Source organism: Cetorhinus maximus, chromosome 19, assembly GCF_964194155.1.
Source record: "Cetorhinus maximus chromosome 19, sCetMax3.hap1.1, whole genome shotgun sequence".
In the NCBI taxonomy this organism is placed as follows: Eukaryota; Metazoa; Chordata; class Chondrichthyes; order Lamniformes; family Cetorhinidae; genus Cetorhinus; species Cetorhinus maximus.
Window position 1 is genome coordinate 94,244,124 of NC_135897.1, and position 72,089 is coordinate 94,316,212.

General features: G+C 43.5%; 1 protein-coding gene across 1 annotated transcript; it reads right to left on the reverse strand.

Annotated features, from left to right (window-relative positions):
* Positions 1 to 23,536: 23,536 nt before the first annotated feature.
* Positions 23,537 to 43,504, reverse strand: LOC144694117 (scavenger receptor cysteine-rich domain-containing protein DMBT1-like). The gene is made up of 11 exons (XM_078564475.1): positions 43,201 to 43,504; positions 41,220 to 41,534; positions 39,937 to 40,251; positions 36,792 to 37,103; positions 34,183 to 34,497; positions 33,523 to 33,837; positions 32,593 to 32,637; positions 31,446 to 31,751; positions 28,317 to 28,448; positions 26,723 to 26,809; positions 23,537 to 23,866 (listed from the first exon to the last, which is right to left on the reverse strand). Exons 1-11 carry the CDS (start codon positions 43,502 to 43,504, stop codon positions 23,793 to 23,795), a joined length of 2,520 nt encoding a protein of 839 aa, XP_078420601.1. The 3' UTR covers positions 23,537 to 23,792.
* Positions 43,505 to 72,089: the final 28,585 nt, after the last annotated feature.

Genomic DNA, 72,089 nt, shown 5'->3' on the forward strand with positions numbered 1-72,089 from the left:
CAAGGGCCCCAGCACTGATTCCTGAGGCACAGCACTCATCAAAGGCTTCTAATCGCAAAATACATCCTTCGACCATCTGCTTCTGCCTCCTGCCACAAAGCGAACTTTGGATCCAATTTGGCAAATTGCCCTGAATCCCATGGGCTCTTACCTTTTTGACCATTCGCCCATGCAAGAACTGGTCAAAGGCCTTACTGAAGTTCATGTAGACTACGTCAACTGAACTACCCTCATCTACACATCTATGCACCTCCTCTAAAAATTCAATCAATTTTGTTAGATATGATTTACCCTGAAAAAGCCATGCTGGCTATCCCTGATTAACCCCTATCTCGACAAGTGGAGAGTAATGCTAGCCCTCAGAATGTTTTCCAATCGTTTCCCTACCACATATGCTAGACTCACTGACCTGTAATTACCAGGCTGATCCCTACTAACATTCTTGAATAATGGCACCTCATCGCTGTCCTCCAGGCCTCCAGCATCTGTCCTTGATCCAACAGAGGGCGAAGGTGAGAAGTGACTGACGCATTCTTGGAGAAGTCACTGCAGCCATCGCGACTCAGGAGGGAATCGAGGAGGACCCACTGTCAAAGAAAGTAATAGCCCCAAACATTACAATGCTCTCGTGTTTCCAACTCTCCCTACTCCTCATACCTAAAGCAAAAGAGTCAGAGGAAGAGGAATGCCTTCAGGAGTGCACCAGACCTGTGAGGAACACTCTTCTGAAAGTGGATTTTCAAGAAAAAACAGCTGATTGGTGAGTAAAAGCTGGGAGCAGACTCGGAGGGAGAAACCTGGATGCTTTGTTTCAGGAGGTATCACACCCGGCAGATTAAGTACCTCAAGTTCGGTCAGTGGTCAGGGTCAGCAGGCTGTGACTGCAAGTGAGCAGGTAGAGGGATTCTGTGTTCAGGAACAGAGGGGCCTAAGCTCTTGACCTTGTCCAACAGGTACGAGGTACTTGCTCACTGTGTGGATGAGGTCCAGGGCTGTAGGGAGGATGAGCCAGCTGACCACGGCACCATGGTACAGGAGGCCATTCAAGAGAGGAGAGAAAAAAGACAAGTGGTAGTTGTAGGGGATTCTATAATTAGGGAAAGTGATAGCATACTTTGTAAGCTGGATCCAGAGTCCCGCATGGTATGTTGCCTGCCCGGTGCCAGGGTGCAGGACATCTCTGACCAGCTTGAAAGGATATTGGAGAAGGAGGGGGTGGATCCAGTTGTTGTGGTCCACGTCGGGACAAATAACATAGTTAAGACTAGGAAAGAGGACCTGTTTGGAGATTCTCAAGAAGTAGGAAGTATATTAAAGAACCGGGCCTCAAGGGTTATAATCTCCAGATTACTACCTGAGCACGTGCAAATTGGCATAGGGACGCGAGAATAATGGAAGTAAACACGTGGCTAAAGGAGTGGTGCTGGAAAGAGGGATTGTATCTCGTGGGGCACTGGCATCAGTATTTGAACAGGGAGGATCTGTACCGTTGGAACGGTCTCCACCTGAACCGATCTGGGACCAATGTTCTAGCGGAAATGGTAAATAGGGTGGACAACAGGACTTCAAACTAGAAAGTGGGGGTGGGAGGGAAGGGTAAAACTGCAAGAAGTATGACTAATGGGAAAGAAAGCAGCAGAGTAGCGTGTTGGGGGTGGTGGATTCAACTTCATGTAAAATTATGAAAAAACTTAAAAGAAAGGAGAGCCCTGGAGAGGCTATTAAAGTCTCCAGAACACAAAATAGGACAGAGTGTTTGGAAAGGGCTAGGAATCTAACTTCAAGCACATCAGATAAGGGGCCAACAAAGAGAAAGGGGACGGGAAATACAGGACTGAAGTGTTGTGTCTGAATGCACGCTGTATACAAAATAAGGTAAATGAGCTTGTGGCGCAGATTGAAATTGGCAGGTATGATATGGTGGGCATCACGGAGACATGGCTGCTAGGGGTTAAGGACTGGGAGCTAAATATACAAGGATAGACATCCTATTGAAAAAATAGGCGGGTTGGCAGAGGGGGTGGGGTTGCTTTGTTACTAAGAAATTATATTAAATCGATGGCAAAAAAGGACGTAGGGTCAAATGATGTAGAATTTGTGTGGGTAGAGTTGAGGAACCGCAAAGGTGTAAAAAAACATACTGGGAGTTATGTACAGGCCTTCGAACAGTAGTCATGATGTGGGGCACAAGATACAACAGGAGATAGAAAAGGCGTGTAAGAAAGGCAAGGTTACAGTGATCATGGGGGATTTCAATATGCATGTAGACTGGGAAAATCAGGTTGGTAGTGGATCCCAAGAAAAGGAATTTGTGGAATATCTCCGAATTGGCTTTTTGGAGCAGCTTGTGGTGGAGCCCACTAGGGAACAGGCAATTCTAGATTTAGTGATGTGTAATGAGGCAGATTTGATAAGGGAGCTTAAATTTAAGGAACCCTTAGGAGGACGTGACCATAATATGATAGAATGTACCCTGCAATTTGAGAGGAAAAAGCTGGAATCAGAAGTAGCGATATGACAGTTGAACAAAGGCAACTACAGAGGTATGAGGGAGGAGCTGGCCAGAATTGACTGGGAGATGAGCCTAGCAGGAAGGACAGTGGGACAGCAATGGCAGGAGTTTCTGGAAGTAATTTGGGAGACACAGCAAATATGTATCCCTAGGAAGAAGAAACAAACTAAAGGGAGGACGAGGCAACCATGGCTGACAAGTGAAGACAGGGAGAGCATAAAAGCTAAAGAGAAAGCATACAATGCGGGGAAGAGCAGTGGGAAACCAGGGGATTGGGAAGCCTACAAAGACCAACAGAGGACAACTAAAAAAGAAATAAGGAGGGAGATGAATAAATATGAGGGTAAACTAGCCAGTAATATAAAAGATGATTGCAAGAGTATTTTTTAGATATATAAAGGGTAAGAGAGAGGCAAAAGTGGGCATTGGGCCGGTGGAAAATGACGCTGGATTAGTAGTAGTGGGGATCAAAGAAATGGCAGAGGAACTGAGTAGATAATTTGCGTCATTCTTCATGGTGGAAGACACGAATAACACCCCCAAATTTCAAGAAAGTCGGGGGGCAGAGGTGAGTATGGGGCCCATTACCAAGGAGAAGGTGCTAGGAAAACTGAAAGGTCTGATGGTGGATAAATCAAATGGACCAGGTGGATTACAGGCCAGTGTTCTGAAGGAGATACCTGAAGAGACAGTGGAGGCGTTAGTGGTGGTCTTTCAGGAATCACTGGAGTCAGGGAGGGTCCCAGAGGACCGGAAAATCGGGAACGTAACCCCCTTGTTTAAGAAGGGAGCTAGGCAAAAGATAGGAAATTACAGGCTGATTAGCCTGTCCTCGGTCGTTGGTGAGATTTTAGAATCCATTATTAAGGATGAGATTTCAGAGTACTTGGATGTCCGTGGTAAAATAGGGCAAAGTCAGCACGGTTTCATCAAGGGGACGTCATTGCTGACAAATCTGTTAGAATACTTTCAGGAGGGAACGAGCAGGTTAGACAAAGGAGAGCCAATGGATCTTATCTACTTGGACTTCCAGAAGACCTTTGACAAGGTGCTGCACAGGAGGCTGCTCAGTAAGATAAGAACCCATGGTGTTTGAGGCAAGGTATTAGCATGAATAGAAGATTGGCTGTCTGGCAGGAGGCAGAGAGTGGGGATGAGGGGGTCCTTCTCAATTTGGCGGTCGGTGACTAGTGGAGTTCTGCAGGGGTCAGTGTTGGGACCACAACATTTCACTTTATACATTAATGATCTAGACGAAGGAACTGAGGGCATCCTGGCTAAGTTTGCAGATGATACAAAGATAGGTGGAGGGACAGGTAGTATTGAGGAGGCTGGGAGGATGCAGCAGGATTTGGACAGGTTAGGAGAATGGGCAAAGAAGTTGCAGATGGAATACAACGTGGGGAAATGTGAGGTCATGCACTTTGCTGGGAAAAATAGAGGCATAGACTATTTTCTAAATGGGGAGAGAATTCAGAAATCTGGAGTTCAAAGGGACTTGGGAGTCCTGGTCCAGGATACTCTTAAGGTTAACTTGTAGGTTGAGTCGGTAGTTAGGAAGGCAAATGCAATGTTGGCATTTATTTCGAGAGGACTAGAATATAAAAGCAGGGATGTGCTGCTGAGGCTTTATAAGGCTCTGGTCAGACCACATTTAGAATATTGTGAGCAATTCTGTATCTCAGGTGGGATGTTCTGGCCCTGGAGAGAGTCCAGACGAGGTTCACAAGAACGATCCCAGGAATGAAAGGCTTAACATATGAGGAATGGTTGAGGACTCTGGGTCTATTCTCGGTGGAGATAAGAAAGATGAGGGGGGATCTGATTGAAACTTACAGAAGACTGAAAGGCCTGGATATAGTGGACGTGGGGAAGATGTTTCCATTCGTAGGAGAGGTTAGGACACGAGGGTAGAGCCTTAGAGTAAAGGGAAGACCTTTTAGAACAGAGATGAGGAGAAAATTCTTTATCCCGAGAGTGGTGAATCTATGGAATCCATTGCCACAGAAGGCTGTGGAGGCCATGTCATTGAGTGTATTTAAGACCGGGATAGATAGGTTCTTGATTGGTAAGTGGATCAAAGGTTACGGGGAGAAGGTGGGGGAATGGGGTTGAGAAACTTATCAGCCATGATTGAATGGCGGAGCAGACTCCATAGGCCGAATGGCCTAATTTCTGTTCCTATGTCTTATGGTCTTATGGTCCTGTGGCGAGAGAAGATTTGAAAATTAGTGTCAGAGCTCCTTCAACCCTTGCCTCACATAGCATCCTGGGCCTGGGTATTTATCAAATTTTAAGACCACTAAAACTGTTCATATCCCCTGTCTTTTAAGGGTAATTGTTTCAAGTGTAACACAGTCCTCCTCCCAGATTTCCACACCTATATCACCCTTCTCCAAAGTGAATACAGACGTAAAGCAATCATTTATAACCTCATCTCCGCCCTCTGGCTCCACGCACAGGTTGCCAATTTGGTCCCTACTGGGCCCTATTCTTTCCTTGGTTATCCTCTTGGCCGTAATATATTTATAAAATGGCTTGGGGTTTTCCTTTATCTTGACCACCAGTGTATTTCCATGCCTCCTCTTTGCTCCCCTAATTACCTTTTTAAGTGACCCCTGTAATGAAGCTACTATTGTGTATAATAATGCTTGATTTTTTCTTTAAATAATGTCTTAGCCTGTACGTCTGTCTTAATTGGATTAAAACCAGGTAGTCTGAGTGCATTAATGTATGCTTGTTTTGAGATGTAAGAGATAAAGTGCATTTTCAATTTGTTGAGGACATCATTCAAGAAGGGAAGTGAAATTTGGCACCTTGCTAGTCGAGACCTAGTAATATTTATATTACTCATAAAATGGGTAAAATCAAAGTAGTTTTATTGTTAGAAGAAGTGGAGTTCAAAGGAGCTGGTGATACAATGAGAAATTACATTCAAAGAGGTGTGCTGGATATAACAGGGAGCAGTTTTGTGTATTCAGAGCACAGGCATGTAACAACAAAGCAGCTGTAAGCCTAAAACTGCCTGCGCAGGAACCAAATTGAAAGGAACCACATTTTACATTTTAAAGGTGAAAATGTTTTGCCTGGTGTCTGCTAAAAGTCTATGGGTTGCTCGGGCCTTAGTGGAGATTTGTTTGGGAGTTTGTTAAAAGTTATGATCGTCACAATTTTTAGCCATGCGTCTATGTTTAACTTGTGTCAAGTAATAAATATCTCATGTAATTTGATATAAAAAAACTTATCGAGAACTGCTGGTGTTATGCCTGATATCATAGTTGCAAGTCAAATATAGGTTATGACGGATTTTAAAGTTCCCCTATGGGATTTTTAAATAAAAGCTTTACCAACTGCTATGTCATAACATCCCTCTACATTTTTTAGAATCCTCTAGGGCTTCCTCTGTTTTCAGATCCCTCTAATTGCCATAAGCCTCTTTTTTTGTCTTATCCAATCCTCTATGTCCCTTGATATCCAGGGTTCCCTGCACTTGTTCTCCCTACCCTTCACCTTTGCGGGAGCATGTTGGCCCTGAACTCTCATTATTTCCTGTGTGAATGATCCCCACTGGTCTGATGCAGACTTTCCTACAACTAGCTGCTCCCACTTTGGCCAGTTCCTGTCTTGTCATATTGAAGTCGGCCTCCCTCCAATTCAGGACCATTTTTTCCGCCTTCTCTTTGCCCTTCTCCATAACTGCCTTAAGTTTTACAGACTTATGCTCTCTATCCCCGAAATGCTCCTCCTCTGACACTTCTAACACTTGTCTGGCTTCATTCCCCAACATTAAGTCTAGTATTACCACTTATCTTGTAGAGATTTCTACGTGCTGTCTCAAAAAGCTCTCCTAAATGAACTTTAAGAAGTTTGTTCGCTCTAAACATTTCACACTAAGACTATACCAGTTAATCCTGGGAAAGTTGATCTTCCCTTACCGTTATTACCCTATTATCTTTACAACTTCTCTGAGATTTGCTTACATATCTGTGCCTCTATTACCCCCTGACCAGCGTGCACTCCCAGAAAAGTGATTGTTCTTTTTTTGTTTTTTACGTTCTACCCACATGGCCTCATTTGAGGAATCTTCTAATATACCATCTTTCCTTATACAGCAGTAGTTTACTTTTTGATCAATAGTGCAATGCCACCTCCTCTTCAATTTCACCCTACCCCCTACCCCCCAACCCACGGCATGCCTGAAGATTATATTCCCTGGAACATTGAGCTGCCAGTCCTGCACTTCCCTCAGAAATTCCATATTCCCCTATGTTAATTAACACCCTCAATTCATCTGCCTTACTTTTAAGGCCCTTTGTGTTAACATAGATGCAATCTAGCATTGCCTTATTCCCTTGTGCATTAACAACTCTACATTCGCTCTGCCTTCCTGGCTGACTTTGTTTATGTTCTATATTTGGCTGTGCATCACCCCCTACTGTACCTCCACTGTATCCCACCCCCCGGCCAAATTAGCTTCAACTCTCCCTGCCCACCAACGGCCGCAACGCACCCTTCCCCCGCCACAGCACCAGCAATCCTCCTTTCCTTGATGTTGGCCCTGTTCCAGCTCTTAGGTCCAACCTGTCTGATCGTCCGATTGGTACAGTCCCCACCGTCAACAGAAGCAGACCCAGTGACCAAAGGAGATAAAGCCCTCCCTCCTGCACCATCTGTTCAGCCACGCATTCAACCTCTCTATCTTCATTTTCCTATACTCACTAGCAAGTGGCACGGGGAGTAATCCAGAGATTACAAACTTTGAGGTCCTGTTTTTTAATCTGCTACCCAGCTCCCTAAATTGCTATTGCAGGACCTCATACCTCTTTCTATCGATGTGGTTGGTACCAACGGGAACCACGGCCTCTGAATTCTCGCACTCCCGCTTCAGAATGCCCTGTTGTTCTGTGACATCCTTAACCCTGGCACCGGGTAGTCACGTCTGCGGTTGTAAAAGAGCCTATCTGCACCCCTCACTATTGAGCATCCGACCACATTTGCTCTTACAATCTTACTTCTCCCCCCTTGTGGAGTTGAACCATCCATATCGCCGTTAAATTGGCTCTGGCTGCACTCTCCAGAGGAAACTTCACACTCACCGTTTTCCAACACAGAAAAACGGTTCGTGAGTGAGATGCACTCTGGGGCTTTCCTGACAACTTGCCTGCCTCCCTCCCTCTGACCGATGGTCACCTGTTCCCTCTCTGACTGAACTTCCTTAAGGTGCGCATTGACCACATCTGAAAACGTGCTATCCATTTAACAGTCAGCCTCGCCGATGCATCACTGTGTCTTTAGCTGTCGCTCAAGCTCTGAAACCCATTGCTCAAGCTGGTCAACCGGTGGCACTTCCTGCACATGTGGTCATCCAGGCGGCAAGGAGTGTCTAAGAATTCCCACATGCTGCTGGCCATACAACACACGGGACTGAGCTCCTTTGACATACGTTTTGCTTGTTTCTAAATATAAGACTATTTCCTTCAATTTGAGCCCCGCCCTGCTCACTGAAATCTCGCTCTTTATCGCACCACTCTGCTCGAAGTCACTTTCTTTAGAGCCCATTGAAGAGCTTAGGCCTGATCAGTTGGAATTGATGTGTATTGTAGGCCATGTAATATTTATTTAAATACTAGACATTGCCTGTCTACTGTTAACCTTTTCAATACATTTTAAGAACCCATCATAGCCAACCTCCGCCCTCATACATTCATAATTTCCATTGTTCTGATGTAAGACCCGATTTTCAGAATAAACTACATCACTTTCAAACTTAACGTAAAATTTAATCATATTTATGTCATTATTTTAAAAAGGCCCCTCTACAGCATGGTTATCAGTTAGCCCTTTCTGATTACATTATACTAAATCCAAATTAGCCTGATCCCTAGTTGATTCTTCAACTACTGCTCCAGATTCCAATCTCATGCACATTCCACGAATTCATTCTCCACAACTTAGCGGCAATTAGATTTATCCAGCCTACATGAAAACTGATATGGCTCATTATTACTGCATAACCGATATTGTATACAGCTCTATTTTCCCGATTTGCAAGCAACGGATAGGTCTAAACTCTTCAGTCGTGCTACATCCTGTCAAGGATGGTAGTGGACAATTAACCAACGGATTGAAGGACGAATTTCCACAAATATCCTATCCTCAATAATGGGCAATCCCAGTATATCAGTGCAAAAGGCAAGGCTGGAGGATTTGTAACGATCTTGAACCATCTTCAACCAGAAGTACCGAGTGGATTATCCATCATAGCTTTCTCCTGATGTCCCCAGAATCATAGATGACTGTCGTTGGACATTTCGATTCTAATCATGTTTTCTAAAAACGGCTGAAGGCACTGGATACTGCAAAAGCTATAGTCCCTGGCAACATTCTGGTAAAAGTACTGAATACTTGTACCGCAGAGCTATCCACACCCCAAGCCAAACTGCTTTAGAAGAGCTACCGCACTAACATTTACCTGGAAGTTTGAAAAAATTAAAGATCCATCGTGTCCAAAAAAAGCAATGATATCATGCGGCAATTACTCAGCAATAGCCTGCTCACTGATGTTCAGTTTGTTTTCTGCCAGGCCCACTGAGCTCCAGACCTCATTACAGCCTTGGCCGAAGCATGAACAAAATGGCTGAGCTCAGGAGGCGAGGTTAGAGTGACCTTCCTCAACGCTAATGGAGCATTTCACCGAGCATGGTATCAAGGAGCCCTAACAAAACTGGAATCGATGAAAAACAAATGGAAAACTCTCCACTGGTTGCAGCACCAAGGAACATGGTTGTGGTTGTTGAATGTCAATCATTTAAGTCCCAGAAGAAAGGAGCTCCATGATTTTGTCTAAATATCAGTGAAGGAGCGGCGGTACAGTTCCAAGTCAAGGTGGTGCGTCACTTGGAGGGGAACTTGCACCTGATGGTGTTCCCATGCATCTGCTACCCTCTTCCATTGAGAGAGTGAATATCGCGGGATTGGGAGGCACTGTCAAATGAGCCTTGTTGACTTGCAGCAGTTCATCTCGTACATAGCACACATAGCTACCACGGTGCACCAGTGGTGGAGGGAGTTAATGGTAAACGTGATGGATGGGGTGAAAATCAAGCAGACTGCTTTGCACTGATGATTCTTGAGTGTTGTTGGAGCTGCCCTCATCCAGGCAAGTGGCGAGCATTCCAGCACACCCCTGACATGAGCTTTGAAGATAATGGACGGGAGGTGCTGAGTTACTTGCAGAAGAATTCCAGCCTGTGACCTGCACTTGTATCTACAGTATTAATGCTATATTCAGTTTTTGGCAAATGGTCGCACCCAACATGTTGATAGAGGGGGATTCAGTGATGGTAATGCCATCGAATGTGAAGGGGAGATGGTTAGTTTCATTCTTATTGGAGTTGTCCATTGCCTTGCACTTATGTGGCACAAATGTATTTTAGCACTTATCAGATTGAGCCTGAATGATATCCATGACTTGATGCATATGGGCACGGACTGCTTCAGTATCTGAAAAGTCAGGAATGATGCTGAACATTGTGCAATCATTCGCACAAATCCCCACTTCTGACAATGTCATGAAGGAAAGACCATTGATGAAGCATCTGAAGATGGTTGCACCTAGGGCACTACCTGAAGAACTCCTGCAATGATGTTCCGGGACAGAAATGATTGACCTTTATGCTAGGTATGCAACCAGTGGAGAGTTTTCCCCCTGGTTCCCATTGACACTCGGTAAAATGCTGGATAAATGTCAAGGGTGGTCACTTTCACATCATCCCTTGAGCTCATCACTTTTCCACATGCTTGGCCAACTGCCTAATGAGTTCGGTAGCTGAGTTGCCCTGTCAGAATCCAAACTGACCGTCACTGACCACATTATTGCTGAGTAGGTGCTGCTTGAGATAGCACTGTTAAGAACATTTTCCACCAAATTGCTGATGATTGAAAGCAGACTGATGGAATGGTAAATGACCAGGTTGGATTAATCTTGCTTGTTGTGGAGAGGACGCACGTGAGCAGTTTTCTATATCGCCGGGTAACTGCAAGTGCTGTAGCTGTACTGGAACATCTTGGCTGGGGCGCAGCTATTTCGGGAGCAAGAGTCTTCAGTACTGTTGCTGGAATGTGGCGAGGGCTTATAGCCTTTACAGTAGCCAGTGCCTTTAGCGCTTTTTCGTGTCACGTGGAGTGACCTGATGGGTGCAAGGCCAAAAGCATGAGTAACATTTTCCTTTATTAAGCAGTATTCAAGTTTTGGACTACCAATCTACTGTTTATTTACATAACTCTAGTTCCTCGTGCCTGGAATCATCCTCGTAACTCTTTTCTGTCCACTCTCTATTCTCTTCACATCCCCCCTAATGTGTGATGCTCAGAATTGGACGCAATATTCCAGTTGAGGTCGATTGAAGCTCCAACGACACTTAGAATGTTCAACACCAGCCAGTACAAAGCAGTTCACTTGACCTTCACCCCTTCCACCAACTTAAACATTCAATCCCCCGACCACCAGCGCACAGTGACTTCAGAGTTATTTATCTGCATCATGCAACTCAAAAACTAGCCCAGGTCTGTCCAGAACACCTTCCCAACCTGTAGAGAAAAACAAGGGCAGCAGGAGCATGGAAACACAACCACTTGCAAGTTCTCACCAAGGCACGCACCATCCTGAGTTGGAAATACATCACTCATGCTCCATTATCTCTGGTTCAATATTCTGAAACTCCAACCTTAACAACTCTGTTGATGTTTCTGCATCACATGGAGCGCAAATGTTCAAGGAAACAAAAAGTCTTACCTTTTCAAGTGCAATAGGTTTGGTCAATAAATGTTTTAATGCCAGCCAGGGCCCAAACCCTTGAACTAAGGAAAGGAAAAGTAGCATCTCAGGAACGCAATCTCATCTTATTCTCAGAATCTCGTGACCACGTCACCTTATTCCTGCGAGATTAAAAATAAGGGCGGGTGAGGTAACGTTTCAGATGGAAGATGATCCATGAGAAATGAGTGCAGAGTCGTCCCTCTGCCACCGCAAGATTTTTTTTCGTGCCTTACTAACTCAAGTATACTCACGGCTCTGCAGTTAAACAGGAGCAAAGACATTTCCGATGCAGGGACCGCACTCTAAATTAAATGTATGCGTGTACGTTGGGGGATGGGGTGGGGGAATGGCAAGAGTAGGAAGAGATATGTCAAAATTCATGATGTGCATAATTCAGTCTTTTTCATCTTTTTAACGATTAACAATATCACAAGGATCATTATTTCGCTGAATTTCAGCACGCCATAGTTACTTATTAGCTCCGGTTATCTCAGCTGCTTCTGAAACTTATGCCTTGCTGCATCACACGTCTACTTTCACTTCTATGTTCTCGAACGTAGCCACTGCACTAATAAAACTCAACGCAACAATGTGGCACAACACCATCACCTTCCCATTAGGCACTTCACAGCATTTTAACCTAAACATTGGGGAGAATCACCCCAGATTTATAAAAAGCGCGGCAGAGGGCGGGGGCAAATGTTGTTTCACCCGCCAGCCGCAATGGTTGGTTTACAGGCAGTGGTGTCCCATTCCTGGCCTGCTCTGCATCATTCATAATGCACTCAGGGGAAACACGGCAGCTCTCTGGCGCGTGCACTCGGATTTCCCAGTCCTGCCCTGACCACAGCACTTCTTTACTTAGGAGATCATGTTTAAGGCGCACCAGAGCGCACACCTACATCAAGTCTACAGCCAGCACTGCTCCAAGTGACAGATGACCCCGAAAGCAAAGATGGCAGCAGCGCCTAAATTCAGTGATGACACTCTGTGTTCCCTGCGCAATGTAGTGCGATGTGCTCTAACCCTGCCCTGGCCATCCGAGGTCGACCAGAGTCATCAGCCCGGCGTGGGAGGCAGTGGCAGCGGCAGTAAGCGCCACCGGAGCACAAGAGGAGGTCAGCCATCCAATGCAGGCAGCGCATGAATGCTCTCATCCATTCCACCAGGTTAAGTAAACCACATCATCTCTCTCAACTCGCACTCAGAAACCAATCACACATCAAAAGGGATGTCACAGCTCACGAGACAAATCCATTAGCTCTCACACACCCTCATGTTGCGACGAGAATATAATAATTTTCAAACTATTTCCCTGATTTATTGTAATGTTGCTTTATGGGGCTAAGTATCGTTGGGTCTGTTATTGTTATTTAATTGCATTTGCAGTCTAGCAGACTGCAAACTTTAAATCATCAAAAGAAGCTAGGTGCTTGACATGCTAATGAGTAAACATGAGTGATGGCTTAGCATGTAAGGTGTGAAGGGAGTTAGCATTTTTCAATAAATGAAGTGATTTGGATTTCAAACGGATCTTAATCTGTTTACAACTAGCCAGAGAAGCAAGATTAAGGAGTTTGTTTATTTTTTCACAACGTTTACTGACAATATTTGCAACATGATTTTTTTTTTTAATATTATGAGGAATATACAGTTTCAAAGATCTAGGGAACAATCGAATTTACATCTCAAAAAAAGAGCGAATCATATTTAAAGGAGTTGATAGGCTATGCAGAATAAGGTATTGTAAGATCTAACAGGAGAGTGCGAAATAGTCTTAAGGAAGCACCTAACCATTTGTGCAAAATCTGCTATATAACGAAACTAAAATTGGGGAAAAGCCATTAGTAATTCCACTGTCAAGTACACATTATGTAAACGTACTGGTTTTGTTTCAAATCTAAAATCTATTTTGGACTGTTGCCTTAAAGGGGGGCTAACTGGGGGTCAGGTTAATTAGGAATGTTAGGACTTATTATACCATAAGTGATTGAAGTCTTATGTTTGTGTTCAAACTATTCTGTTAATAAATATTTTGGTTTAATTTTTAATATCTCTAATGCTATTGGTGGACTTATTACATCTGAATTCAGTGCGCACATCTCGTCATAAATAAAAATTGCAAACTTTTGTGATAGTACGACCAAGTTTCACTTGTGGATTTGGTCCACACACATCATCTGCCACGTCATAACATCATCTCCATCAGGCTCACAACCTCTGGAGGTTGCATCCTCATCCCATCTGCTCAACACATAAACATTCCACGCAGTGCCATGCTTCTAGTTCTTGCTATTTCCATCTGTTTTCATGCAGAAGCTGGGGGAATCGTCTCAGACCAGGGGTGGAGTGGCCCATATTAAGCCCATTACTCACCAGAGGAGCAGGTCGTCACGTTAACTGTTGAGGATGTGGACCATGCCTGCAGCAGCAGTGAGGCCGGTGGTGAACACCCACATGACGATCCTGCATCACATCATCCCTCTCTCAACGCAATTGTGAGTGTTCTCTCTCCTGATTTTAACGCTGCTGTATGCACTGATTATCTCAACTTTGGTTCACAAGGAGCTGTTACAAACGACCTCAGCCAACCAGCCTCTCAGCGCCATCCACTTCCTCACCTCCAACCAAGAATGCCGCTTCTCATTTGATTAGTTGGAAATAAGCAGCCTGGAAGGCCCGTCGCAGCGCTTACCCACACCCTCAACCAGCGCAGAGACACACACCAAGGTGGGGCCTAGATCTAGTTGAAATTCAGATTCACAATCTACTTGTCATCACATGGATGAGTGTCTGCAGCAGGAGGAGGCAGGTTCAGCCGAAACCCCCACCACTCGGAGAATTGCTGAGTAAGAGGCATCTGTGAGGCCCAAGTCAAATGTCAACCCTCTGGATTCAGACTTCCAACTCACTTGGAGAGCTGGCAAAACGGAAGCGTCACGCAGAGCTGGTAGAAGACCTCAACAGAGTGGCATATGTGTCAGAGGAGTGCATTAACCTTATGTTCTGGAAGGTTGAGCACGTTATGAACCTGGGGGAAGGGGATGATTTGTGTTTCTGTGTGCACTCTAACTGATCCACTGTCCTGGTTGTTAATTTCAGCAAAATCAGATCACGGCCGCCAGGAAGAATTGCAGACGCACCCTCTCACACCTGAGGGAACTGAACTGTCACATGTGTCACACCATTTCAGCGAGGCAGGCGCCAGTGCAGAGACTAGCACATCAGTGGGAATTGTTACATCAGCTAGTGTCCGAGGTCACGGTGGAGAGGGCACATCAAAATCGCTGGAGAAGATGGCAGAGACAGAGAGAGCCGCTGGCGCCAGCGGCCGGAGGACTGCAGGGGACCAGGCACATGCGGAGTCGGGCCATGATGATGCGCTGCTGGAGCCATCCACCATGCAGCAGCTGCAGGAAATGCAGCCGGGTTTGAGGGGCCACTTGGGAGTGTTGCATAAGAGTGTGCTTCACTTGGCCTCCAAGGTGGAGGAATCCACACAGAGTGTGAGTGACTCCATGAGCCTCATTACAGAGCGTCAGGCTTCCTTCACAGAGAGATTGGCAACTCTGTTAGAGAGGAGCTTCGAGCAGAACAAGCAGCTTCTCCTGGGGATACGTTCGGACCTTCAAGCCCTCACAGCGCCAGTGGCCACAGCTGCTCATTGTCAATGTGGGAGATGTTCTGGGCACCAAGTGTCCCAGCTAGTGCCCACTCATCTACGGTGAGCAGGGAGGTCCAAAGCAACCTCACATCGGTGCAGCAGCTGCCTTTCGTCTCTGCAGGCTCCTCTCAGGGCAGTGCGGGTGAGGGCAGCAGCTCCTCCGGTTCTCTGCCAGTGACCGTTCCATCCATTCAGTCTGTGACAACTGGGGAGATGCCAGCTGTGGAACTGGCCACTCCCTCCTAGGCGGGGCCAGCAAAGACTCCATGGGCCAGAGGACATCTGCCAAGGTCATCGACGCCAAAAGTTTATCAGAATCAGCAGCTGTCTCAGAAGCTACTTCCTGTGATGGGGGCGGTGGGGAGGTGGGGAGAGGCGGTGGGGGGAGCGGGGGCACCCAGATGTAGCACCCGGAAAAATAAGCACATGGCACCTTAGGAATACCATGGGTTTCTCACTGGTTTTTTTTGTGTTGCCCCTAGATTAGGGATTTTAAAAAAATTTTGACGTTCTAACAACGTTTGCAATTAATTTTGTTGGACCATATGATGGATCAAAATAACATCCACATGTGTTACCATGGCTGAGGGTGGCTCCTTTGTGCTGAATTTGTATGTTTCACAGACATATCATGAGTGTTTGAGTGGACATTGAGATTTATGTGCAAAGGCCTCGGTTGCAGCTGATGAAGTGACAGATGTAGCCCTTAAGTGCCCTGTATGGGTGCACCAAGTAATGCTGGTCCTCCAGATCCATTTGTATGGAGCTAGCTGAAGGTTTGTTGGATTAAAATCTCCCAGGTGTCCCTGCCTCCTTGGTGTAGTGCCGGGTCACCGTTCAGCCCTTCATCATTGCCCAGTGCTTCCACATCCTCCAAACCATTGCTGCAGTCATCATGTGTAGCCGCATCCACTGCATCAAGGTCTTCATAGTCCACTCTGTCCCCACTTTCCAATGCGCAAGATTGTGCAGAGCACAGCATGCTAGCACGATCACAGATACATAATCTGTAGTGTGTACCCTGAGTGGTCCAGGCATCGGGACTGCATCTGGAGGAGGCCGATGCCTCTGTCCACCACAGCCCTTGTGGAGCTTTGGCTCCTATTGTAGCGCTGCTCAACTTCTCTTCCTGAATGGCAGAGAGGCGTAATGGCCACCTTCTGAGGGGATAGCCCTTGTCACCCTTCAGCCATCCATCATGCTAAGCTGGAGCACTGAAGAGCCCCGGCACCTGTGAGTGTCTAAGGATGTAGGCATCATGGGAGCTGCCTAGGTACCTTGCACAGACTTGTAAAATCAGCCTCCTGTAATCACACATTATCTGCACGTTCATTGAGTGGAAGTCCTTGCTGTTGATGAAGGCACCGGGCTCACCTGCTGGCATCTTTATGGCCACATATGTGCAGTCTATTACACCCTGTATTCGGGGGAAGTCTGCAATGGCTGCGGAGACTCTGGCTCGCTGTGCCTGACTTGCCTCGTGGCAGCGAAAGTGTAGGAAGATCAATGCACGCCTGAACAGAGCATCAGTGACCTGCTTGACACAAGTCTGGACAGCTGATTGGGAGACATCACAAAGATCACCCACCGAGCCCTGGAAGGACCCAGAGGAATAGGAGTTGGGGCAACTGTGACCTTCAGAGCTGCTGACCTGGGGTGTCTGCCCACACAGTTAGTAAAGATCACAGGCCCAATCATCTGACAGATATAGTTGACTGTCTCCAATGACAGTCAGAGCCTCATGCGGCACTGCATCTCAGTCATATTGCAGTAGCTGCTTCTCTGCCTGTATACCCTGGCAGCAGGATAGTGGCATCTTCTGCAGTACCTTCTATGTTGGACTATCTCTTGGCACATCGCCCCTTGTGCCTTAACGTGCATTCCCAATGCCGGCTCCCCTGGAGGCCGATTGTACTCTCCTGGCCTCCTCCTTATTCTAGTCCTCCCTTCCTCCGCAGAGGAGCTGCCTCCAGTGGAGATGTCAGAACTCATACCCAGGCTAAAGGGAGGCCTTTCGAAAGATGCAGGCCTGATAAAGAATACTGAATGCAGAATGCTGAGCTGAGGGTTCAAAATACACAGAATGCTGCGGAATTCGTTCTGAACTGTTACAGATGACAGAGGCAAGTTTAAAGCACTGTATACAATAAAGAAATTTGATGGCAAACTCGCCACTTGCCTGGACGAGTGCAGCTCCAAAAACACACCAGCCACCACCTGAAAGATTCCCTCCAATCAGCACGAATGCACAGAGAGAGTAATGTAGACATCCAAATGATCCATTGCAGCAAACCTCAAAAGCTCCTTCGAAAGGTCCTTCCAAACCCTTGACCTCTATTAATTCCATGGACAGTGGCAGCGGATGCATGGGAGCACCACCACCTGCCAGTTTCCATCGAAGTGACACACAACACTGGCTTTGAATTTTATTCACGTTCCTTCACTGTTGCTAGGTCAAAATCCGAGAAATCTTCCAGTAACAGCACTGTGTATACTGACACCAGTTGAACTGCAGCGGTTCAAGAAGCCGACTCTCATGCGCAATTAAGCATGGGAAACAAATTTGGGCCTAACCTCTGATCCCGGATCCTGTGAAGGAATATATAAAGTATTTAAATCTGCACGTCTCCAAACACAAAGTCGATATATATGTCATGGGCTCAGACAGAAGCCTTAGAATTTGCACAGTACGGACTATTTCTCACGGAATCATAAGGTGGTTAATTCACAAGTGGAGGCCACTGAGTCTGTCGTGTCAGTGCTGGCTGTCTGAAGGAGAAATACAACTAGTCCCAATCCGCCTCCTGCTCCGCGTACCCCTTTCAAATATTAATCCAATTCTTCCTGGAATTCCTCGATTGAACTGCCTGCACCCCACGCCCAGACCGTACACTATAGGCCTTAACCACTTGCTGCATGAAAACATTTTTCCACATATCGCCATTGCTTCTTTTGCCACGTGCCTTAACTCAATTTGACCTTCTTTTCGGCTCTTTCACCACTGGAAACAGCGTTTCCCTTTTTAGCCAGACCCTTCTTGATTTTCAATAACCCGATCACATCTCGCCACATCCCCTTCTCCGCTCTCCGAACCTATCGTGCCACCATCAATGATGTTTTAGCCATTGCCAAGCCAATCCCGCATCACATGTCATAATCAACCTAGATCACAGCAGAAACAAGAATACTTGTTGCCAAAATCGGAAGCTCAGAGGGTGATATGTGTCATTAAGAATTCATGGTGGGGAGTGAATGACTATAAAATTCTACGTTCTGCAGACCTGCATGACACGAAAAGCTTCTTATAGGCCAGAAAAACCGCCTGTGGGCCAAAAGCAAATGGCTTATCCCTCTTCGAGCTAAAGGGGACAATTTTCTTCTCAAAGAAGATGCATAAACCTGAGTCTATTGGAAGAAACAATGTGGAAATCTTCTCAATCTGGAGTCAACAGCATCACGCTAAGCAACCCCTCAACTGCAATATGAAATTCATCGGAAGATTGGAATTAATAGCAGAACGAGGACATTCAGCCCCTTGAGCCTGCTCAGCTATTCAGTAAGACCATGGCTGATTTAAAATGGGGCCTCAACTCCAAACCCCGCCAAACCCTGATAACCTTTTATTCCCTTATCATTTAAGAATCTAGCTGCCTCTTCATTATCGATATAAATTGACCCTGCTTCCAGAGCTGTCTATAGAACACAATTCCAAATATTCACGATCCTCTGAGAGAATAAATATACTCTCCTCAACTCCGTCTTAAATGGGAGACTCCGTAATTTTAAAATATGCCCCCTAGTTCTCGTCTCTGCCGCAAGGGGGAAAATCCTATGAGCATTCAGCCTGTCAAGTCTCCTTAGGAGCGTTTCTGTTTCAATAGGATTAGCTCTAAGTCTTCTCAACCCCAGTGGAAACAGGCCCAACCAGTCCAACCTTTCCTCGTAAGATAACCCGCAGAATTCCAACCCAGGTATCAGCTGATGGCATTTCCTCTGAACTGCTCCGAAAGCACTTTTTTACTTTCTGGGATCCGTTGATCAAAATTGCACACAGTGCTGGAGATGTGGCCTCACCAATGTTCTGTACAAATGTAGAAAAATATCCCTACGTTTATGTTACATTCCCCTTGCAATAAGCGACATTCCATTTGGCTTCCTAATCACGTGGTGAAACTGCATATAGTAACATTTCTTGAATCACATACCAGGACACACAGATGCCTCTGTGCTCCAAAGCCCATGAATTTCTCTCCATTAAAATAAAAAGCTGCTTTTGTATTCTCCCTGCCAAAGTGGAACATTTCGCATTCTCTCACATTACGCTCCATCTGCCAATTATTTGCCAACTCAATGAAGCTATATTTATCCCTTTCCAAACTTCGTATGTTCGTTTGGCAACTTACTTTCCTACCCACCTTTATGCTAGCAGCAAATTTAGCAACTGTACATTTGATCCCTTCATCCAAGTCATTCATATACATTGCAACTAGTTGAGGCCCAGCACTGATCCCTGTGGAACTTCATATGTCATATATTGCCAACTCCAAATTCACCTATCAATGCCTGCTCTCTGTTTTCAGGTAGCTAATCAATCCTCCATCCATGCACATATATAGCCTCCGACACAAGGGAGCACTTATTTTCTGCAGTAATCTGTGATACGGCAGCTTTACAAAAGCCTTCTGAAAATCTCATTATCGGGTACAACACCCACAGGTTCCCGTTTATTCACTTTGCTTTGTATTTCCCCAAGGAAATCCAAAAAATAGGTCAAACATGATTTCACTTGCACAAATCCATGTTGAATTTGGGTGATTGCATTGAGATTTTTTTAATTGCCCCTCTATAACCTCCTTAATAATGTATTCCAGCAATTCCTTTTACCACATATTTGGCTAAATGACCTGTACATTCCTGTTTTCGGTCTCCCTCTTGTTTTATTTTTGTTATGAACATAGGAGTCACATTCGCTATTTTCTAAACTGATGGACTTTTCCAAGACTAGGGAATTTCATTAAAATAAAACCAATAAAACCAAATAAAACAAAACTCTCTCAGCAGACGCTCCTTTTAAGACACAAGGACGAAACCCATCTGGACCTGGGACTTGTTATCTGAAATAATTTCCTCAGTGCCCTTTCCGTGGAGATTGTAATTGTTTACCTTTCTCCATCCCTTTCACCTTTTGATCCGCAGCTGCTTCTGTGTTGTTATTTGTAACCTCGACAGTGAAGGTAGATGCAAAATACCTGTTAAATTCACTGCCATTTCCTTATTTTCAAATTAATGTCAAATTCTCGCTCTTTCGAGGACCAACCCTCTCATTGGTACCACTTGTGTTTTCTTAAATGCCTTTCGAAACTGTTACTGTCTAGTTTTAAGTTTCTCGCGAGTTTTCATTCTGTAAATTCTTCCTCCTTATGAATCTTTTAGTTATGGTGGTGTTCCTTATTTTCTGACGTGCCACCCATCGTTTCTAAATTATATATTTTTTCCATTTCTCCCTAACCAACTCCAAATTATATTATTCCTTAATGCTATTGTTTTCTACTCTTTCTCCTACCACTCACACCACAGCCCCCAAGGTCCACAATTTGCTGAGCCAGATGTGGTGCTTTGAATTAGGCATCGGCCGCAAACCATAGAGAAACCTATCCGGTCCTCCTTGACTGCATGGTGGTCACCCATTCCCATTCATTCGACCCACACCTAATCTGTGAATGGATCACCTCCTGAAACGTGCTATCCATGAATCTCTCCAACTCGCAGGTGCACTATTGTAACGTCAAGCTTCGAAATCGGGAGCTCGCTCTCCCCCAACTGAAGGCATTTCCCGCACATGTGGTTGTCCAGTGCACAAGAAGCATTCTGGAATTCCAGCATGGAAGGCATTGTGCACAGCACGGGACTGTGATGCCTTGCTCTATAGTTCAGGCTATTAACTTACTCAACAAAAAATAACGTATGTCATAAATAGAAACACAATCACCAGCCTGGAAAAGTCGTTTCTACTTATTATTTATCTTGGTTTGTATTTCTTTTGAATTTACTTGTGGTTTGCCCCCATTCTATCAAACATCCTGTGCTGGTAAATGAAAAAAGACTCAACTATTCAGTAATTAAACACTTCAGTCAAACACGGACATCTGCACTTTCAACACCACACCCTAACATGTAATTTGGATAGCAGATTTTGACATCACTTATGCATTTAATTTCCCGCCTTGCGCCATTGTAGTCAATTGTAGCACTTTTTTAGGACGTCTCTTATTCCACTCTTATCGCTGGATCAAAACATCCTGGACTGAATATCCAGTCCATTGTTCGATCACATAAACTAAACTCACACTTCAGTGCACTATGCACTTAGTGTCCCTCTGTAAATTCTGAGGACTGTTGTATGATGCGTTTAACGGTAGTTACGCCTGGCTGTTTAATAGGAGTTAAACCTCCCATGGCATATGTTGGTTCACCCGTTATTCGCACCAGCATGTATCCAACAGCCAACTCCACCAATTGCAGATTTCCTGGTGATCTGCTTCATTGCTACTTGTGGGATCCATCTGTGCCAAATGTATTGACAATTTTGCTGACAGAGCAAATGCGACAAAAATTGAAAGTTACTTAATTGGTTGGAACGTGCTCTGGAGGTTCCCAAGTTGAAAATAGCAAGTTCAAGCATAAATGTGTTCATTTTTGAAGAACCAACTGAGACTGATAGACGTTTCGGATAAGGTCAAGCATGTAGCTAGCACTTCTGATTCAACTTAGCGCTCGTGATGCCTTTTATTTTACAGGTTGTTTTTCATGTCTCTAAATCTTAAATCTCATAATTTTTTTCGGATAATCATTGTCAGCAATATTTTCAGTGTTGCAGGTAATAATGGTGCCCACCAAATTTTTTGGGCCATTTAATTGCTCCTATTTCTATGCGGATGTGGAATTTTGGAACGAATGTATGTTTCAAATTCAAATCAAATTATTTATTTTATATTCAAAATGCGTACCTAGATAAGGAAGATAATACATCATGGTATAATGCTAAGCTTCTTATCTTAGCATGTTGTATTGTTATTCTGGAGCTTCTTCAACTTAATAAGACATTTCTTTGTACAAATATTCCTGTACCTGGCGGTGCTTTGCTGTCATTAACCAGTGTCAGCGAAGCAATAATCATTTATAACTTGTTTTTCCAATTAAAAATGTTCTGGGATTTTGAACAAGAAGAATCACTGATTACTTAGTATACAGCGCATCTTCAAACATTAAAATAGCCACCTAAAGTAAGAGCTGACGACTGAAAGTAGCTGAATTGTTGAGGGGTTGAAACGTATTACAAGAATTGAGTTCCTATGGTGGCAATTTTTCTAAGACCCTCCTCAATGCAAACAATCTTTCATTGTGTAATTATACAAATGTTAGAATTCAACATCTTTACGTTATTTTTTTTGTCAATAACGCTGGTTTATTTTGCAACAAACTTTGCTGGCCATGCGTCTGATTAATTTTGATGACTCATCTGTATTTTCTTCTGCAAAACGAAATTCATCGAGACACGCATCCGCAACAGCGAGGGTAGGAAAACTTTCTGGTGTTTATGACTGAACATTTTCAAAGCCAATGGCCAAGGCGGGAAAATTGTAGCTTGCAAGATATTGCCAAAATAATGTTGAAGATTCCGATTACGTGACTGACTCTGAAGTGTGTTCTAATTTATCATTGACTGCAGCAAATTATTTACTGTTTCATTTTAAAAGATGGCAACTGGAACTTTTTCATCCTGGCGATTACTAAATCAGTTGGGTTCCATTTTCGATTTTAACAGTTTAAAACATTGTAAAACCGTAATTAATAAAAACAGGAGAATGTGAAACAAAAGTCTGTCGTGGTGGTCGTGCTGCATGGATGTGCAATTCCCAAAACAAATTTTTTAATTATAAGTTTGTAGTTCCTTCAGTATCTCTCTCTTATAACCATTGCCCTGCCCTTGCTTTAACAGAAATTGTAAAGATTGATGTATAGTATGATGTTTTACTAACTCAAATCTTCTTTTCATGGTTATCTCGGAAATTGAATAAAACTCTCAGGATTAACAGAAATTTATTGATTTAAGGACTAAATTCTTAAAAAGAATTCCCTCCTGTAACAGAATTTTTATTCATTAGGTGATTGACAAGCCAATGAGTTAACTGTCTGCATATGTGCGAATTAACATGTTTGGGTCACTCTACGCTCTACAGCTAAAATGGACATGGTATTCTCAATGCTGAGATTAACACCCCATTCAGCAATCTATTGTAAAACTCTCTGCATTTATTGTGTCACTAACAGACAAGGTCATGCCAATGTCGATTAATCAACAGCAGGATCAGAGCTTACATCCAAATTAGTATCTAAGGACTACAAATGTGATGTGCCAAAATGAAATTCATTGAGACAGACACGCACAGTTTAAGAAAGCACCCAGGCATCTATGTCTGAAGATTTCAAAAGCAAATAGCCAAAGCGTGGAAATTGTAACATGCAAGATATTACCAAACTAAAGTCAAAGCTTTCAATTAAGTGACTATTTCTGAACAATGTTCTAATTTACCATTTACTGCAAAGCAAATTATTTACTCTTTCATTTCAAAAGATGTTAACTGGAACGTTTCTATCATGACGACTGCCAAGTTATCTGGTTTCAAATTTCGAATTTACTCCACGGAATTTGGTTCAAATCATCGCAAAAGCGAAATTAATAAATGCAGGAGAATGTGAGACAAAAGTCTGGTGAGTAACTCAAGTGGTACTAGTCCTCACCACTCCATCTCAAACGACTGGACATCGTCATATTCACTTCTGATTTCAGCTTTATACGAAGTAAATGAACCTAAAAAGGAAAACAGACAATTATAGCGAACTGATAATACACAAGGTAGTCACTAAAATCATGAGAGCAGTTCTCTGTTTGTGAATTTGCCCCATTACCAAGCGATTTACGATCAATCCATGTTGGCATTCTTTATACCCAAACAGCTATATCTCACTCCAAACAGGATGAAAATTGCTTCAACTGAGAGGCTTAATTTCCATTTAGAGTTGACCCCAGTAAGGCATAAGAAAATCTTCAGAATTAATAAATTCATAAGGAAAGCCCTTTAAAAGTAAAAGATGGGAGTAATTCGGGGAAAATGCAAGGTGTGACGGCTGTTGTTCTGGCAGCATTCTGGCAATGGGTTGGGTACAGGCTCAGCATTTTCCCTTTAGGGTGAGACCAAGAAGTAACAAGTCCAGAGAACTGTGGATGACCAGAGATATTCAAGTTACGGTGAGAAGGAAAAGAAAGGCTTTTAGAAGGTACAAGGGAAGCTAATCAGCAGGGGCAAAGTGGAGTATAGACAATGCAGGGTGGAGCTTATGAATGCAATTAGGAGAGCAAAGAGGGGATATGAGAAACCTCTGACTGGTAAAAATAGGGGAAAATCCCAAGATTTTCTATAACTATGTCAATGGGAAGAGGAAAACCAGGCAAAGAATAGGGGGCCATGGTAGCAATCTATGGGTGGAGCCAGAGGACATTGGTAGAGTGTTGAATAAATACTTCACGTCCATCTTCACCCAAGAGAATGAGGGTGAATGTATGAACTCGGGGAGAGAGACTTCGAGGTTCTTAAGCAAATTGATATAGGGAGTGAAAAGGTCTTGGAGGTGTTGGCATTCTTAGAAGTGGACAAATCTCCAGGTCCGGATGATTTGTGTCCCAGACTGCTGAGGGAGGCAAGGGAGGAGATCTCAGGGTCTCTGACCCAAATTTTTAGTTCCTCTCTGGGCATGGTGAAGGTTCCAGAGGACTGGAGAACAGCTAATATGGTTCCGTGATTAAAGAAGGGTTGTAGAGATAAGCCAGGGAACTACAGGCCAGTGAGTCTCACGTCAGTGGTAGGGAAACTACTGGAGAAATTTATGAAGGAGAGTATATATCTCCACTTGGAGAGCAAGTTTTGATCATGGATAGTCAGCATGGCTTTGTCAGCGTGGGTCATGCCTAACAAATTTGATTGATTTATTTGAAGAGGTGACAAGGTGTGTAGATGAGGGTAATGCAGTTGATGCAGTTTATATGGATTTCAGCAAAACCTTTGACAAGGTCCAATATGGGAGAATTGTAATGAAGGCAAAGACACATGAGATACAGGGTAATTTGATAAGGTGGGTTCAAAATTGGCTTAGTTATAGGAGGCAGAGTGTGATGACAGAAGGATGCTTTAGTGACTGGAAGCCAGTGTCCAGTGTCGTATCACAGGGATCTGTTCTCGGTCCCCTATTATTTATCATTTATATAAACGACATAGAATGGCTATGTGGGGGGAAGGATTCGTAAGTTTGCGGATGACACAAAGATTGGCCTGGTGGTTAACAGTGAGGTTCAGTGTCTTAGGCTACAGGAAGATATAGATGGGATGGTCAAATGTGCAGATAAGTGGCAGATGGAATTTAACCCTGAAAAGTGTGAGGTGATACACTTTGGAAGGAGTAATTTGACAAGGAAGTATTCAATAAATGGCATGGCACTAGGAAGTTCTGTGGAACAAAGGGACATTGGCGTGTGTGTCCATAGATTTCTAAAGGCAGAGGGGCATGTTAGTGGGGTGGTTAAAAGGCATATGGGACACTTGCTTTCATCAATCGAGGCATAGATTACAAATGTAGGGAGGCCAGTTTGGAGTTATATAGAACCTTAGTGAGGCCACAGCTGGAGTACTGTGTGCAGTTCTGGTCGCCACATTATAGGAAGCATTTGATTGCACTGGAGAGGGTGCAGAGGAGTTTCACCAGGATATTGCCTGGGATGAAACCCTTAACTTTTAACTGAGGTTGGACAGACTCCGGTTGTTTTCATTGGAGCAGAGAAGACTTTGGGGCGACATGATTGAGGTGTACAAGATTATGGGGGCATGGACAGGGTCGATAGGGAACAGCTATTCCCCTTAGTTGAAGGGTCAGTCACAAGGGGGCATAACTTCAAGGTGAGGGGCGGGAGGTTTAGCAGGGATGTGAGGGAAAACTTTTTTACCCAGAGTTTGGAGATGGTCTGGAATGCACTGCCTGGAGGATGGTGGAGGCGGGTTGCCTCACATCCGTTAAGAAATACTTGGATGAGCACTTGGCACGTCATTACATTCAATGGCCTATGGGCCAGGTGCTGTTAAATGGGATTAGGTAGGTAGGTAAGGTGATTCTCACGTGTCGGTGCAGACTCGATGGGCCGAAGGGCCTCCTCTGCACTGTGATTCTGTGATTCAGTGAACTGCTTAGGACCACAGGTAAAGTGTGCAACAACCTCGAACGATGCAGTTTTTGTGCTTCCGTTGGAATATACCAGTGAGAATTAACGTGTAGATTTTGCATCTTTTTCGTGTTAATGAAATGCATCCGCACGAATACCATTTTGTTGTTAGATTGCTGTGTGCTGGTAAAGTATCTTAACCTGTTTGTGGGGGACAGTTTATTTTATCTCCCTCTGCGTCGCGAGGTGGGGAAGAGACGGCATGTGAGAGGATCTCAGAAAGGCCTACCTTGCATATTAATATCTTCACATTCATTTAAATCGCTGTCTGTATAATATTCCCACTTGTCTAGTGAACTGTTAGATTGGAAATCTATCAATGGAACATATTGCAATCTCAAAATATGAATGTTATTTAAGTTGAAATGTGCAATTTATATGTAGATGACTGATAATTACCTGGGACTGAATCAAGCTCCTGAACGTCAATCTCTTCATAAACAGCGTCAGGAAATCCAGTGGTAGAATATTGTCTGCTTCTATTTCCTGTCATACAATGGCGGGAGATTATGAATGAGCAAGCGTCGGGTGATGTGTATGTACATTTTCCCTTTCTATTTACAACTCTCCTTACTGCTTTGTAGAAACTATCGGTTATTGGAGTTCTCATAAACCCTCTTAATACCTCCCTGCCCCATTTCAGGAGTGTGCTCCACACTCATGAGCTTGGTGAGCCCAATCTTGGCCAATAGGATGAATGGCACATCTTTGGCACATTGCCAGTGAAGGATCAATTCCTGGGATGACCTTGCTCTGAGAACTAATGTTCAAGTAGCTGAAATTGCAGATGGATATTATCAGACCACTCCTTGCTTTGGGTCTCTGGAGGAGTTAATGGCTGAATATGCTCCAGGAATGCCCGTTGGGCCTCCTTATGAGCACGACTCTGCCCTCACCATGCCAGAATCCTCTCGTTTGAAGGATGGCCCTGGCATGTCCGCTGTTGCGAAATTCTTGTTTTGACAGCCAGGTGTATTTTTGTCAGGGAACTCTATCATCGTACTTAGAGGAAGTCAAGGCGGCTTTCCCTTGATGAATCTCATGAACCGACGTCTATTTCAGGTGCAGGCCCAGTATCCGCCCACTTACAAATGCTTTGTAAATTTCAGGGAAATTGTTTGCGTTGATTAGATAGCATTGAGGATCTTCACTTTTCCATCCAAATGATCGGCAGATTATATTTCTCAGGAGCTATGCAACAATAATCCGCCGTTTCATGTTGCAAAGAATCAGGGCTGCCACCTGATGCCCGTGTCGGTGATTTTCCGAAGTGGGTGTTCGATTGACCTGATTGATTATCCCACAATTCGACGTTGCAACATTATTTACACTCAGTTACGTTTCACTAGTGATATTGGACTTTTGCCGGATTCTCATCCGATCCCAAAATCATTAAGCATGCATCAGAAAATTATAAATTGATGGGAAGCTTAGAACTTTAACGAAAAGAGGGACCAGCTACACAGCCTCATCCCACTTTGCAACTCTGTGTCTGCACCCTGTCGGTTACCACACATCACGTACATATCTAAGTTATTTTGGAAAGCCTCTACCACTTCTTATACCACCACATCCCTCCGCCCCGCACTATTCTCTTCATTAGAAGATTTCTCAAATTTCCTCTAATCTGTCTGCCACCTAATTCTTCTGAGCCCCCTGGAATTTGACTTCTCGGCTAAGCGAGAGTTGATCACACCTATCCAATCGAACTTGTTTCCTCATTATCATATATTCGTCAACTTAATCTCCTTGAAGACTCCGTTGTTCTGAATAAAACGATGCCAGCCTCCCCAACCTCTCGTCATCAGTAAAATTATCCAGTCCGGAAAATATCCACATATATCAATTTCCAACCTATCTAGTACGATCACATCCTTCCTGGAATACGGTCAGCAAAAGTCTAGATGACCTTTAACAACCGAAGGACATTAACATGTGCAGGAATAGGACTCGCCATTTAAAGTCCTGATTTCAAAATTCCTTATCAACCAACCTTTCTGGAAGCTTCTCTGCAACTCTGTGGCCAAAGCAATTGATACAGCAATGAAAAGGGCCAGAAGAATGGAAGGGATGATGAAAACGGAGAGTCTCTGCTGTTTGAAAGGCGTTATGTGCGGCGGATGGCCTGAAAATGTAGGCATTTCATATTAACACAGACAAAATTCGCACCCGCGCATTTCATTCACTCGTGGATACAGCCACCTGATCAAACGCAAATGTTTATGGGTTAAACAAGGGTAGAAACCGATTACCCCACAGCTGCTCTGTTGCTGCCTTTGCAATTGTTATCAATTTAAGTAACAAGTTATTTTAAATTTAATTTAGAAATGCAATCTGAATTTCCAAATATCTACCTTTGTACAGTCCTAAGTCTGAAATTGTCAATATCAATTTATTGCACTGACAGAAGAAACATTTCAATTTTGGGCAGACATTGGGCCGTGCCCAGATGGAAAAAAAATAAAATACCAGTTTCAATAAAATGAAGAAAGGCACGAATATCCAAGTTTAGTGGCAGAGCCAAGGTTGTTGACAACGTAAATATTTCAGATATTGGGCTGAAAATTGCAAATGAACAATGAACTGAATTAGGAGAACTGTGGCAAATGGAGCTCAAGATTTTTATTCATTCAAGGGATCAGAGCATCGCTGGTTAGACCAACATTTATTCTCCATCCCTAATTGCATTGGGCCTCGGATATTTACAATCCACATAAATCAGACAGATAAGGAGACACAGGGTAATGCATGGAAGATTGCTGATGATACCAAGATACGTGGAAATGTAAACTGTGGGGCGATCACAGAGAGGGTACAAGAGCAATGGACAGGTTAAATGAGTTGACAACAAATGGTAGATGGAGTATTATGAAAAGAAGTGTGATGTTATTCACTTTGGTTGTAAGAATAGAAACGCAGAATGCTTTTAAGGTGAGAAGCTTATAAGTATTAATTTTCAATGAGACTTCGGTGTGCTCACACATGGAATGCAGGAAGAAAGCTTCAAAGGGCAGCAAGCAATTGAGAAGGCAGATGGGATGTTGCCTTTTATCACATGGGGATTGAAGGACAAGGATAAAGAAGCCTAGCTAAATTTGTACAGTGTTTGCGTGAGACCACATCTGCACTGTTCATGCAATTTTGGGAGCCAAATCTAAGATAGGATATGTTTACATTGGAGGCGGTACAGATAAGCTCACTGAGTTTGTCCCTGGGATGAGGGGGTTGGCCTATGATGAGAAGCTGGATAAATTGTGTTTGTGCTCTGTGGAGTTTAGAAGAATGAGCGGCGATCTCATTGAAACCTACAACTTTCTGAACGGGATTGCTAGGGTGGGGGCTGAGAGATTTTTTTTTCTATTGCTTGGGGAATCATAAACACGGCAGCAAACTCGCAAGATAAGAGGCCGCAATTTAGGATATAGATGTGATGAAATTACTTCACTCAAAGAGTTGTGAAACATGCGAATTGTCTACCACAGTGAGTTGAATAAATTTATGGCTGGGACAGAGAGATTTGGAGCCTCCCAGGGAATTAAGGGTATGGTGAGCATGCGGGCAAATGGAACTGAATCCGAAATCTGCCATGAGAGTATTGAACGCTGGAGCATGCTCGATGGGCCGTGAGTCCACTCCTCCTCCTATTTCTTGTGGTCTGGAGAGAAGGTCGTGGTGAGACGACTGCTTGACCCATTGCAGTCAAAGTGATGTACGTGCTCACCAAGGATCCTTAGACAGCACCTTCTAAATCCATGACCGCAGCCATCTAGAAGATCAAGTGCAGCAGACACATCGGAACAACACCACCTGGAATATCGCCACCAAGCCACGCACCATCCTGACTTGAAACAATATCACCGTTCCTTCACTGGGCCAAAATCGTGGTACTGCATCCTTAATAACGTTGTGGGTGTTCCTACACCACGTGGACGACAGTAGCTCAAGAACGTAGGTCACCACCACCTTCTCAAAGAGAGATATTTCTTCGTTCAGGAGGTGACGCCTGCCTTTCAATAACTAATATAACGTGACGCCCAGTACATTGGCGTGGTCACAACACAGCTAAATGCGCTTTCTTTTTAAATGTATCCGACATGAAACATGGAGGATCAAATCTTAAGATATTCTTAGGTTCGCCTATCAAATCTAACAGGTACCTTAGCATTGTCCTGGAAGATGGGGTCCACCTGAGCATTATAATCATGACAACTTGTATTTGCTATGCACTTGCTTTAGGGGGAGTGCAGCGAAAGTTTACCAGACTGGTTCCTGGGATGGCAGAGCTGACATATGAGGAGAGATTGAGTCGGTTTGAATTATATTCGCTGGAGTTCAGAAGAATGAGGGGGGATATCATAGAAACCGATAGAATTCTCACAGGGCGAGCCAGCGCAGATGCAGGAAGAATATTCCCGTTGGTGGGGGATTTCAGAACTTGGGTTCACAGTCTGAGGATACAGGGTAGACAATTTAGGATCGGGGAGAAAGTTCTTCACCCAGAAAGTGGTGAGTCTGTGGAATTCGTTATCACAGAAAGCAGTTGAGGCCAAAACATTGTATGTTTTCTACAAGGAGTTAGATATAGCTCTTGGGGCGAAACGGATCAAAGGATATGGGGAGAAAGCGCGAGCCGGCTATTGAGTTGGATGATCAGACATGATCATAATAAATGGCGGATCAGCACGAAGGGCCGAATGGCCTACTCCTGCTCTTGGTTTCTATGTTTCGATATAGCGCTCTTAACGTAATGGAAATATCTCAGTACTATTTGCCTGAACATTTGTAGAGAACATTTGACACAGAACCACGCATAAATATATTAGGGTTAGTGGTCAAGAGCTTGGGCAAAGTGTTAGGTTTTAGGAGGCAGTTTCAGAGAGGAGAGAAAGGTGAAGCTATGGAGAGGGTAAGGAAATTCCGAGCTTGGCGTATGGGCAGATGAAAGCACGTTGTTAGCTTTGAAACGACTAAGTTCGGTGTTGCGCAGAAGAACAGAACGTGATATGTCTCAGGTGTTGTAGGGCAATAAAAGGGCATAGAGAAAGAATGGGGCGAGGGGTTGGAGGCATTTGAAGGCGATGGTGAGCCTTGTAAAATGTAAGTTCAATTTAAAATCTCCTACCAGAACATATCACATTGACGTCTTCTTTATGTTCACAGTCATGATCGCCCATTGTTGAAAAGTGGCAGTCCCACAGGAAGCGCTCACTCCCCTTGCATTTAACGTCATCCAACCAAATTGTGCCATTTGCTGTGTCGAATAACGTCTCTCCCGGGGTCCACACTGGGTCACCACAGTTTAGTTGTCTGCAGGCGACAGCGGCATCGTGCCTATCCCAGGAATCATCACAAACAGTGCCCCACGTATCATTGAAGAAGATTTCAATTCTTCCAGAGCAATTATTGAATCCCGCAGCCAGCCGCAACTCTACAACGGAAGATTACGTCTGAAAAGTTGGCATTAACTTGCCGTTTGATACAATTGCTTCATTGGCAGGCTCTGAATGCCAACACACTGCTCTCTTTTTGAAAGACACTCATGTTAAAGATCCTGCGATTCTCACTGGCCAGACACGCTCTGTTGGGATACATAAAGCTAAACTAATTGCCCACCGCGTATATCGGAAGGTAACTGTTCACTCTCGTGATTAAAAATATTTAATGAGTGGCTTAAGCAAATTGGAATTGAGCCAAATTTATTGAAATTCATTCTGCTGACAGGCAATTGAAATCCTGATATACATCGAAGAACAGTTTTTATGCATTTTGTGCAGAAATTCAGAATTGAAACTTCTAATGGTCCCCGGCGGGGGCAATTGTCCGAAATCCAGCGATAAATACAGATTTCATGCACTCTTTTGCACAGCTCACACTGCGCTGGGTGCATCTGTCTCTTAAGCATCCCTTTCCAAACATTTTGTCCAGGATACCTCGCCTTCAATCGGTGCCACTGATTACAAATCACCACTTGTGAAATGTTCTAGAATATCGTAGGATCGCTACTCTGAAAATAACACCCGGGCAGCCGTGAACCCAGTTGCTTGAACGACAATTCAATCTCCCGCTGTCCTTAAAACCTGTCGAGTGCACTCGGTAATATACTTAAAATGTTTGCGAGAAATGGCATATTTGAAGTGAGGTGATTGCTAGATTGTAAATATCCATTTAAGGATTATTATTTTTTAAAAGGCGCAACAGGAAATATCACGATATTTATTCATATCATTATCAATATTTACCGACATCTTCAGAAACTGGACTTATATTACTTTTCTTCCTATCGTCCTCATTGCGCATTTTCATTGGATTTATTTCTGGAAAAAAAACATCCATTATTTAAACAACTTCTTTCATCTAGCACCTTCAATGTAGAAAGGCGCCTCAGGAGAGCATGATAAAACAAGCATCACGGAGTCACATTATGAAATATGACCACAATTCATGCAGGTTTGGGGGAGTTATTTTTAAAAGAGGAAAGTGAGGCACAGATGCGGGGCGATGTCGGCAGTGAATTGCAGCTTTTGGGGGCATAGTCAACTGAACCAATCTTGGGCAACGATGATTGGGGACGCACGAGAAGCCCAAATTCGTGGAGCGCACGTGTCCGAAGTTGGAGAAGTGTTTAATTTGTTGCTTTATTCAGTCATGGAATGTGGGAGGCCTGCGATTGTTGGCTATCACTAATTGCCGCTGAACGAAGTGGGACGCGAGGCCATATCAGAAGGCAGTTAATAGTCCACCACATTGCTGCAGACCAAGAGTCACATGTCGGCTAGGCTGGGCAAGGATGGCAGATTGTCGCACCTAACAGAACCAGCTAGAGTAGTGATTAGTTAGGTTCTTCCACTGAGATTAGCTTTATACTCCAGATTTATTGAAATCAATTCATAGCTGCTGCTGCGGTGGGATCTGATCCCGCGTCCCTAGAGCATTAACTTCGTCTTGGGAATACAAGACCAGGAAAATTAGCTCTGTCCCACTACCCCAATGAGTGAACTAAAAACAATGATGAGAACTTCAAAATCAAGATGTTGTTTGACCAGGAGTCAATGTAGTTCACCGGGCATACGGTGATACGGTAAAGGGTGAGTTAAGATATGGGAAGCAGAGATTTGGATGACTCAGGTTTACGGAGGATAGAAACATTGGAACATCAACGAAACATACGAAGAGAAATTAGTTCTATTTGTAGTTATTACCTGAGCAAATTACACCTACATCCTCCTGGTGCTCACAATTATGTTCACCCCATGGCGAAGATGGACATTGCCATAAAAGTGAATCGTGCAAGCGACAATGCACTTCATCAAGCCAGATCTGTCCGAACCCCATTCCAAATGTGACATCAGTATCGACAGACCGGACAGATCCGCAGCTGAGCTGCTTACAAACCACTTCTGCATCCTCCTTTCCAAATGAATCGGCACAAACCGTCCCCCAGGTCGCATTATAGAAAACCTCAACTCTGCCCTGGCAGGGACTCGGTCCATTCTGCAACCTTACAGCCCTGTGCTCTGCAAAACAAAGTGTGAAGTTCAATCTTCCCTTCAGTTCAGTCCCACCGCAGTAAATGAAAAAACAAAAGAACAGGCTTTTTATTACGACGTTAGCTTAATGAGATTGCTTAGCACAGAACACCCAGAAGGCCAATTATTTCAGAGGAAGCAATTTAAGAGATACTCGATTGTCGATTGCATACTCATAATACATTGTGTTGCAGACCAACGAACTTTCCTGTTGGTTATGGAAAGCAGGAGGAAACAAAGGGTGACATTCAATGATTACCACGGCTAAATTTGTCAAAAAAAGTTCTGTTTAAAAGGATTCAAAAAGTGCGAGTATTTGAAAGTACATCTCACCCGAGCAGATAACTCCAGCATCCTCTTTGTGCTTGCAGTCACTCTCATTCCACCGGCCCCCCGGACATTCCCACAAAACAGAATCATTCGCTGCACACGTCAGGTTATGAAGCCAGATAGGCCCCGCTCCTTGGCCAAACCAACCGGAAACAGTTGCACTTAGAGCCTGTCCACACTTCAGCTGGTTACATACGACATGGGCGTCTGCTAAATCCCAGAAGTCATCACACACAGTCCCCCAGGTTCCGTTGTAGTAAAGTTCCACCCTTCCGGCACAGCGGCTTCCACCATCTGCCAGTCTCACCTGAATATGATCTGCAGGACAGGAAGATATTATATTAAACAGTATCTGGCCCAGGTAAGAGTTCATGAAAAATTCGCAATCGATTCATAGCCAATTGATTTGCCGTTTCTAAAGGCTAATCTTACAACGATCAGTGCATTACGTTTCTGTCAAAGTGCTATGCCATTTTTTCCGTTATCGATGCCTGTCTCATATTGACAATAAAAACTAACTGCATAAAATGGTTAATTACAGCTTCCTCAAATGCAAATCCTACAGTGTGACAAATAGACACGGTGTATAAAATAAAAAAAAACAATTAAAACTAAAGACAAAATCACAGAGCTGATGTCCATGACAATCTGCTTCTTCAAATGTCTGCAAGTTTTAACATCCAGCCTCGGCACACTACAGTTACTGAAAATGTTGATATTTCTGGTCCACCCGTTTAAAGGCAGTGATACAATTGTTTGGCTTTGTTAATTGATGCAAAAGTCGGTTAAAATAGCCAAATTGGTGCCGGGCGGGCGTAACGGCCAGAATGGGTCAGGATCGGGGGTTCCTTCCCTAAATGGCTTTACTGAACTAGTTCGCCAAATTCACAGTGAAAAGTGTCAGTTTCACTGTGAACCGACTATATCGAAACATGCCAAGCTGTAAGTTCACCTTGCCGACAGTGATTCGGCCATGCCATTTCGGATTCTTCCATTTTTCAGAAACAACTGTGGTCCAGTCAACTCACATTCTTCGCAAATTACTTAAAGGACGGGCATGCTTGCGTTGGGAGCGTTTCAGAGAATGTTTATAAGCTGATTCCTGGGATAAAGGGGTTGTGTAATTAGGGCAGGTTTAGCAGCGTAGACCTATACAGTTTGGAGTTTAGAAGAGTGAGAACTGATCATACACAAAGATATAAGATGCTGAGGCGGCTTGATATTTTAGATGTTGAGATGGTGTTCACTCTCCCAAGGGAATCTGGAACTAGGGTGCACCGTTTGAAAATGAAGGGCGTCCATTTACGACAGGATGAGGGAAAATCTCTTCTCTCAGAGTGTCGTCAATATATTGGATTCTCTTCGCTAGATAGCACTGGTTGCTGAGTCGTTCAATATTCTCACGGCAAAGTTCGACACATTTTCGATTGGCAAGGGAGTCAGCGGTTATAATGGACAGGCAGGGAAGTGGCTTTAAGGCCACTTTCAGATCAAACATGACCTTATTGACTGGCAGAGCAGGCTCCAGGGGTCGAATGCTCTACTCCTGCTCCTATTTTTAGGGTTACTAAGTTATCATGCATTTGTTACTCAGGCATAAGTGGAAGTGTTTCATCAGAGTATTTCGAAATTAATACGCATAGAAAATAATAATGTTTAACGGAAATACAATAAGGTTTATGCGTTCACATTAATACGATCCCAAAGATTTTACCCTGTTCCAAGTGTAATATAAAATGAGCTTAATGCCTTGTTTGCCATCTCGCTCGAGATCGACGCCCAGTGTATTAAAAGTCTGAAGTACACTTTATGTTCCCTGCAAGTATCACTTTTCTGTTCAATGTTTCTCTTCATAATTCGTAAGCTTTGCGAGGTATTTGCAGCACAAAACAGGGCTTTCGGCCCAACAGCTCGATGTGGGATTCCCGAAGGGAATTTCAGAAGGTACTCCATCAAAGCTTGGCATACAAAACAAGAGCTCGTGGTTTAGAGGGCAATATATTAGCATGAATAAAGAACAAGTTAGGACACAGAGTTTAAGCAAAAATTGGTCTTTTTCGGATTCCCAATTGTTAACTAGTGGAATAGCACAGGGATCAATGCTGGGGAATTAACTATTTCCAATCAATCAATATCAGTGTATTTTATGAAAGCGCCGAATGTATGCTAACTAAATTTTCTGATGGCACTAATGTAGCAGGAAGTGAGTTGTGACGAGGAGGAAAGATGCCCAGAACGGAGCAAGATATGTTGAGTGATTGGGCAAAAAATTGGTCGATGTATATAACGTGGGAAAATATTAATTTATCCATGTTGACGGGAAGAATCGAAAAGCAGTGCACTTTTTAAATTGAGAGAGATTGCAAAACCTTCACCTTTCATGAATCAGTACTGTTTGTCTCAACTACTCAGTGTGATCACGAGCCCATGTTCTAGCCTCTTCCTGGTTACATAAGTTTCTTCCGATTTCCCTTTTGGATTTATTATTAACAACCTCATATTTCTGGGCCTGCATCCCGTAGCTGGAAGGGAGACCGGTGGATTATTTATGAAAATATAATTGAACCGCGATATTCTGGGCATGTTAGTTCGTTTCGTAAAGTAATTCGTACCAGAGCAAACCACGCCGACGTCGCCTGCGATGGATAATTGCTTCCCTTGTGTAAAACTACAATTCCACAGGAAGGGTTCACTTCCATTGCATCTGACATTGCTGACCCACACTGGGCCGTCGCCTTTTCCAAACTTCCAGTGGTTATAAACATTTATTGCAGCGCCACAGTTCAACTGTCTGCACACTACATCTGCATCACTGAAATTCCACTCGGTGTCAATCACTCTCCCCCAAAATCCGCCGTAATAAACCTCCACTCGGCCATCACAAACACTTTCTCCATTGGCCAGTCGCACCTGCCAAGGTTCACCTGTAAGAATGCAATTTGGTAATAAAAGTTCATTCAATGCTCCACAAAGTCATATTGTGAACATAAATTATGGAATTTAATATTCTTGTGCGATTAATCTCTGCCCCAGCGTTAATACAAATGTGATATGATGCAATTAGAGAACGTAGTCGGTAAGGCAAGAGAGAAAAATAGCCAGGTGCAAGCTTCAGGATTGTCCCTAAGAAATGCTGCAATCAGGAGGACAAGAACTATACAGGCATTCAAGAAGAAAGGAGGGAGAAAAATCGACAGCGGAAGTTTGAAGCGACATGTCATGCGAATAAACTCATTCTTTATTCTTTCGTGGAACGTGGCCAGCTTGTATTGCCTTTGAGAAGGTGACCATCCGGCGCCTTCTTCAACCTTGCAAACCGAAAAAAGCAGATTCAACCTGAGTCAAGTTGGAAAGGGAGCTCCACGATCCTGAGCCAGCCAAGTCAGGCTGGTGTTTGAGCTGAAGGGGAAGGTGCAGCTCCTGGAGTCTCCGTGGGGCTGCTGCCGTTGTTCTAATAGGTCTCGGGCTTGGAATGTGCTTCCCATGAACCTGAGCGAATTGTTGCTCTAATTCTATCCGGTTTAACACCGTGGTCGTCGTACACTGTGATTGAGGGTGGCATCTGAAGACGGAACTTCAACTCAAAAAGAACTCTGATTTAGTCGACGTTTCTGCCACAATGCCCAGGCGATGGACTGAATGAATGATTAAGGCGGTGAAATTGTTTCCAGTCAGGCAGGTTCCTTTGTCTTCAGTACCGCGGGACAGATATTGTTGGGCCACATAAATTTTACTGTACCCATGCATTCTTCTGCTTCTTGATCTCATGTGATCCAGTTGAACTGGACAATGGCTGACATCCACAACCTCATTTTTAGGCCACGCTGGATCATCCACCATCCGATGAAAATGATTACAAATGCTTCAGCCTTAACCTTTGCACTTGGGTACAGGACTCGCCCTTCACTGACGATGGGACTGTTCATGTTACGTCTTCCAACAGGAATTTTTGGACAGTTATTTATGATTGGGTTTGACAAGGCTTCAGAGGGTAGATCTCATCAACTGGTTGTGAGATCACAAACCTCTGTTTATAACATTGAGACTCCGCGGTTTAGCTTGCATGTAATCAAGTGATGAAGCTTCACAAGGCTCCCCCCTCATTCTTAGGTGTGCCTTCTGCTGCCAGTGGCCTGCTCTTCGACACTCCACATTGAGCCAATGTTGTTCAGCAGTATTGATGATAATGTTACAGTGAGGGAGATACCAGTTGCGATTAAATAAATTTCTGCTGCTGCTGATGGCCAATAGTGCCTCATGGGATGCCTAATTTTGAGCTGCGACGTCTGTTCCGAATATCCCCAATTTAGCACTGCGGTAATGGCATTCCATTATCGTGGTTTCTCCTTGATGTTCATGCTGGACTTCAACACAACAAGAATTGTGCTGCGGACACTGCTACAAGTATTTTTGTCGATGGATGCACAAGATACAAGAAACGAAGGCGAAGGAGCTTGTTTGCCCTTCTGTTGGCTCTGACATTTCCAGCTGCAGGGCCAGATTGGCATCTATGCCCTGCATGTCTGTGCAAGCTCAATCTGTCGCCGTGCTAGAAATGGACACTTGGTTGTGGGCATTGAATAAATGGACAGATAATGTTTTTAACAATCCGGGTTAAATTGGGTGCACGTTATCTGTTAATTAGCTCAATAATATGGACTGCAGCCGTCAGTGGATAGCCACAACTTCTCAGTGCATTTATGCAGAGACAGTAAAATCCAAACTTCTTCGACTTCTGACAGCAAATTAAAAGCACAAAGACTAAATAAAGTGTTGCTTAAGGAAGAAGCATTTACGTTGTGACAAAGGGGAACCAGGGAAAAGAGGTTGACCACTCAGTCCCTCGACATTGTTCCGTCATTCAATTAGGCCATGGTTCATCTGTCTTCGATTTCGATCCTTAACCACTTTACTAATCGAACTCCATCGAACTCAAATTAATGATCATTATGTAAGCGTACGTGCATTTATTATTGTAGCAGAAATTATTGAAATGCTTGGGCCCGAATTTAATTTAGTATTCCTTACTCCTAGACTCCGCCACCAACATCACAGAAATAATTTTACCTGCTTCATCAATTGCTTCCACAATCCCAAAGTCACAAGCAAATAACTATTCCAAATGCAAGAGGACAGAAGTCTTTCTTATTCAATCCTCACAATTTAAACCTCGCAGAACTGCTAAAGTTGGGGTGAATCTGTGCCAATATTTCATTTCTTAGTGGTGATGTCCAGAATGTTACACAGCACTCCAGATGCGTTTTGGGTCTGATCTATACATACCCACTTCGGTCCCACTTGCGATCAAGTTGTGTACGACCTTTCGGGATGGAAGTCTACTTGTGACTGATTTATGGACAGAGGTAGTCACAACCGCCTTGGAATGAGGTAAGGATTTCATCTTGAAAATGAGTCATAGTCAAGGCTGCAGCTGCTTTATCGGGAGCTCAACTCTAATCCAAAGTCATATCCGGTACACCCGTCGGGAGAGCTTCTGCAGGGCTTGATCCGTGCTCCTCACAATGTTGACGTAAATGCATTTAAACCCCTCTGACAATTACGATCAATGGAAGGGAAAAAAGTAACACTGACCGCCTGGTGCCTCAAGCCCCTCACACCACTGCCTCCCAATTTATTGCAATACATTACAAGTTAAGCAGAATGTGAAATCGCCCCCACTCGAGAATTCCTGCATGCAAATAAATAATAATATATGTATCAGAATAATTGACACTTGACAACGAATGGCAAACCTACCGGAACAGATGACACCAGCATCATTTTTGTGCGTGCACTGATGGTGCCCCCAGGATGACACTGGGCAGTCACTCAAACGCAACTCATTGCCGACACATTCGTTTAAATCGTTCCATATCGAACCATTTCCCTCTCCGAAGAATGCGCCACCTCGCGCTGATATTGCAGCCCCACAACCGAGTTGGTGGCAGACTACAGCCGCATCCTGTAAATCCCAGGAGGCGTCGCAAACTGTACCCCAGGTGTTGCCCAGCAATATTTCCACTCTTCCTGAGCAGGTGCCATTACCACCAACTAACCGCGGTCCTTTCTGTCCTTTATGGAGAAACAAAGAACATTGTTCAGCAGATTCACATTCCATTGGAAAGTCTTTTTCTTCTTCAACATACCAAATGCGTAAAAATTGAATTATTCAAAGAAAAAAGCAATAAATCAATGCGAAACACTAAAACGAGCGAGTCAACGTGGATCAAGTTGGTTTTCACCAAACACATTGCTGTGACAATTAACACTACGCTGCAGCGCCACAGTGAAAGAAGAGTTACTGCGGAACAACTGCTAGGAGCCTGTTGAGAGCTAAAGTAAAGAATGAAACTCCAACGGGGAGGGTGACTTTAATATTCTGGAGAAAGGACGTCGTAAACTGGGTAGAAGTGAACAGGGAAAGGAAAGCTTCGAATTTTTGTCAGCCCGAGTGGGGTGAAGGAAAATACCCTACCTGACCATGAGTATGCGTTAGACTGAAAGGCCTGGAATAGGCGAGGTTAAAGTAGATAGAGTGCAATGCGTCGTCCTTTTGAAATGCGGCGCTAAAATGGCGACTGGGAATGGGTCTGTACGGCTTGGGATGGGCTATAGGAAATTTATTGTTCTAATCTTGTTTTGGCGGCTATGAAAGAAGTTGAATGAAATCCATTAAATTTACCTTTGTTAAACTCCAGATTTTGCTGGCATTTGAAATTGGGTTCAGTATTATTTTATTGTCTATTGGCGGGTCGGAATAGCATTCCAGAAACTGTTTTAGATTGTAAATTCTGTCAAGAAAACTACGGATAAATTATTTTTACCTAAATAAAGCGCACGATACCACAGCGTCAGAGCCATCCACCGATATTGCAAAGGGAACCACAATCTGGGTCTGATACTGAGCATCAACGATATTTCCCATATTAATGACGGAGGTGTGGAGAAGGAACGTATCGAATCGAAATTAACACTTGCGCGGAGTTTAAGCTATCTGCGGTCCACCAGAACCTGGGTTGAGGAAAGAATGAAACACTTACCGGAACAAATGACACTGACGTCATGTCTGTGCGTGCAGTTGTGCTGATTTATTGATGTAGTGGGGCAGTCCCAGAGAATGGTCTCATTACCCTGACATTCATAGACATCCTGCCATATGGGACCGCTGCCCTCGCCAAAATAAGCCTCTCCGAGTATTGATATCACTTCCCCACATTTCAGCGATGCGCAAACCACACGAGCGTCCTGTGAATCCCAATGTGAATCACACACAGTCCCCCAGCTGTCTCCATACAGTATCTCCAACCTCCCAGAGCAGCTGTCCGCTCCGCCAACCAGCCTCGGCTCTTTGTGTCCTGTTGATTTAAAACTATTGGTATGAAAATTCCAGTATAATTTCCTTGAATACACACTTAAATCGAGAACATTTCATTCCTAGAATTGTGCTCTGAAATGGAGATCGCATAGATCTTTTATCTTCGAACAGATTTATCTTGAAACCTTTGTATTCTCTAGTCTGTGGGAATGGTACCAGTAGGCGATCTGCATATTATCATTTTTTTAAAAAATAAAGTATGGAACTAAATTGTTGCTTTAATCAATGCTATTTTGTGTCCAAACCCATTAGAATCCATCTTTAATTACATAATTCTGTCCACTCCAGTCCCACTACACGTTTTCCGGACATTCCTTAAACACTGCGACCCAATAACTCCAGGAATTATATTAAAGGGCTTCATGTCACATTTAAATCCTCTCTTTGTGGCGCTGGACTCACATATGTTTAAAATTTATAGAAGTTATTAGTACAATTCTGAATTATGAAATAGTGCTTTGTAGTTGCATTATTCCGACTGGAACATCGGAAATAAAATGTTATTTCTTACTATCGGTAGTTAGAAAAAAACGTCTCCTCCGCAAATGTAAGGGCGTTACTCAGAAATGTATTATGTGATATATAATGTGGCAGCAAGCAATTATAAAACGTGGGTCCGTTAACTCAGTTGGCTTGAAGGCTAGCGTTTGATTCAGAATAGGACAACCGCACTGGTTCGATTTCCGTTACTGCTGACGTGAACATGGCGCCTCCCTCCTCACCCTGTCCCTGAGAGGTGAAGGCAATGTCAAACAGCCACTGACTAAAAGCTACGAATTAGCAGGTAATGAAACAAGGAGCTAACTTCCGGCAAAACACAAGTGACATCAGGTGAATGACCGTATATATAGACCAAGAAGGAGATGATTGTGTAAATCAGCGATCAACCACGCCTGGGCGTTTCATTGGCATACCTTTATGCGCTGTACTTTAAGTCCATCAATTAAAGTTAATATCCTACACTTAATGCGTTTTGCTGGAAAAATAACCCAGCTGAAGCTGGTGATTATTCTTTTGTTTCATTCACGAAGTGTGGACATCGCTGGCTTGAGCAACATGTATTGCCCATCCCTAATTGCCCTTGCTCAGGGAGCATTTCTAAGAGTCAACCACATTGCTGTGGGTCTGGAGTCACATGTAGGCCAGACAAGTTGAGGGCGGTAGATTCCCTTCCCTGAAGGACATTCCTTAACCCGTTGGGTTTTTACAACAATCGGCTATGGTTTCATGGTCATTATTAAACTTTTAATTCAAGATTTCTATTGAATTCAAATTATATTAGATTAAGATTAATTAGATGAAATAAGAACCATTTCTCCTTCCCTGCTGCCGGCGTCACAGCAGTGGCAAAACTCATTCAGTTTTGTTCCCAACCAGAGAAAAACTGAATCTCTACTTCATGTTCCTGATCCGAAACGTTAGCAGTTTCACCAGGGCACTACGTAGATGGGACTACATAATTCATAAGTTTATGAAACGCTTCCAATCCTTCTATTTAACTTCTGAATCTGGAGCCTTCAAAATGAGTTCAATAACTTGCAGTAATTTAAAACGACACCTCTTGCTCAAATTGCGTGGTTGAATGGGGACGCATGAAGTGGTGTCATCTTCTCCGTTTTCTAAAATGTAACAGAATGGAGAATTACCTGAACAAACGACACCAGCGGTTTTCCTTCCTCTGGAACAGTTCGTGTGTGTCAAGACTTTAAAGTCGCAATTCCAGGGGTCGTCCTCGGAGCCGTCGCAGTGAGCTTCAAAGTCAAAAACAGGCAAGTCGCCAGCCCCAAACTGAGAATCATCTGATGCAGATACAGCGTCGCCACAGCCCAGGTATTTGCACATAACACGAGCGTCATTCATGTCCCACATTCGACCGCAGATACTGTAACACAGGTTGTAGCTACAGCCTTGAACTCTTCCAGCACAGGGGCTGCCCCCATCCTCAAGCATCGCGGTTCCCTTGGCTATTGTGGAACAAAATACAGTTTAAAATTATTTCCCTTAGCTCTGTTGCGCCAATTGGGGAGACTGATAGCTGAATTTTCGATTCAGAGTAGGAACAAGGATCCAGGATTTGTTTCGAATCTCAAACCAGCCCTCAGGGAAACAGTGACTGGTTGGATTTTTTACTAATTGCTCACAAATCATTGATTAAAATTTATCTGGGCCAGATCTTTTGTCACTTGATTGAATTTGACTTTTCCCCACTTTATTATTCATATTTGGGATTGTTCCTTGTCCATTTCCAGAGGAAACCTAAAACTTATGATGCAATAACAGCTTCCACCCTTCCTCCCCGCACACACACACAAGTAACCCCCTACCATCCCATGATACACTTGCCCGTCACATTACCCACACAAAACAGATATAAAAATTAGTAGCAGGAGTAGACCATTCGGCTCCGCGAGCAGGCGCCACCATTTCATAAGATCAAAGCTCAACTGAGTGCAGCCCCAATTTCACATTCTGATCCCTTAACACTTGACTTGCTTGTCCTTCAAAAATATAACTCAGCCTTGAATATATTCAATGATCCAGCCCCCACTGCTCTCTGGGGAAGAGAATTCCACAGATTAACGAACTTCTGAGAACAAAAATATTCTCATCACATCAGTCATGAATAGGTGATCCATATTTTTGGATTGTGTCCTCTCATTTTCGGAGCCCCACAGGGAGAAACATCCTCACAGCATCCACCTTGCTTAGTCTTCTAAGGATCTAATATGTTTTATTAAGATCACCTCTCAAGCTGCTAAACTCTAATGGAAATAGGCTCAACAGGTAAACCCTCCATCCAAGGTATCAGTCGAAGGAAAGTTTTCTGAACTTATTCCAATGTAATTCTATCAATTCTCAAGTAAGAAGACAAAATCTATACACATTACCCGAAATGCAGTCCAACTAAGGCCTTGTACAGCTGCAGCATGATATCCCTACTTTCATACTATATTCGCCTTCCAATAAACCCCAAAGGTCCATTGATAAAAACAAAAAACTGTGGATGCTGGAAATCCAAAACAAAACCAGAAATACCTGGAAAAACTCAGCAGGTCTGGCACCATCGGCGGAGAAGAGCAAGGTTGACGTTTCGAGTCCTCATGACCCTCCAACAGAACTAAGTAGAAATAGGAAAGGGATGAAATATAAGCTGGTTTAAGTGTGGTGGGGGGGGGGGGGGGGGGGGGGGTGGGGGAGAGAGAAGAAGGGATAGCAAGAAGCAGTTATAGGAGGAGATAACCAAAAGATGTCACAGACAGAAGTACAAAGAGGTGTTGAAGGTGGTGATATTATCTAAAATAATGTGCTAATTAAGAGTGGAGAGCAGGACAAGCAAGCTAGCTCTAGTGGGAGTGGGGTGAAATAAACGATGGGTGGAATACATTTAAAAATAATGGAAATAGGTGGGAAAAGAAAAATCTATATAAATTATTGGAAGAAACTAAAGGGAGGGGGAAGAAACGGAAAGGGGGTGGGGATGGAGGAGGAAGTTCAAGATCTAATGTCCTTGAACTCAATATTCAGTCTGGAAGGCTGTAAAGCGCCTAGTCAGAAGATGAGGTGCTGTTCCTTCAGTTTGCGTTAAGCTTCACTGGAACAATGCAGCAAGCCAAGGACAGACATGTGGGCAAGAAAGCAGGGTGGAGTGTTAAAATGGCAAGCGACAGGGAGGTCTGGGTGATGCTTGCGGACAAACCGAAGGTGTTCTGCAAAGCGGTCACCCAGTCTCCGTTTGGTCTCTCCAATGTAGAGGAAACTTCATTGGGATTAACAAATGCAGTAGAATAAGTTGTGGGAAATGGAAGTGAACTGCTGCCTCACTTGAAAGGAGTTTTTGGGCCCTTGGACGGTGAGGAGAGAGGAAGTGAAGGGGCAGGTGTTGCATATTTTGTGCTTGCATGGGGAGGTGCCGTAGGTGGGGGTTGAGGAGTAGGGGGTAAAGGAGGAGTGGACCAGGGTGTCACGGAGGGAACGATCCCTACGGAATGCCGCCAGGGGGCTGAAGGGAAGATGTGTTTGGTGGTGGCATCATGCTGGAGTTGGCGGAAATGGTGGAGGAGTGGCGGTCCTCCGCCATTTCCGCAAACTCCAGCATGATGCCACCACCAAAGACATCTTCCCTTCATCCACCCCCACCGGTGGCATTCCATAGGGATCGTTCCCTTGTGACACCCTGGTCTACTTCTCCATCATCCCCCTACTCCTCAACCCCAACCTACGGCACCTCCCCATGCACACGCAAAATATGCAACACCTGCCCCTTCACTTCCTCTCTCCTCACCGTCCAAGGGCCCAAAAGCTCCTTTCAAGTGAAGCAGCATTTCACTTGCATTTCGCCCAAATTAGTCTACTGCATTCGTTGCTCCCCCAGAGACCAAACGTAGACTGGGTGACCGCTTTGCAGAACACCTTCAGTCTGTCCGCAAGCATTACCCAGACCTCCCTTTTGCTTGCCATTTTAACACTCCACCCTGCTCTCTTGCCCACATATCTGTCCTTGGCTTGCTGCATTGTTCAAGTGAAGCTCAACGCAAACTAGAGGAACAGCACCTCATCTTCTGACTAGGCACTTTACAGCTTTCCGGACTGAATATTAGGTTCAACAACTTTAGATCTTGAACTTCCTCCTCCATCCCCACCCCCTTTCCGTTTCTTCCCCCTCTCTTTTGGTTTTTCCAATAATTTATATAGATTTTTCTTTTCCCACCTAATTCCATTATTTTTAAATGTATTCCACCCATCGTTTATTTCACCCCACCCCCATTTGATCTACCTTGCTTGTCCTGCTCTCCATTCTTAATTAGCACATTCTTTTTGATAATATCACCACCTTCAACACCTCTTTGTACTTTTGTCTGTCACATCATTTGGTTATCTCCTCCTATCACTGCTTGCTTGTCCCAACAACAGCCAGCCCCCTTCTTTCACCCCCCCACCACCGCCCCCCCACCCCCATCCCCTTCAACCTAGCTTATATATCACCCATTTCCTATTTCTACTTAGTTCTGTTGAAGGGTCATGAGGACTCGAAACGTCAACTTTGCTCTTCTCCGCCAATGCTGCCAGACCTGCTGAGTTTTTCCAGGTATTTCTGTTTTTGTCCCAAAAATCCATTCTTCTTCCTAAATAGTTGCTACACCTGCATCCTAACTTTCTGTGATTCGTGCGGCAGGGCACCCACATGTCTCTGCACCATAGAGTCCTGCAAACTCTCACTATTCAGGTTATATGTTGTTTTGATATTCTTCCTGCCAAAGTGGACAAATTCACATTTCCCCAATCCCGAGCAATGGCTCCTTTCTTGATGAACTGGAAACATACTGCTGGAGAAGATTCTCCTGAACACTGTCCAGGAAAGTTTTCATCTCTCTGCCCTTTTCACTACTAATGTCCTAGTGTATTTTCGGATAATTAAAGAGCCCATTTTCTCACTCTATACTACTTGATATCTGTAATTTCGTTGAACATTTATTCTTCTATATCTTTCCCGCTAGCGTGACCCATAGACTACCCTGAGCAATGTTTTTGTTCCTGAGCCTTGGCCAAATAAGTTCAGTCATTTATCCCTTGAGCACATCCTTTTTACCCTGCTCTGTGATGCATTCTAAAATCAACAAAGCCCTTTCTCCCCCTTTACTTCCTCCTCCATCTTTCCTGGAATAGACGTATCCAAGTATACTGAGAACAGAAAAAATGGAATTTACCGAAGCACTGGCGGTAATTTCCCAATCCTCCTTGAACTCAGAAGTGGTACCAGAGGACTGGAAAATTGCAAATGCTGCATGTTTCATAAAATAAAATGGCGAGTAAAGATAAGCCCAGCATCTGTTCGCCAGTTAGTCTAACCTCAATGGTGAGGGCCCTTTTCGAACCGATAACTCGGGACACAAATAATACTCATTTGGGCAATTGTGCATTAATTAAGGAGAGCCATCAAGATTGATAAGGGCACATCAGTATTAATAATTTGATTCTTTGTTTGGCGAGGGGATATAGAGGATTGATGAGGTTAATGCTGTTAAAGTGGTGTATATGGAATTCTAAAGGTCATTTGATAAATTGTTGCACAACAGGCTTCTGAATAAAGCTTATGTTCATGGAGCAAATAGTACAGCAGCAACCTGGATGCGAAATAGGCAGAATGAAAGGCAACCGAGTGTAGCAGGGATTTTTTTTTTTCAACTTGGAAGAGGTTTCTACTGGAGTGTCCCAGGGTTCGAAGTTACCACCCCGGTTCGTCCTGATATATGCTGATGACCTAGGCCTTGATGTATGGCACAATGTGAACATTTTCAGATGACACAAAACTTGACAGCATTGTTAACTGTAAAGACGATAGTGTAAACCTTAAAAGACATAGATTGGTGGAATGGGCCGACAAGTGGTAGATAAAATTTACAGAGAGGAGTGTGAAGTGATTCATGTGGGTAGGAAAAATGCAGAAAAATCAAGGAAAAATGGTACAATTCTAAAGTTGGGGAACGAACAGAGAAACCTGGGGTTTTATGTGAGTTACCCTAATGCAGATTGGGAGAGCGGTTACTAAACCATTCAGCATCCGTGGGGTTATAAATACGGCCATAGAGTATAAAAGCAAGAACAATACGATAAACCTGCATAAAACCTGGTTGGGACTCAACTGTAACACTGCATCAAATTCTGGGGACCACCCTTTAGGAAGGATGTGAAAACATTAGAAAGGATGCAGAGAAGATTCACGAGAATTGTTCCACGGATGAGGAACTTAAGTTACGGAGAATAATTGCAAAAACTTGGATTGTCCCACTTGCAGAAGAGAAGGTTGGGATGAGATTGGTATAGTTGTTCAGAATCATGATAGATCGGGCAGAGTATATTATGAGACGTTGTTCTCACTAGTGGAAGGAGAAAGAAGGAACAGATTACAATGGCAAAGGATGAAATGGCAAAATGAGGAAAAATATTTCTCTGCAGGGCTTGATCAGGATTTGCAATACACTGCCTGAGGGTGTGGCGGAGGTGGGTTCATTTGAGGCATTCTAAAGGGTATTTTCGCATTATCTGAAAAGAGAAAAGCAGGGCTACGGGAGGCAACCGCGAAGTGGAACTAAATGCATTGCTCCTGCAGAAGGCCTGAGCAGATACAAGGGCATGAATGCCCTCCTTCTGGCCTATAACCATTCTATCATTGTATAATTGCTATGAGACAGGTTTCGTGTCGTTGTAAGGGTGTCGGGCAGACTAATCAAACTGGAGAGGAAACCAGAGGCATACAATAAATGTTTAGTAAATGAATGAGTGTTGCAACATGGTGGTTCCTTATCAGTAACATTGCTTAAAAATAGGAATTTGTAAAAGCAGCCTGTACATCGCTGCTGTCCTGAAGAGAAAAAGAGGAGCTATTCTACAAGGGGCCCCTGGCTACATCCACGCCCAGGCAAGGAAGGAGGGACTGTAACCATCCTGGATGCCTCATATCTCAGCTTGCTGCTGGGTGCTCGTCTACAGGCTGTTGTGTTACGCCCCCACTCCATCTTCCCTCACCAAAAAGGTCACCTGAGACGGAAATTGCCAATGACGTCCATTACCTCAAACCACCCTAAAATTATAAATAATAGTAGCAGAAGCGTAGCATTCGGTCATTTGAGCCCATTCCACCTTTTGATAAGTTCATGGTTAATCTCGTTTTGTCCTTAACTCCACTTTTCAGCATTTCCCCCAAAACCTGGCTCCCTTGTCACTCATAATCTGTCTGACTCAGCCTTGAAAGTAATCAATGAACCAGCCGCCAGTGTTCTCTGTGGAAGAGAATTCCAAAGTCTAACGATCCTCGGAGAGAACAAATTCCTCGTCTCCATTTAAATGGGAGACCCTTATTTTACAATTGTGCCCCTTGTTACAGGTTAGCCAATGGCGGGAAATATTTTTTCTTCATGTACATTGTTAACCCTCTTCAGAATTTTATACGTTTCAATAAGAACGCCTATCATTCTTCTAAAGACCAAGGAGTTCCTCCTGCTCAACATTTCCCAAGAAGACAACCCCTTCATCCTAGGAATCAGCATAGTGAAACTTCTCTTAACTGCCTGCATGCTAGTGTATTCCTTAAGTAAGTAGATCAAAGCTGTTCACAACACGTCAGCTGCCATCTCACAAATACCTTGTAGAGCTGTAGAAATACTTAATGCATTGCAAACGGGCGGGCATTCCATTAGCCTTTCTATTTGCTTGATATACCTGTATGGTAACATTTTGTAATTGACGTCCAATGACATCCAGATCGTTATGTGCTGAAATATTTTGAACTGCAGTGTATCTCCATTTTAAAAAAATATTCCTCTTTATATTCTTCCTGCAAAGTGGAGTACATTACATTTCCCCACATTGCCCTCCACCTGCCATTGTTTTGCTCCCTCACATAATTATCCGCACATTTCTTTGCAGATTTTTTTATCCTCCTCCCAGTTTGCTTTCTTACATATATTCGTATCACCAACAAATTTGGATATATACCGTTGATCCCTTCACCAAAGTCATTAACATAGGTAAATAGCCGTAGCCCAACACTGATCCCTGTGGAGCTCCATTAGGGGCAGTTTGCCAACTTAAAAATGGCCCCTTTAGCACGTCTCTCTGTTTCCCATTAGCTTTCCAATCTACTTTCCAATTTAATATATCACACCCAACGTCATGAGCTATTATGTTTTGACGTAACCTTTTATGTGGCAGCTTCTCAAACACCTCTTGGAAATCTAATTGCATTGCATTTACTGCTTGCCCTTTATCAACGCTGCTTGTTACATCCTCATCAAATTATGATACAATTGTCAAACACACTTTCATTTTATTTAAATCAAGTTGACTTTGGCTGATTGTACTGTGACATCCTAAATGCCCTGCTGCTACATTCTTGTTAGTTTTCTCTCATATTCCAATCTCTCACTCATTATTATATTTTCTGTCATCCTTGCCATCTGAGTACTGGTGTGCGATATTTAACCAAACTTCTGAGCTACTACTAAAATATGCCGAATTGCACTTTTTTTTTCAATTTGATACCATTTTTAACTCCCTAAGTTAGCAAAAGATGTTGCATCCTCCTTGTAGTCTTTGTTTCTAAATTAAATGTATTTATGTTGGGGCTAATGAAATATCTCCTCAAATGCCTGCCACTGCTTCCCTTGCATCATAATGTTAACCTATTCTCCAATCTCACTTTAGCCAAGTTTGTCTCCCTACCCTTGGAATTACCTTTAACACATTAGTTTCAGACTCATGTTTTCACGCTTAAACCAAATACGAAATTGTGGCACGTTTTGATCACTCATAACTACAAAATCCGTTATTATGAAGTCATTTATTATTTCTGTCTGATTCCACATTGTTAGTGCAAAAATAACTTGTTTCCTCGTAGTTTTCAGAATGAGATGTTCGAAGATGTTATCCGCAATATACTCCATGAACTCATCCTCCAAGCTACCTTTGCCTATTTAATTCCCCCGATCTATTTGAAGATTAAAATCGCCTATGAATGTTGAAGTTCAGGTCATTTCGGGCAGATGCCTACATAATGCTGATGTTACTAGAACAGGCATCCAGATGAGCTGTCTAATGTCCTGCAGATATGTGTTCAAATATCACCACAGCAGCTGGTGGAATATAAATTCAATCAATAAATCTGAAATATAAAGCTCGCCTCAGTGATGGTGGCTACAATAACTATCGTTTATTGTTGTAAAAAAACTGATATGCTTCACTAATGTCGTTTAGGAAACAAAAATCTGCTATTCTTTCTCACTGACATGGCCTGGGAAGCTACCCAGTTCAAGGGCAAATCGGGATGGGCGACAAATGCAGACTTTAACAGAAACACCCACATCCCATGTAAGAATTAAAGAAAGAAGCTTTTTTAAATGCACCCCACTATTTCATGCTACTAGGTCTGTCATAGAGTGTACCTTCCATCAGGGGGCCTGGAAACCACAATCACCGGTGCCTTCTTTCCTTTGCTGTTTCTAATCGCCACCCATACTCCACCCTACATGTTAATCCTGCAAACCGAGCTTAGTTCTCATGACTGTAATGAATCCAACCTCGATTAACAGAGCTACCCTACATACTTTCATTCATTTCTGAGCTAAAGAAATTTGAAAAATCCTTGCATATTTAGGTCCCAGGCGAGGTCACCTGCAACCATGTCTCTGTCGCGACTCATGATTTTTATTCATTTTCTTCTATTTGTGTTACCAATTCATCCATCTTGCTTTGAATGCTGCAAGATCAATTAATGAGCCTTTATTTCGTTTTTTAAAATCAATTTTCCCTCTTCAAACTTCATTTCCTGGTTCACTGTTATGCTTGTATAGTCAGCTTGGTTATCATTACTTGGATTTCTATCCTTATCACGCCTCATTGATCAGAAACTGAACTGGACTAGCCACAGAAATACTGTGGCTAAAAGTGCAATTCGGAGTCTAGGAATCCTGTGGAGGGTACCGCATGTTCTGAGCCCCACTTACAAGGCACAAAGCAGGAATGTGATGGAATTTCTTTGTTGGCTTGGAGGAATACAGCTGAACAAGTCTCAAGAAGCTTCACACCACGCAAGTACGAACGGCTCGCTTAATTGGCACCCCATCCACAAACATTCATTCACTCCACCACTGATGAACAGTGGCAGCAGCGAGCACCATTGTGAAGTATGTGTTAAATCTTTATGTTTTTTCGAAGAGGACATTTTCTTTAAAAAGAATTGTTATATTTAACCTGACAGTAGGGTGTGCTAAATCACGGATGTATTGCCCTCTGATGGAGAATAAGGATTTAAGGACCCATCTGTTTTTCACTCAGGAAGTTGGATTTAAGAAGCAGATAGCTGTGTGTGTATTCTTACTTGCAAAGTAATGACAAAACAATTGAAACTTCTACAAGATGCACTGCAGAAATTAACCAAGGCTTCTCGGACAGCACTTTTTAAACACAAGATTGCTGCTATCTAGATGGATGAGGGAAGCAGTTTCATGGTGACACCACCACCTGGGAGTTCCCCACCAACAGCTCACCTTCCAACAAGGACATATATCGCCTTTCTTTCACTGTTGCTGGGTCAAAATCCTGGAACTCCGTCCCTAGCAGCACTGTGGGTAGACCTACACCACATGGACTGCAACGGATCAAGAAGGCAGCTCACCACCGCCTCCTCAAGGGCAATTAGGGATGGGCAATTAATGCTGGCCTAGCCAGCGACGCCCACATCCCGGAAATGATTTTAAAAACCCGCCTACTATTTAGGTTCTCGCTCTCCCTACAGCCCTGGCTATACAAATAGCCAGTACAGTTCTCCCAACATGGTTCAGATGAAGACTGCCCCAAAGGTGCATCTTACACTATCCTCGGTATTGGTCCCTGTGTACCATGAACCAAAATCCATTTCTTCCACAGCAATCATTTTGCCACGCATTTCATTCTGATCTTATTTAGCTGTGTCAATTTGCTCATGACTATTTTTGTGTTTCTGTTCTTTTTTTTCATTCAGTTCCTTGCTGCTCATGATCCCTCAGCAAAACCTCTTTCTGAGTCCTCCCTATGTCGTTGGTACCCTTGTGGACCAGGAATGCAGGAGCCTTCTGCTCTCCAAGTTATTCAGCAGCACTGAAGAGATTACCTCAATCATGGCACCAGGCAAGTAAGACAGCCTTTGGGACTTTGGCTGCTGTGAACAATGACAATGAACTAATTATACTTTCTACCACAAAAACTACATTCCTTTTGCTCCCTACACTTTAAAAGCCCAATGCACAAGGTTGCTGTGTTCAGTTTGCTCATTCTCCCTGCATCTACTGCTCTCGTCCACACTTGCTGCAGGAACCTCAAACCTGTTCTCCAATTAGAAGGTCTAAGTATCCTGCATTGGTACGTTCTTGATACCCGTCCCTGCCTCTTTCATTCTTACACACTCCTCTCCCTGAACACAAACCAAATCTGAAGTACCTAGCTTAAGAGATGTGACTGCTTCCCGGAACAAAGTGTGCAGGTAAAATACCAGTTCCCCGATACATCGCAATGTCTGAAGCTGGGAATTAGCTCCTCGACTCCAGGCCGAGCATCTTCTAGAAGCAGACACTTGCTGCTCATATTGTAACAGTGGATTACAAATGTATCCACAAGCATCCCACGTGCTGTGCCTGCAACACACAATCTAACCTGCCATCTTCATTCTTTTTACATTTATCTCAGTAAGTTTCAAATTCAGAATAACGCCGAATGCATATCCGAAATTATATTATGGAGTTTAAATAGTTCTGCTATCAATTTAATATAACACTTAAATCTCAACACTAGTAGGTTTAACCACTGCCCCTACTTATAGGGGGAAGAAATTAAAGTTCATCAACTCCCTCACTTACATTCGAGCATATAAACATGGAGCAGGAGTAGACTACTTAATCATTCAAGCCTGCCCAACCATTCAACATGGTCATGGCTGATTATAACCTCCCGCCTGAACCCGATGAACCACTCACCCCCTTGTTAATCAAAAATCTATCTAGTTCTTCCCCAAAAATATACAAAGACCCTGCTCTACTGCCTTTTCAGGAAGGGAATTCTAAAGACTCACGACACTTTGAGAGAAAAATGTCACCTCATCTCTGACTGAAATGAGTGACCCCTTATTTTCAAACGTGACCACTAGCCCTAGACTCCCCCAGAAAACGAAACATCCTCTGCACATCCACTCTGTCAAGACACCTCAGGATCTCAAAGGCATCCATTAAGTCAGCTCTTACTCCTCCAAATTCCAGTGCAGACCTTTCATCATAAGACAATCCGCCCATTACTGGTATTAGTCTACTAAACATTCGCTGAACATCTTCTGACACATTTACATATTTGCAGAAATAAGGATACCAATACTGTGCACAGTACTCAAGATGTGGTCCCACCAGTACCCTGTGCAACTGAAGCATGATTTTCCTAATTTAGCACTCAATTCCCCTCACAATAAACAACACATTTCTATTGGCATTCCTAGTTAACTGCTGTGCCTATTTACTAGCGTTTTGTAAATTATGCACTAGTACAGCCAGATCCTTCTGCATCTCACGGCTCAGAAATCGCTCACTATTTAAACAATATGCTTTTAATTAGTCCTTTTGCCAAAATGGCAATGTCACACTTATCCACATTGTAAGCCATTTACCAGATATTTATCCACACAATTAACTTATCTGTATCACCTTGTAGCCTCCATGTGTCCACTTCACAACTTACTTTTCCACTTACCTTTGTGTCATCAGCAAATTTAGCAACCATGTCACCTGTCCCTTCATCCAAGTCGTTTACATAAAATATAAAAAGTTGAAGCTCCAGCATTGATCACTGTGGCACATCACTCAGAACATCCCACCAACCAGAAAATGACTCATTTATGGCTATGCTTTGTTTCTTCTCAGCTATCCAATCCTATATCCATACCAATATGCTGCCACTTACACCATGAACTTTTATTTTCCTCAATAACCTTTGGCGTGGCAACTTTTCAAATACTTTCTCGAAAACTAAGTTCAGTACATCCACCAGTTACCCTTTTTCCACAGCACATGTGACCCTTTCACAGAACTCCAATGCATTGGTTAAATATGATTTCTTTATCACAAAACCATTTTGAGCCTGCCATGTTTCTAGTTCCTGTTGTAACATCACTAATAATAGCCATTAACTATTTCCTTAAAACCAGACACAAAGCTAACTGGCCTCCTTAATGACTCCGGGTTTCGGCTCTGATGTCCAATGTCTCAGGCTCCCTTTCTTCGAAGTTTCCCTTTTCCTAAGATGCCAGAGCAGCACCTCCTCCCTCACTGCAATAAATTCTCTCCATTACCAAATTTCTAGATTTATGCACTCGGTCTCGTTGCACTCAGTCTGCAGCTAAACAATTGTGCAACTTTCTTTATGCACTTGCCAAACCTCCCGAATAAATACCAGTAGCTTGTCTTCCAGTAAGATTTTCATTATATTCGTTCATGCGATAATCCCATCCCTTATTGCCCTTGTTCAGAAGGCATTTAGGAGTCCACCACATTGCTGCGGGTCTGGAAACACACATAAGCCAGAGCAGATAAGGACGGCAGGTTCCCTTTCCAAAAAGACATTAGTGAACCAAATGGGTTTTTACAACAATCGACAATGATTTTAATTGAATTCAAATAAAACCATCTGCCGTGAGCATTACCCTGGATCTATGAAATACCAGTCCAGAGATAATATCAGTATGCCACTGCCTTACCTGGTGATGAGTCAGTCCATGTTGGTTGGGGAAACTCTTCCAACTGATTATCTGATTGATTGCCCCCCAAGTGTCTCTATGCCAGGACCTTTTCTAACACTGACTAAGACCAGAATGAACTACAATTTACTATTACAGTTGAGTCAGATGCAAAATGCAAACTTGAATAGATTTTAGAAAACGATCAAGCCTTAAAACGCCCCCTCTCCCTTATCAACTTCCACGATTTAAGCACTCAGCCTTACCGCAATCAATCTCCAACTAAAATTTGTGCAACATAATTCAGGCATGTGCTAATCATCCTGTGTTTATACTAGCTCAGATTCCAGTGAGACATGTCAGCCTCTGCTGCCGAGCGAACAATTTCTAACCGGTTACCTAATGAACTACTTTGCAGTTGCCTCTGGGCACTGGCATTGCTTATAACTGACTAACTGAAAGAAGCTACAATTTAACATTACAATTAAGTTAATTGCTAAATACGAACATGATCAAAATTTAGAAAGAGGTCAACCTTTATCATGTTCTGATTTACCAAATTTACGGCTTTAAGGCTCTCTGGGTGGACGGCCTTGCCGGCTTAAAAACCACATAATTCCCGCCGGCAGGAATGGGGCCGGGAAAAGTGAATGCCGGTTAGTCTCGTGTTTACCTCCGCCCTCGGCCCCGACGCTACCGAGGCCAGAAAATTGAGGCCCCCACGCCTCAAGTTCAAAATTATCTACACGGCAGATCTCACATCAATCCTGTTGCAAATAGCATCATTTAAAATATATCTTTGCAGAACATAAACTTAGAACACATTTAGCTATCAATATAAGCGCATCAACAGTGCAAGCAATTGACACAGGATGGAAGTTAGAACTAAAATATAACGCAAACATACAGCAGAGAGAAAACTGGTTTAGAGCTATGAATACGACATGTAAATACACCTTAATGATGAGAATGTAAATGTAGTGGAGGAGCAAACCGGATTGAATTCCGCCGTGTCGATCACGGTGAGCAATGCTTGCTGTTCATTGGAGACCAATTGACAATAAGGCAGACAGAATCCTTGGGTGAGAATGTGAAACCAACGGAATTGTGCCCGAGCTGGACTACCATGTAGTCATTGCAGATGACTTCATTCTGCATTTAGATTTTTATTGCTTTCAATCCGATAACCTGGCAATAGCGATTACATTAGGCTGTCATAAGATCTGCTGTTGAGTGGCAGAATTCAAATTATTTGAATAGAAGCCATGCCTTAACTGGCACGGCAATAAATTCCATAAATGACATGTAAGATTTTCTAGCTAAATATCGTCGGACTTATATTTTGTCCGGACGTAGTGTTACATATTTTGCGTTTGACATTTTGTTCGGAAGAACCACTAGATGCCGCATTTCAGAGATCCGGTAATGTTTTGCGGGGGCGCACAAAGCAGCCGGCAACTTCCGCCATAACACATGCGTCGATTTTTTTTCTCAAAACGGCGCCCACACCGGCGGACCGTGCTTGTACACTCGAAGCTGACAAGCCGATTGATGCCACATAATCTAAATTCGTTAACGTGACGTAAATTTTCTGAATTCCTGAAGTGCTAATTGCCCCATATCAATACCTCATTGCCATTCCCGTTCAGTGAACCGTCTGGGGGCTAATCTTGCCAACATCCTTACTTTCCAAATCACTCCTTCCATTGGTGAGCGTGTGACCTCTGTTCTTAATACCCCTCTACACGTCTCCATCCGGGATATCTATTCACCTGGGTGGGAAGTTCTGATTATACCTTCCCTGTTTTCCACACCAAGGCAGTTACAATGCTGGCATGATTTTTATCGCCAAACCACAACTTGTCAGAAACCCCCACCCAACTGACACGTTCTCTTTCTTTGAACATCTGAGCCTGTTACACTTACCCAAAACTCATTGTTTTAAACAGCCCTACAAAGTACAATATGCATTTTCTAAGTGAGGCAGGGGCTTTCCTCAGTCTCTGAACGAAACAAAATGACTCATCTTTTCCACCCAGGAAGTTACTGTACGTAAATACTGATGAATGTTAATCACGGTGAAATGATAATTCCGTCTCTCACTCTGCAATCTCTGCTTGGCTAATTAGAATATCCAATATTTTCTGTTTTGGCTTTTCATGTTCGTTGATTTCCACCTCCATCTCAACTCATCATGCTGCCCCCTTCTCTCCTCTGAGATCATTGCACTGTTATACTCCCTAAATCTCTCGCTCCATGTCAGCTCCCCAAGCCAAATTGACGACCACGCCCTTGGCCTCACCATCTCACGTGGTCGTGCTAGCCCCTTCATATCGATCATAGTTGAAGCCTTCTTCCTTCGCTTCTTTGCATCACTCTGCACCCACCTCCCCTTCAACACCCCAACTCCACCTGCTTGCGTTTCGATTCCTGGAATGCAAACGTTAACCCAATTCACTAACAACTGCATTTTCAAAATGCCAACTATCTAACTTTGGCCATCAGTTCCCTGCAGCATTTCTGCAGCTACTGATTTCTTAAACGGTCGCCACGCACCTTCATCTTAGGTTCCCTACGCGCTAATAAAACAAATACTATCTCTCTCGTTCTGACAGTTTCACACGGTACGGCCGTCGTCTCCACTCCCTTAATTCAAGGGGGTTATACTTGAATAGAGGTCGTCGAAAACAGATATTGCTGGGCTACGTAAAACAACACCAAGCCCCGCGCGTATCTGCAAAAATTGCTCAATATTCCAGGGTCATTCTGGAAAGCAAATATTACGCCCCACTTACGGTTTGCAACAAACTGCCTTCATGAACATCGCTACATATCTCCTCCCTCCCACGACCACGACTCCGACGCACATCCTCCTCCCCCCCGCCCCTCGATCACTTCCATGCTCATTAAAACAGAGGCAATTCGCTCAGTTGCCTTTTTTATTTTTTTTCATTCATGGGGTGTAGGCGTCGCTAGGCTACACTTATTGCCCATCCCTAATTCCCCTTGTTCAGAGAGCATTTAAGAATCAACCACATTGCTGTGGGCCTAGAGTCACCTTATCAGGGAAGGACGACAGTTTCCCTCCCCAAGAGGACATCAGTGTACTAGATAGGTTTTATTGACAATTGGAAATGGATTCATGGTTCTCATTCGGCATTTAATTCTAGATTTTTTACTGAATTCATATTCCACCATCTGCCGTGGTGGGATTCCTACCCGGGTCCCCAGAGAATTGCGCTGGGTCTCTGAAATATTAGTCCAGTGACAATACCACTACGCCATCGCCTTTGCCATGTCCTTCCTTTCTTCTCGTTCACTGGGCTTAAATTCTTTTCAATTATCCTCTACCCTATTCACGAACTCTCAACTTTCTCAATTTTGTTCTCAAATCTCTGCTATTCCCCTTTGAAGCTCATCGTGACCAAGAGATCCGTTTTCAACTCTCTCAACCCTATTCCAATTAAACAATTGACCACCCAATTTCCCCTCTTAGTCTCTAAACTAACCAATATTGTTATCACTTTTCGCCCTACATGTGTTGCTCCTCTCATCTTTAAATCTCCCATCATCTGCCCTATCCTAAAAGAAATCATTAACGCCATGGCCATTGCCAACTATCATCTCATCTCCAATCTCCTTTTATCTCCAAAGTTATGGCACATGTTATCCCCTTCAACTCCGTGCCCATCTTTCGTTGAACTCCATGTTTATATCCGTCCAATCAGTTCGAGTCGCTGCCAGAGCACCAAAACAGCTCCCATCCAAGTCAACAGTTGCAGCCCTTTGACTGTGACAAAGGTAAATTATCCCTTTACATTCCTCTTGGACGGTCTATAGATTTTGACCCCATTCATCTTATGATCCTCGTTCAACTCCTCGCCACTGTCATTCAGCTGGAAAGGCATATTATTACCCAGTTTCATAAGGACGTAACAACATAAGAAATAAGAGCAAGAGTAGGACATTCGGCCCCTCAAGCCTGCTCCGCCATTGAACAATGTCATGGCTGATCTGCCCGGGCCTCAACTCTGCTTTTGCACAAGGTGCTCATATTACTCAACACCCAGAATTTTCGAAAAACCATCTGCCTCCTCTTTAAATGATTTCAGTGATCTAGCCTCCACATCTCTCTGTGGTAGAGAACTCCAGAATTCCACTATCCTCTGAGAGAAGAAATTCTTTCACATCTCACTTATAAATGAGTGCGCCCTTATTGTGTAGCTCAGTCCATTAGCGCGAGATTCCCCCACTGGTGGAAACATCTTCCCAACACCTACCTTGTCAACGTCCCCCAGAATCTTGTACATTTCAATGAGGTGTCCCCTCATTCTTCTGAACTCGAATGAATAAATGCCTAACCTGTTTGGCCATGATTGATAAGTCAATCCCTTCTTCCCAGGAATCAGCCTAGTCAATCTCTTGTGTTCTGTCTTCAATGCCGGTATATTATTCTTATGTACGGGGACCAAAACTGTACACAGTACTCCACGTTCGACCTTACCAGCGCTCTATACAGTTGGAACTAAACTTCTCTAATTTTAAACAACAAGCCCCTAGCAATTTAGGACAAAATTCTATTTGCCTTCTTAAATACTTGCTGCACCTGCATGCTAACTTTTTGTTGAAACAAAAATAAAAATGAAAATATCTGGAAAAACTGAGCAAGTCTGACAGTATATGCCGAGAGGAATATTGTTGACGTTTGAATTCCGCTTCAGAAATGAGGAAAAATAAAAATGAGGTGAAATATAAGCTGGTTGAGTGGGGTGGGACAGGTAGAGCTGCATAGAGGGCCAGTGATAGGTGGAGGCAAAGAAGAGATTGCCAAAGATGACATGGACAAAATGACAAAGTCTTGTTGACGATAGCGATATCAGCTAAGAAATGTGCTAATGGTGACATTATGGGTTGAAAGCAGAACAGGCAAGTGACAGGTAGACCTCGTGGAGGTGGGATGGGGGGAATGGATCGAAATAGCCTAAATGGTGGTGATTAAACAATGAATGGTAATACATTTAAAAATAATGGAAATCGGTGGGTAAAGAAAAATTTATTTTAAAAATATAAATAATTAGAGAACGTGGGATCGGAAACGGGGTGGGGATTGAAGAGAGTGTTCATGATGTGAAGTTGCTGATCTGAATGTGAAGTCCAGCAGGCTGTAAAGTCCCTAGCCGGAAGATGAGCTTTGAGCTTCACTGGAACTTTGCAGCAGGCCAAGGGCAGACATGTGGGCATGAGAGGAGGGTGTTGAAATGGCAAGCTACAGGGCGATCTGGGTCATGCTTGCGGACAGACCAAAGGTGTCCCGGAATGCGGTCACCCAGTCTGCATTTGGGCTCTCCAATGTAGAGGAGTTTGCATTGCGAGCAGCGAATGCAGTAAACTAAATTGAGAGAACGGCAAGTGAAATACTGCTTCACTTGAAAGAAATTTTGGGCACTTCGATTTTGAGGAGGGGGGAAATAAAGGGGCAGGTGTTGCGCCTTCAGTGGTTGCATGGAAAGGCGCCATGAGAGGGGGTTGAGGTGTAGGGGGTGATGGAGGAGTGGAACATGGTGTCCCGAAGGAATGGTCCCTGCGGAATGCAGCCAGGGGGGGGTGAAGGGAAGATGTGTTTGGTGGTAGCAACATGCTGGACTTGGTGGAGGATGATCATTTGCAAGTGGAGGCTAGTAAGGTGATAAGTGAGGACATGGGAAGTCAGGGACAGCATTAAAGCTAAAGAGAAAGCATACAATGCGGCGAAGAGCAGTGGGGAACCAGGGGGTTTGGAAGCCTACAAAAGCCAACAGAGGACAACTAAAAGAGAAATAAGGAGGGAGAATATTAAAATTGAGGGTAAACCAGCCAGTAATATAAAAGAAGATTGCAAGAGTTTTTTTTAGATATATAAATGGTAAGAGAGAGTCAAAAGTGGACATTGGGCCGCTGGAAAATGACACTGGGGAAGTAGTAGTGGGGAACAAAGAAATGGCGGAGGAACTGAATAGGTTCTTTGCATCAGTCTTCACGGTGGGAGACACGAGTTACATCCCCAAAGTTCGAGAGAGTCGGGGGGCAGAGGTGAGTATGGTAGTCATTACCAAGGAAAGGGTGCTAGGAAAACTGAAAGATCTGAAGGCGGATAAATCACCTGGGCCAGATGGATTACACCCCAGAGTTCTGAAGGAGATAGCTGAAGAGATAGTGGAGGTGTTTTGGTGATCATTCAGGAATCACTCGAGTCAGGAAGGATCCCAGAGGACTGGAAAATCGTTAATGTAAACCCCCTGTTTTAGAAGGGAGTGAGGCAAAAGATGGGAAATTACAGGCCGATTAGCCTGACCTCAGTTGTTGGTAAGATTTTAGCGTCCGTTATTAAGGAAGAGATTTCAGAATATTTGGAAGTGCATTGTAAAATCCGGCAAAGTCAGCATGGTTTCATCAAGAGGAGGGAATGCCTGACAAATCTGTTAGAATTCTTTGAGGAGATAACGAGTGTGTTAGACAAAGGAGGGCCAATGGATGTCATTTACTTGACTTCCAGAAGGCCTTTGCCAAGGTGCCGCACAGGAGGCTGCTCAGTAAGATAAAAGCCCATGGTGTTAGAGGCAAGGTTCTAGCATGGATAGAAGATTGGCTGTCTGGCAGGATGGAGAGAATAGGTAGAAGAGGGTCCTTCTCAGGATGGCGGCCGGTGACGAGTGGAGTGCTGCAGGGGTCAGTGTTGGGACCACAAATTTTCACTTTATACATTGATCATCTAGAGGAAGGAGCTGAGGGCATCCTGGCTAAGTTTGCAGATGATACAAACATAGGTGAGGGACAGGTAATATTGAGGAGGTGGGAAGGCTGCAGCAGGATTTGGACAGGTTAGGAGAATGGGCAAATAAGTGACAGATCGAATACAACGTGGGGAAATGTGAGGTCATGCACTTTGGTAGGAAGAATAGGGGCATAGACTACTTTCTAAATGGGGAGAGAATTCAAAAATCTGGAGGGCAAAGGGACTTGGGAGCCCTAGTCTAGGATTCTCTTAAGCTTAACTTGCAGGTTGAGTCGGTAGTTCGGAAGACAAATGCAATGTTGGCATTTATTTCGAGAGGACTAGAATATGGAAGCATGGAGGTGCTGCTGAGGCTTTGTAAGGTTCTGGTCAAACCACATTTAGAATATTGTGAGCAATTTTGGGCCCCGTATCTCAGGAAGGATGTTCTGGCCCTGGAGAGAGTCCAGAGGAGGTTCACGAGAACGGTCCCAGGAATGAAAGGCTTAACATATGGGGAACGTTTGAGGACTCTCGGTCTATAGTCGATGGGGTTTAGAAGGATGAGGGGGGAACTGATTGAAATTTACAGAATACTGAAAGGGCTAGATAGAGTTGACGTGGGGAAGAAATTTTCATTAATAAGAGAGACTAGGACCCGAGAGCACAGCCTCGGAGTAAAAGGAAGACATTTTAGAACAGAGTTGAGGAGAAACTTCTTTAGCCAGAGAGTGGTGAATCTATGGAATTCATTGCCAGAGAAGGCAGCGGCGGCCAGGTCATTGAGTGTATTTAAGACCGAGATAGATAGGTTCTTGATTGGTAAGGGGACCAAAGGTTCCGAGCAGAAAGCGGGAGAATGGTGTTGAGAAACTTATCAGCCATGATTGAATGGCGGAGCTGACTCGATGGGCCGAATGGCCTAATTTCTGCTCCTATATCTTATGGTCTGATAGACTAAGGGGACCCTTTCATGCTTCTGTGAGGGTGGATACGCGGGAGATGGGTCGGACACGGTTGAGGGCCCTGTCAATCACAGTGGGTGGAAAAACTCTGTCAAGGAAGAAGGATGACATGTCAGGAGAACTGTCTTGGAAAGAGGCATCATCCTAACCCACCAGCATCCAGCCTCACCTTCCCTTACCCAGAGATCCAGTGACAATACTGTTCCGAGAACCCACCGTAGCACAGGCAGTGCCGACCGCTCCCGGTGGCGCTGGTGATACTGGGGAGTTGCCGGATCTGACTGGTCACCATCCCTCGAAGGCGGAGCACACGGCGTCACCAACCAGGTTAACGTCTGCTTGGCATTCAATGGAGCTGAGAAAGCGAATGGCTGCGCAGTGGCTTTCATCTGCACTTATCAAATGGCGGAGCAGGCTCAGGTTCCGAATGGCCTACTCTCGGTCCTAATTTGTTAACTACTTATATTTTCCAACTGGTGGACTGGCCCCTGCCACCACCATTATATTCCGCCCGCAGTTTGTGACGACGTGTGTGGATTGTAGTGATATTCCTGGATAACTTGCACACAAGCCAACATAGCCTGCGCAAGAACATATTCAACACTGATTAACAACAGAAATACCTCTGCAGGAAATGGTTACAATCGCCCCAGTTTCGCAATTTCGCAGGCCCGACGCACTGAATGGGCACTCCGACAGTGAATCTTCTGTTCCATTGCACTGAATCTTATCCAGTAACAGAGATCCTGTTTCTTGTGAGATGGAGCTGCTTGTTGATCTGTGATGGAAACCGCAACCAATTTGCTTGCAGACGACTTCGCCAGCAGCTGAATCCCACAGACTACTACAGACGGAGCTCCACTGACCTCGGTAATAAACTTTCAGTTCACCAAAACATGCCGAATTCATGCCCAACAGCCTCACGTGCCTCAAATCTGGTAATAATTCAAGGGGAGAAGCACTAATTATGCAAAACAGTGCCAAACTGAACAGAAGTAATCATCTTGTAATCATTACAAACCACTTCAAAATTCGACGCTTAAATTACGTCGATTAATTAGTATATTCAGTATTATTACATGCATTAACTTGTCAGTTTGTTTTAACGTTTTGCTATTGGCTTAATATTTTGGCTGAACTTCCAACACATCAATGTGTGTTTCTGTCAAAGAATTTTTGTCTGTTTTTCGAACTTATTTTGTTTTAAACTATGTAATTGAAACAATTTATTTTATTAATCTTTACAATGTGGCGCGGCTAACTGAGATGATACGATGGATGTGCCGCCCACACTCCATTTACTATGAAATATAATTGAAATTTAATTAGAGATGCAGTATCAGTATCAGCATAAGTTCACAGTGAAATGTAATTCCGGGTGTATTTTGCCTCTTGGAGTCGGGCAAAAGATTCTACTTGAGCAGGAACTCAAAACTGGCGAATTCTACCTGCCAATGAGCCCCATTTGCATTGACTCGCAATTCCATGCAGCTCTGTGTGTTATATATTACTTTTTGAGCGCCAGAATAGAGCATTGGTGTGCAAAGTGCATGAAAATAACACTATCCGCTGTGGCCACATTTCCTCTGTTCCTCCTGATCACAGACCAATTGCAGATTGCCCTTATAAAAAGTGGGCACTAAGGGAAGTAAAGGCTCCACCTGGCGGACAGTCAGTTTGAAAGGCAAAGAAAGAAATTGTGAAAAGTTATGTGTTGAGAATTTGTGGTTATTCTGCTATCTCAATTTTTGAAGGATCGTGACCAATCCCTGATATCACTATGTCGCTCTCACACAGGATTAGTGTTTGGAGTAAATTTCAGCAGATTCGAGGACCTTTTGACCATTTCCTTCTGCTTGTCGCATTAGCAATAAAATGGAAGAGGATTGGATAGGGTCCATTCCAAAACGTCAGAGGAATCAGCAGTGCTTTCGCAGACCTTAATTTACAGGATGACTGTGAAATAATTCTTCGGATCTTTTGTGACGGGACCTTTTGTCACATTGCAGGGCAGGGACAGCTCATTGACTGATAGTGAACGTCAGAAGCACTTTTTCGCACAGAAAAACTTATTGATTCCTTGCTTAGAATTCGCAGAAATTACATCACGAAGCCCAGAACTCATGGGGCAGAATTTTCTGCCTACCTGGCGGGCGGTCGGGGCCAAACCAATCTCCGGCGGGCGTCCTGCCAATCCCCGACGGAGAAGCAGGCCCAACCGCCATTTTAAATCGGTGGGCCAATTAAGCGTGACGCCCGGTGGGAAGCGCTATCCCTTCCTGTGCGAGCAGGTTGGTGGGGAAGCTATCCCCAAAAGCCAGAGCGTGCTCTTTCGCGCATGCGCACAAAATAGCCCGCATCTCCTTGAGGCAAGCTAATACCAACTTTAAAAATTAGAAAAATAAAAATCCTTAACATGTCCCCCTCATGTGACAATCTCACAGGAGATGGGACATGTTAATAAATTTCACTAAAACGTTTTAAAAGTTTTTTAAACCCTACATGAAACCTCATCCCGCCGGAGGATGAGGTTTCATGTATTTTCAGAAGCCCGCCGGGGTTCCTGGCCTGCCTTCAGGTTGGACGGGCAGGTACTTTAATTGTTTTAATTATCCTAGCAATGGCCTCAAATGGCCATTTACAGGCCGGCGGGCCCCCTGCTGCTTTCGCTGTGTCCCTGCCTTCCTTGTGATTTAAGTGGGGCGGGATGACGTCCGGGTGACATTCTTAATGACCGCCGACGGCAAAATCCAGCCCGTGGAGAAAGAGCAATGTGTCCTCTGGATCTTTAACTGGTCGAGTTCCAAAATCAAAGGGGTGGTTGATGTCGTTCAAATTGCACCAAATCACGAGACAAAATGAATGCCTGCTGCATAAGGCTTTAATGCGCTTTTTATTTGTTGCTATCATTAACAAGCTTGCATGCGGCAGCTGCATGTAGCAGATAAATCACTTGCAACATTCGAGGGCATCAAGATGTCCTGAGCTCATTCTAGATTTCCATCCCAGCGCTTTGATCATCCATAGGCAAGGTCAGGATCCAGGTGATAAAAAAATTGATAAAAAGATATCCGGCACTGCATGAGTTCACGATATTTCTGCAATAATATATCATAGCAGCTGAGTTTAAACGTGTGGCCATGATTATCACTGGGGCCGCAAAATTGATAAGCATCATTACGTACTCCTTGTAATTCTTGGACGAATATAGCGTGCAGTGCATAAAATATCAGAATTATGGTGGAAAAGAGAGGTTGCTATGGAGAGGCAGCTTCAAAGTGCTGACAAAGAGAGGAATCCAGCTGGAGTAATTGTATAAAAAGACAACTGAAATTTATCTGGGAGAGAGTCAGGATGCTGAAGAAAATCTATGACAGTACTATTGCCAAGATTGCGGATGACACAAAAGTAGGTTGGGAAGGCAATTAGCGAGGATGACACGAGCATTCAACAGAGGAATATAGCCAGGTTCAGTGAGTCGGCAGGAATTGGCAGATGGAATATAATGCGGGAAAATATGAGCGTTTGCACTTTAGCAGGAAGAATAAAGGAAGTATGTATTACTTATATGAAGAAAGAATGCTGAAATCTGCAGCACAGAGGGATTCGGGAGTCCTTGTGCATGAGTTCCAAAAAGCGAACAGACAAGTTCAGCAGGTGTTGGGAAGGCAAGCGGAATGTTGCCCTTTATTTCAAAGGGAATAGAGTATAAAAATAGGGAAGATTTGCTAAAGCTTTATAAGGCTCTAGTTAGACCACATCTAGAATACTGTGAACAGTTTTGGTCCCCTTACCTAAGGCGAGGTATACTGGCATTGGGTGCAGTACAGAGAAGATTCACGAGGTTGATCCCGGGCATGGAGAGGGTTTTCTTATGAGGAGAGTTTGAGTAGGTTGGGGCTGTACTCATATGAGTTTGGAAGAATGAGAGGCAACTTATTGAAACATATAAGATTTTTAGGGGTCAGACAGGGTGGATGCTGAGAGGTTGTTTTTCCTTTGTGGGAATGTCTAGGACCAGAGGGCATAATCTCAGAGTAAAACAGGGATGAGGAAGAATTTCTTCTGTCAGAGGGTAGTGAATAGGTGGGATATTTTACCACGAGGGCTTAAGAGACAGTATTTTCAAGGCTGAGATAGACAGAATTTTAATCATTATGGAATCAAGGGGTATGGGGAAAGGCAGGAAACTGGAGTTGTGGATTATCAGATCAGCCATGATCTCATTGAATGGCGGAGCAGACTCGATGGGCCAAATGAAGTTTTATATGGTTTTAGGATCATATAACCGCTGTTCCAAGTATTATTAAAATAATAATTTGCATTCTTAAATATAAAAGGTTAAGCTACTTTAGGGGCATGCTTTCAACAGAACCAAATATCCGCAGTGGATGACTGCCTTGCAGTCTCAGAGTATAATCTCAGAAAATCAACATTGTTCCGATACCGAGAGCGAAGTGAGTGGCGTATATCTTCTAAGCAACATTGTTAAATCAATGCTAAGTATTATTGTATTCCGATACTTAATAATTTATAATGCATTTAGCTCCAAGTGTAAAAAACATGTACCTTTCTGAGTCGTTGCTTCAACTGTAGCAATTTGACGGGTAGGGTGCAAAGAGGTTCCAAGTGTTGCGTCTGAAATTTGAAAAGCGATTATATCAATTCTAACAAATGTGAAGTGTTTGCTTACTGGCATTAAATAATTGAACATGAAAGCTTCAACCTCAAAATAAAACATTGTTAATTTCTATGCGATCAACTGAAGCCCTTCAATCATAAAATATCCGTATAGGGAGTAGTCACCAAATTATGGAATATTGCAACAGTGAAGGAGGGCTTTCGGCTGATTGGGTCTGCGTTAGATCTTTTGAAGAGTAAAGCCATTAGTTCCACTCCCCAGCAGATGTCATAACCTCCCACGATGATATCAGTGGGACTCAGGAGGAAGAGTATAAATGACTGAATATTTTCGGTAACAGCCTACTCTTTGGATCCTCGCCAGTCAATTGAATTGCATTCTGAGGACCGGGAGCCCATAGAATTTCAAGGGATTATTAGATAAAGGCGAACACAACACATTTCCTACGAAACATCTCTCATGGCATTGAACCAACTCAGTTAGTTTCAATATCCGTCCATGGTAATTTAACCTATTGTCCGAATCAATTTCCTCTGGCTCCCCTTCTTAGCAGTTGTGTGCATTGTGGTCAATCCACCCTGATAAATAATATTCCGACAGTCATTTTATTTTATACATTCTAATTAAACAAGTAAACTTACAAGGAATCTTTCGAAATAAAACGTGATAAATTCCGAAAGTGTATATCTATCTGGATTTTGTGTGATAGTGTAGCGAGTTGACAGCCTGTTTTACATAATTCTCAATTTGAAATTCCATCGACATCAAAATCACTCTCATAAATCTTCATCATGAATTAAATTGTGACATTTATCTTATATCTTTTCCCATTCTGCACCTTCGTTAAAGAAAATAATGTCATCTCCGTGATTACATCACCGGGGCTGTGCGCGAGAACCCAGGTGGGATTTACCAGGAACAGAAAACTGTAAGAATATGGTTTTGCGGTCCGTGGGATGAAGTTCACCATTTTACAAAGATTTTCTGGTGCAGTTGTGGGGACCATTATCTCTCATGATCGGGTGTAACACGGGTATTCGTGAATCAGGGATATGTTTTTAATCTCTTTTGAGTTACATATTCATCCAAAAAAACTGGAAAGAAAAAGAGCAGAGATCTACTCTGCTCAGATTATTCCCGATCACCCTTATTTTGCATAGCAACAAGTTTCAAGAACTGCCGAGCTCATCTTCTTTTTTGTTTACAGTCATGTTGTATCATTTCTTTTCTCTCTCTCCCACCAGCACCCATTATATCCTTGATGCCGGGTCATCTCTTCCTCATTCTCTGTGTTTCGATGACCACATTGCGTACCCACAAGTTTTATTCTTCCACACGACTCTTCATTCTCACAGGGTCTCATCTCTCCCATTACAACAGTTACTGCAGGTATTTAAAAACAGAAGACAATGGAACAGGGGCAGGGTATACGGCCCATCGAGCCTGCTCCGCCATTCAACACGATCATGTCTGATCTTGGGCTTCAACACCATTTTCCCCCCTGCTCTCCATATCCCTTTATTCCGTGAGAGACCAAAAATCTCCCTATCCCAGCCTTAAATGCATTCAACTGCGGAGCATCCACAACCCTCGGGGCTGAAAATTTTAAAGATTCACAACCTTTTGAGTGAAGAAATTTACCCTCCTCTCATTCCTAAATGATCGGTTGCTTACCCTGAGACTGTACCCCTGTGTTTTAGATTCGCGGAGCAGCGGAAACAGCCTATATACTCCAGATGTGGTCTGCTAATGACCCTGTACGAGTGTAGCAAGATTTCCATATGCTTGCACTCCACTCCCCTTGCACTAAAGACCAGCATTCCACCTGCTTCCTAATTCATGCATAGGCCTGCTAAATTTGTATGCCCTTTGTAGAAGCACATCCAAGTATCTTTAAGCATCACACAAGTGTCTCACCTTTTTAAACAATATTCTGTTTTGTTTGTTCTCATGACCAAACTGAATAAGTTCACTTTTATTGCCCACTCACGTAACCTGTCAATGTCTCTTTGCAGCCGCCCTACAGTTTAGTTTTCCACGTAAGTTGATATCATCACCACTTTCTGTCTCTTCATCAAGGTCATTAATATAGACCCTAAATTGCTGAGACCCCAGCACTGATCCTTGCAGCACTCCACTATTCATTGTCTGCCAACTTAAAAAAGCCCCTCTTATGAGTGTTCTCCATTTTCTATCCCTTAACCAATCCTCTGTCCATGCTAGTTTATCACCTCCAACTGCATGAGACCTTATTCTGCCTATTAACCTTCTGTACCGCACCAGAAATGCATTTTGTGAATACACGGTTACTACATCTGCCGGTTCCCCTTTAACTACCCTCCTCGTTGCATTCTCACAAAGACTCAAAGGGCTGTGTCAGACAGGATTTCCCTTTAGTTAAACCATGCTGGCCCTCTCTTATCAGATTATGTTTTTCTAAGTGAATTGTTAAAACTCCCTTAATAATAGATTTCCAGCATTTTCCTAACAACTGTTGTACAACAAACTCTCCTGTTGCTCAATGATTTTTTTCTCTCCCTCCTTTCTTGAAATCAGTGCAGCCTTTGGCAACTTCCAAACTATTGGGGCCAATTTTAAACCTATGGAATTTTGGAACATCATAGCTAGCATAATCTATACCTCTGCGGCTATTTATTTTAGAACACTATGGCGCAGGCCATCAAGTCCCGGGGATTTGCTGGATTTTGGCTCCTTCACTTTCTCTAAGGTTTTACCTCTGCTTTTATTAACTTCCCTAAATTCCTCATTCGTTGTAGCCTCGGGATATCGTCTATTTCTAGGATGGAACTTGTGCCCGCAGTTGCAAAGAAAGACATAAAATATTTGTTCAATGCCTCCGCCATTAATTCATTCACTGTGATCTCCTCCCCTGCCTTGGTTACTAAGGGACCAATGTTACGTTTAGCTACTCGCTTCCTTTTTAAATAATTTTTTAAAAGCTATTACAGACTGCTTTTACATTTTGGGCTATAACAATCTCATGTCGTATCTTTTGCATTTTTATCATAATTTTGGTGGCCCTTTCCTCCTTTGCCAAACTCTCCCAAGCCTCAGACTTGGAATTTTCCTTAACATTGTGAGTATCTTCTTTAAATCTACTACTATCCTTCACTTCCTGTGTTCGCTACGGATGGATCCTCCTTGCTGACTTTTTGTTCTTCAATGGAGTGTATATTGTTGAACATTTTAATTTTTAAAAATATTTCCCCCAGTTCCGTTACCTCCATACCTTTCAGTCTAATTGCCGAATTAACCTGAGCCAGCACTCCCACGTGACTATGTAACTTATTCAGTTTACATTCAAGATTCTTCTTTGCGGTTCAAATGTGTCACTTTTAATTTAAGATGGAATTGAATGTTATGATAGCCATTGTTTCCCAGTTGATCTTTTATAATGACACTTCTAGTTAACACTGTTTCATTACATAATACTTGATCTGAGATAGTTTGTCCCTAGTTAGTTCCAGCAGGTACCGCTCCAAGATACTGTCACGAAAACAATCTGCAAACACGCCTTCTAGAACAATTATAGTCAATTTGCTAGTCCCAGTCCATATCAAGATTAAAGTTCCCTCCAAATAATCACATTGCCTTTGTTGCAGGCTCTAATATTTTCTTCTTTAATGACCTGCCCAACGGTATAAATACTGGACGGTTGCCTATAAACTGCTCACAGCCGTGTTTTCTTTACTCCTGTTGTATCTAATTTCCATCTGATTCTACTTCATGATCTTCGAGACAAAATTCGTTCTCTTTTATGTCGTTATGTCATCATTTACTATCAGGGTCATCCCGCTTCCATTGCAATTCTGCCTGCTTTTCAAAACTGTTGTATAGCCGGAAATATTTATTTCCCAATATTGATCGCCTTGCAATCATGCTTCTGTAATTGCTATTAGATCTAAATAATT

What these genes read in the sequence shown, in the direction of transcription:
- LOC144694117 (XM_078564475.1), bottom strand. Translation starts at nt 43,504, where the DNA reads ATGCTTGAGGATGGGGGCAGCCCCTGTGCTGGAAGAGTTCAAGGCTGT. An exon ending in CGTCAGTGTCATTTGTTCCG is followed by an intron (nt 40,252 to 41,219) that starts GTAAGTGTTTCA and finishes TTCTCCATAAAG; the next exon opens with GACAGAAAGGACCGCGGTTA. An exon ending in CGTCAATGTGATATGTTCTG is followed by an intron (nt 28,449 to 31,445) that starts GTAGGAGATTTT and finishes CTACATTTTCAG; the next exon opens with GCCATCCGCCGCACATAACG.